Source organism: Gopherus evgoodei, chromosome 22, assembly GCF_007399415.2.
Source record: "Gopherus evgoodei ecotype Sinaloan lineage chromosome 22, rGopEvg1_v1.p, whole genome shotgun sequence".
NCBI lineage: Eukaryota > Metazoa > Chordata > Testudines > Testudinidae > Gopherus > Gopherus evgoodei.
Window position 1 is genome coordinate 3,605,487 of NC_044343.1, and position 67,556 is coordinate 3,673,042.

Below are 67,556 nucleotides of genomic sequence, written 5' to 3' on the forward strand. Positions count from 1 at the left end.
CGGCTCCATCACTCGGGACAGCACCTTCAGGTAACAGGCCTGGCAAAGCTTGGAGGTCTCTGCTGGAAAGGGAGGGGTCCCCTTGTCAGCCAAGCAGAGTTTGAGTGTCTCTCCTAGGAGAGAACCTCCCCTTCAAGGAGGACTAGGGGATGAGCACTGGCTCTTCATCAACCCACTGCTGAGCTCCCTGCCTGGATCACCTCCTGCTGGGGGAGGTCACCTGATCTCCCCCAGAATTAAAGGAATGGATGGGGGGAGGCACTAACCACTCGCTGACAAGGTCTCATCTCACCCTGTCATCTGAGCATGCTTTCTGGGAGTCCAGAGGTGACCAGCTGTCTGGCCTCTTTCCCCACCCAGGCTGACCATCCGCTGCAGCTACTCAGCTGAGGACTTCCTCCCTGTGAACATTGTGGTCTCCACCCTTCCTCCACCGCCACCCGCGGTCGGGCAGGGACCCCTAGCCTTGGAGATGAGGATTGCTACAGGTGACTGCACATAGGCCTGCGAAGCACTTGAGATGCTTCTGAAACATTTAAGTGTCTGGCCCACTTCCATGCCTGGCTTGCCCCAGAGGGGTGATATGAACCCTTGGGCTGCTGAGTGGATCATTGTTCCTTGGGGTGGGGGTGGGGCTCTGCTCCCACAGCAACTGTATCCACTGGGAGGGGAGGAAATCTAGCCAGGCTTGGCCATGACCTAGCCTGGATGGTCTCCTGGCACAGCTGTACTGGTCTCTGGCCCTTCAAGGTGATCACTATTTGAAATGACTTTCCTGGTCTGCCTCCCAGTGTCCCAGCTAGGCCAGGAAGGGGTGACTCTGCCCCAGCACTTGCCCTGCAAAGCCCCCTATGAAATCAGTGATCCTGCCAGGGTCAGTGCAGGACTTGGTCATCTCATTTGATTCTTGCTGCAGATGAGCATTACAGCACCTACTACACAGACCATGAGTACCCAGTGGTGAAGCTTCTCCGGAACCCTGTGCACATCGAGGTCCGCATCCTCCAGAGAACGGACCCGGGCCTGGTTCTGATCCTGCACCAGTGCTGGGCCACCCCAAGCACCAACCCCCTGCAGCAGCCAGAGTGGCCGATCCTTGTGGATGGGTGAGCGTGAGTGGGTGGGGATGGGAGGGGGGCAGTGACTGCCAGATAAGATGCCTCAACCCATCACTGCTTGTGACCTTTCAGATGCCCTTATGAAGGTGACAACTACCAGACCCAGCTGGCGCCTGTGGGTGAGGCCTCAGGGTTGCAGTTCCCATCTCACCATCAGCGCTTTATTGTCAGCACTTTCACCTTTGTGGCTGTCACCTCCCAGCGAGCGCTCTCAGGCCCGGTATGGCTCCACTCCCCAGAAGGGATTAGTCCTGGGACTTCCCCTAGCCAAGATGGTGGGTCAGGGATCCTCCCACAAATGAAGCAGAGACTGACCTGAAGCTGCTTTGCAACCTCCTAATGCAATTCCCACCCTCTTCTCATAGCTGGGTGGGGAGCACCTGAGTGGACAAAAGACCCTAATCTACCCTATGTAGCCTATTCTGATCACACTGGCTCACCTGGCCTGAAGCAGACCCCATCTAGTGTCTGGAGCCAATCATGACCCTGCAGGCCACTCTCATGGCCTTAGGCTGCAAAATTGCAAAGCTCCATGCTGGGTCATGCCTGTGCAGCTGCATGACAGACCAAGTTTCTGCCTCTGCAGAGCTGTTGAGAGCAAAGGATCCCACTGCTGTAGCTGGCTGGATGTCTGTGTGTCTCTCTCTTCCCTGTGGCTGTCAGGAGCTGGAAGCTCTTAGGGGGAGGGAGGCCAGTGACCCTCTGATGATCCCCTTAATCCATCCTCACCAAGCATGAATTCTCTCTGCTTCCAGGTTTATTTCCACTGCAGTGCCTCTGCCTGCCTGCCCTCTGGGCTGGAACGCTGTGTAGTCCAATGCCCCACAAACCTACAGGGGAGGAGTAAGTCTGTTCCTCCTTGGCATCTGTCTCTTGGCCCCCTCAGGCCTGTTGAGAGCAAGACCCTTGGGTCTTGCCCTTGGCAGACTGCCAACTCTAGAACCAGCCCTTCAGACCCCTGGATTTGGGGTGCTCAGTTAAGACAGGCCGTGGCAGGAAGGTCTCCACTCCACAAGGCATGAAGGCTTGGCTACGAGCTGTCATGGCTCTTGCTAGACTGAAGCTGTCTCATCAGGCCTCCTGCAAGCTACCCTTCAGGGGACCTCTGAGACCCCCCCCACCTGCACACACTTAGACTGGCCAGAGGCCTCTGGCAAGGTACCCAGGCACTAGCCATGGCTCTCCCCTTCCTGGGTGCACAGTGACAACTTTTGTGGCGCTTCTTCTGCCTCAGCTGTGACCCAAGCACCTCTGAGATGGTATCTCCACTCTCTCTCTCAACCTTCCCATGGGGGCTGGAACTGGGCTGCTTCTCCATGGGCCTTGTGCTGGAGACAGTCCCCAAAGCCCTAGCCTGGAGAGGGTGGGGTGTCAGTTTTTCAGGGACTAAGGAGAGTGGTGTCAAGACAGTTCTCTTCCCTTTCCAGCAAGAAGAGCCTCCCAGAGCCAAACATGGGGGAAGGAGCCCCTGAGCCTGGTGACAGCTGAGGGGCCTGTGGACTTCCGTGCTGGCCAGGAAGCAGAGGAAGACCTTGCCCAGGAAGGTAATGGAGCAGGCCTCAGGGGTACCTAGGGGTGAAATGGGACCATAGCACCCACCTGCCTCACAGGACAGGTATCGTGCTTTAAACTGCAGGGTTTGGGTACTCCAGGAATGGGGGCCAGCTCAGAACTTCTCAGGTCCCCTCTCCTGGAGGGTGGGGGGCAATGGACATAGTGGAGGGAGGGACAAGCCCCTCCTTTCAGTGGTGGCTGGGCTGCCGAGCCAGGGGAGGGAGGTACAGAACAGCCCCAGGCTGCTGGCACTATGAGGCAGTGCTTAAACCTGGCCAGAGATGTGAGGAGCCCCTCACTTCCCATCAGGGCCTAATGTAAAGCTGCTTAATGCTTCTCTCAGGGGGCAGCAGGGTGTATCAGTCTGAGGGAGCCCCTCAGACTCAAAGCCAGAGCACCTCCTTCAGAGGGGGGATGGCTGAGCTCTGCCAAGCCTTGGCAGGCCTAGTGTGGAACTGCAAGGGGGCAAAGCCCCCATGGGGCAGTGGGGAGGATTATGGCAAGATCTGGCAGTGATTTGAGGACTGGTGTCTGGCTGCTCTTGCTCCTAACCAGCCTCTCCCTCCCCAGGTTCCCATGGACTCAGGCCCCTGGTGGAGTGGGGAGAGGTGCTGGTGCCGCTGGCAGGGGCTGTTGCTGCTGTCGCAGTTGCTGTCATGGTGGCTCTGGGCCTGAGGAAGCACTGGGGCAGGCGAGGACGTGCCAATGGGACCACAAGTGCTTAAGGAATAAACAGATCAAGTGAATGATGCCTCCTGTCATTACTGGTGTGTAGGGGAGTCTGCTCTGCACTGTGGGTCTGCCATTGTGCACTAAGGAGGGAATCAAGGCACTGGGGCCCCATAGCACCAGGCAGGCCTGGCTCATTGCACCAAGAGGCAGCTCAAAGGTGCTGGCCTTCCTAACTAGGAATGGTGCAGAGGGGGGACCTGCAGGGCTGGTGACAGCTAGTGATTTAAGGGAAGCAAATGGCCTGCTCATAGAAGGCAGAGCAGGGTGAGTCTCATCAAGGTCTTGCCTTGCTAAAGCAGCTGGCTCCAGAGCTCTGCTGAATCCCCAGCTCCCTGGGCTCAGGCCCCTGTATGATTGGTGGGGGGAGTGGCACAGGGGGACAGCAGACTAGACCCAGATTCCTGCATGCTGGTGTCTGAAACTAGCTCTGCAGCCTAGCTCTGGTGCCCTCAGAACACACTAATCAGCTGCTGCAGGGGAAGGTTAATTGACAGGGCTCTGGTGGAAATTAAATCCTCCACCTCCAGAAAGGCAAACAGGGGCTTCTGCACTGGCTGAGTCAGGGGCCAACTCCAATCATCCAGCTCTTCCTGCTGGCAGGAAACAAGAGGGCTAAGGCACAGGGAGCCTGGCTCTGGCATGGGGTCTGGCTGCTCTGAGCCACATTCTGCTGTTGTGAGTTCCACTGTTGGAACATGCAGACTCTGCCCCCTCAGAGGGGAGGGGATGTGTGCTGGAGACTCTTGCCTAGGGGCCTATTCTGTACCCAGTCCAGGGGCTTGTACAAAAAGGTGGACTCTCCTGTAGAAAAGCTGTTTGTGGTATAAATGGCAGTGCACTGAACTCTAGTACCACTTACCTCTGAGCTCCTGGTGCCAGCTAGGCACTTCCCTGTCCCAGGAGAAGGGATTGAAACACTGACCCACTGTGGGAAGGAAAGTCGGTCACATTTTCAGCTCATTGACCTGCCTGTGAGTAGCTGCAGGGAAGGTGGAGAATCAGGCATGGGCTGCCCCAGCGGCAGTGGGTTCCCCCTCAAGCAGGGTGGTGTCTCTACTCACTGTGCCCACATCTAGCAGAATAACAGTAGCCAAGGCTCTAGCCGACCTTCTGCTGTAACCAATCATACAACATGGTGCCAATTAACTCCCCCAGCTCAGGCTTCAGCAGCAGTGTCTGGGGGCCCTGGCTGGGCACTGAGAGGAGGGGGACAGGTCCCTGAGAAGGAGTCTCTTTGGGCTGGCTCTAGGCCCCATCCTGCTCTCTAAATCAGGTTCAAGTGTCCCTTTTATCCTCCTTTCAAAGGGGGGAGCCATTCCCCTTAGTCACTCCAGGCCCAGGCTTGCTTGTCAGTCAGAGTAAAGCTGTTCAAATGACCTGGCCTAGGGTAAATATCCCACTTGGCCTGGAACCAACAGGTGGGGCAGGGCCAGATTGGCCTCTGCTGCCCCTCCCTGCAAGCTAAGGGGCAGGTAATTAGTGGCTTCTCTCCCACACCTGCTACATGGGAGCAGGTTCAGCTTTGAGGATGCTAATTAACATGGGTGAGGGTGCCAAAGGCTGCCTGGTTTCCCCCATTACCAAGAACTAGCTGGGCAGGGGTCTGTCCAGTCCATGGGCCACATGCTGGTGGGGAAAGGGCTCCGGCTCCTGTGCCTGGTAAGAATCTTAGGAGCAGGTTGACCTAGTCTCTCACCCCAGGCTGTGGGGTTTCCAGCAGGGCTGTGGTGGGACTCTGCCTCCTGGCCCAGCTCACACACCCAGCTGCTGTCTGTCATGTGACAGAATTGCAGCAACTGGCCTGCATGGCAAAACAGCAGGTCTCAGTTTCTTCCCCCTGGGTGCATTAGGTCAGCTGAGTCCTGGGGTGAGAAACAGTCACTGTGGGGTGTGCTGGGTCCTCTTGGGGTGTGACAGACAGCAGGGCGTGAGCTGAAGATGGAGGAGCATGTCCAGAAGTGGCTGCTCCCAGAGAGCACTGAAGGCTGGGGTGACACTGCTGCAGGAGGGTCTGACTGCCTTTTACTGCTGGTGGTGATTCTGAACCCCACCTGGGATCTTGGGTATGGAGCTCTGCCCCCGTGGCCGCGGGAGAAGGGAAGTTCTCTCTCCATCTCATATGCTAGAGTTGAGCAGTGTCCTGACCACATGCATCTGGTATTTGCAGGGTCTATTCCCTCCGTAACTGAATGGAGCTGGTGAGGGCAGGATATGCTGCCTTATAATGTGGCAGATCTCTAACGAGGTGCAGAGAGCCTGGGGCGAGAGAGGATCATTAGCATTTCCTGCTCAGGCCAGCTGGTGCCTAGCCCCTGAGCAGAGCAGGTCTGTGCTGGGGGGTGCTGCTCATACTGCTAGGGCCTACATTCAGCCAAAGCAGCTGGGCTGGCAGCAGCTCTGAGCTAGGGGCCACTAGCCCTGGCCAAGCAGGAAGCAGCCTCTCCACGCAGTGATTGCAGCAGGGACAGCTGGCTAGCACCCTTCCAGCTTCACAGGCCTGCTGAGCAGGTGGTTACTGGGCTGGAGCCCTGGGGCGTGTCTCAGCTGCTAATTGCCTGGTTGGGAGCATTCAATGGAAGAGGGTCGCTGGACAGGTTCTAGCCCAGGGCTAGGTGGTGTAGCAGGTCAGTGGCTGGCTCTGTGGAGGGAAGTGAGCCCTGCCGGAGGGGGAGAGCTGGGAGGGGCAGGTTGCACCTGCACCATTTGTTACCCACGCTCCCCTCGCAGGCAATGCTCTGATATGCTCCTTGTTTCTCGGCAGGTGGCCAGTCTGACTGGACACCCTACCATGCACAGATGGGGCTAGACCCTCCCCATCCTGCAGGGGTCAGTTGGAACCTCTCCACAGGTTGGGTTTGCCCTGTCCAACAAGACCCTGAGCCTGAGCTGTTCCTTTAGGTGCTGCTGCAAATACCAGCTGACCCAGGAAGAGCTAGACAGATGCTTTCAAGCGGCATTTAGGTACTGTTGGCCCACTGCAAATAATACCTCTGCCAAGCTCCTCATGGCCCTCTAGCGCTGATGCAGAGAGGCACCGCTGGGGCTGGTCTAAATACTGTCCTGCCTGGTAGCCACCAGTACAACCCCGCAGGGGGGAAGTGGGGCTGGGGCCTGTACAGGAACAAGCTCTGGGCTGTATGCTAGGTCGGCCCCACCTGGTCACTGCTAGAACTGATACCAGTTCACAGGGACAAACTCTGCGTAGAGCAGGCCTGGGAGTTCTGGGGAACCTTCAGAGCAGGAAGAGGGTCCCCGGCGATGTTGGCAGGCAGGAAAGTGGAAATGGCACATCACTGAAAAGAGAAGGCTAGAGGCACAGGGTTGAGTACAAATCATTTAATAGGAGCCTGGCATTAGCACCCTTCTCCATTACTGTTTGGGCTCACCACAGGCGCAATGTGCTCTGGAAAACAAATTGGGGGGGGGGTGGAATTTCAGGGCCCATGCAGCTTTTGAAAGAAACCGACCCCTTCGAGGGCCCATGTCACTATTTCTTTCCCATTTCCTTTACTGTCCCTTCCCGCTGGGGACTGCTCCTCCCTGGGCCTGCCCCTTGTTCAGCCCTTCACACAACTAGGCAAAGTGCACAGCAGCTGTTTTACCAGGCTGCTTCGGGAACGTTTCTCATACCCATCTGGCACTGGAGCTAACAAACACCTGGAGAATCAGGGCCTCTAGTGTGACCATTTTCCCGCTGCAGCAGCAGCTCAGCATGGGGAGCTCTGATGCTCATTGCAATGGGTGGTCTATGTGCACACTTCATACTGTGTCTCGGGGGGGGGAGGCAGATTTATTTGCTGCTGCTACAGGCTGAGAGCACAGACAGTGCAAACACCCCCTGTATCTCCACGGGCGCGTGCTGCTGCTGTGGCATGCCTTGGTCTCTGTTTATTTCCCAGTGCCAGCTTGAATTGCAGGGATGGGCTAAAGCAGATAAGATCCGGAAGCGAGAGAACCCCCCCCCCCCCGTGACTGCTGCCTTTGGGGAATGCTAGAAGATTATCTGGAGCCAAGTCTGATTCTCTATGCCTAGAGGTCCCAGCTGGGATGGGGCCCTGTTGTCCGGGTGCTTGCCAAGCCCAGAGTCAGAGATGGTCCCTCCCCTTGGGAGCTCACAGTCTAAACAGACACGATGGGCCAAGGACGCATTATTGTCCATGTTACCGGTAGCCCGTGAGGCTGAGTGATTTGCCCTGGTCACACCAGGAGTCAATAGCAGAACTGGTGCTTGAACCTGGATCCCAGCCCTGTGCCTTAACCCCCCAGGCCAGCCTTCCTCTCATTACCTATTGCCTCCAGTACCCCCCTCTTCCTCCTCCCCCCCATTTCCTGTCATTCTGCACAGCCTAGCTCTTTGCCCAGAGTCAGGGTGAGTAGGTTCAGAGCAGCAGCCAAGGAGGTGATGCTAGGGAGCAGGGACAATGATTGGCTGGGGGGGGATGTTCCTTGGGAGTCTGCTGATCTGCAGTGTTTGCATGTGGCATGGTTTGCTCAGATCCCCTCTTCCTGCTGCTCCTTCCTCCCCGGGAGAGAGAATCCAAAGCCACCCCTACTGACACTGCAGGGATGCCCCTGGTGCTCAGATAATGGAGAACTGAGACCAGGCCTCAGCAGCCAGCCCTTAGGAGCAAAGCTCCTCTGCCTGCTTCCCTTCCCCTGGCATGAGGGATTCCCAGAAGGCACTGAAGTCTTTGTGGCTGGCTCCTATACTAGTCTCCTCATGGCCTCTTGTGCAGGAGCCATGACAGAGTGAGATGGGGCCAGAGAGCAGCGTGCTGGCAGCTGGTACCTCAGGGGCATATTAGAGCCACCCCCGGGCTACTCTACTCACAGCCAGGGCCCAAGCAGAGACATGAGAGGCTGCAGCCAGCAGCCTCCTCCTCTGCACTGAGCAGAGAATCTTTGGTCCAAAGATCTCCAGGCAGGGAAAGCGGGAAGAAGGGACATGGGAAATGTAAGTGGGGCTGGGAGCTGATTCTCAGAGCTGCTGAGCCCCTGCTGCCCCACTGAGATCAGGGGTTTGGCACCTTGGAAAAGCAGGCCAGGCTGACTTCTCCTAGCCTCCCTCAGGGCAGCAAGGGATCAAAGCAATGACAAACTTTGCACAGAGAGCTCCTTCCATCGCAGGCGCTAGAATGGGGAGGGAGCCTTAAGGGCCGTGGGGGAAGTGCTGAGCTTATATTTCCTAGCACAGGAGAAAAACCAAACCCACTTTCTGACGGCTGCCGAAACAGGCCAGGTGGAGAGATTAGGACTAGAGGCTGCTCTGCAGGCCCCCCTCCCCCCGCCCCATCCTGGCCAAGCGTTCCTCCTACAAGCATTTGAGGATATAGAAGTTGCAGGCCGTCCCGCGGGGGCAGTTGCAGAGTCTCCCGATCCGGGCTCCTTTCCTCACGGCACACAGCTCTCCAGCATCGCACTAGGGGAGAGAAGGGCCACGCGGGTTGGACCAGCCGGTCGGACGCCCCTGGCTCAAAGCTGCCACCTGTCTGGCTGCCAGCTCGTTCCCAGGCACTGATCTGTTCTGTCAAGGCTGGTACAGAGCTGCAGATGTGCAGGGGCCACGGCCCCTGTCCCCGGGAGCTCACGATCAACTCCCAGTAACACTGCGGCTGCGCCTGTCAGGCAAGGACCTTGGAGTAAACAGAACTGTGAGACGAGAGGATCACAATGGACCCTGCTGGCCTGAGAAACTATAAAACATGGGGGCTGGTAGAGCCCCCATTGCTCATACTGGTGGGAGGGGACACAGGGCTGGGGGAGCCCCCATTGCTCATACTGGTGGGGGGGACAGGGCGGGGGGATCCCCCGTTGCTTATACTGGTGGGGAGGGACAGGGCTGGGAGAGCCCCTGTTGCTCATACTGGTGGGGGGGGGGACAGGGCTGGGGGAGCCCCCATTGCTCATACTGGTGCAGGGGACACAGGGCTGGGTGAGCCCCCGTTGCACATACCGGTGGGGGGGACTGGGCTGAGGGAGCCCCCATTGCTCATACTGGTGGGGGGGACTGGGCTGGGGGAGCCCCCATTGCTCATACTGGTGGGGGGGGACAGCTGGGGGAGCCCCCCCTCGCTCTCACTGGCGGGGGCACACGGGATGTCTCCATTGCTCCCCAGGGGAGCTGCCGGGGGCTGGGCCCTACAGAAGACTTGACATCTCCATTCAGGCTCCCGAGAGGGAGCTGGGTGCTGCAATCTGGCAGTGCCCGTGCTGAGGTGGCACTCGCCGTTGCAGGGAGATTTACTCACCAGCTCCCCAGGGCAAAGCACCTAGGACACGTTTACCTGCAGGGCTTTGTTACAGCCTCAGCCCTGAGCCAGACATGGGCAGAGTGAGCAGCGAGGGCCCGAAATAAAGGCTCCTTACCGAGGGCACCAAGCCCAGCTTCTTCTCCACGGAGGGCAGCCGCTCCGTCTTCAGCTTCTCCAGCATCTCCTGGAGAGCTTCAATCTGCGGGCAAGAGAGAGCACATGGGGCGGGCGCTCAGCAGGGCGCCTGGGTCCTCGTCTCCAGCCGGCTCCGCAGGCCCCACAGCGGGGACTGGGGATCGGTCGCCCCGGCTATTAGCATGACAAGGGGATCCGCTTGTCGCAAGCACCAGAGTCGAAGGCCACGACCATGCTATAGGTGACAGACACCCTAGTGTAGACATTTCCTGCTGCGGCCAAAGGGGTTTCCCTTCCACCTGCCCGAGCCGCAGTAGCCTGGTCGATGGACAAATTCGCCCATCCCCCTAGCAGTGTCGAGGTGGGGGGATGTCATCAACTCCATCCCTCAGGTGTGAATTTCTCACACCCTGAGCGAGGGAGGCAGGGTGCTCTGAATTGTCAGTGGAGCCTCAGTGAAGGTCGATGGGGCTTAGGAGCGTAAGTCACTGAGGTGGGCTGGAAAGCTTCCCCCCACCTAGGGCTGCACAGGCACAGGGGGATATCTGCACAGCTTGGCATAGCTGCACCAGCTTAACTCTAGCTCGTGCTGGTAACAAAGGTAGTGTGGCCATGGCGGCAGGGGCTGGCAACCAGAGTACAAGCTCACCAGGGCTGTAACCTACCTCCTCTTGTGACCCATGTCAGCTAGATCAAGGCTGTGCTGACCTGCGCGGTCACCACATTTTCCTGGCAGTGTGGCTGTACCCTGAGCGAGAGATGGGCCCTGATCCCTACAAACATACACCCTGCAAGGCAGAATTATTGCACTCAGAGAGAGTCAGTGACTCCCCCTAGGAGCTGACCCCAAAGTGCCAGCACTATGCCTAAGCCACAAGCCCAACCACTTTGCTTTCAGAGCCCCTGAATCAGTATCAGTCTGGGTGACTGGAGCAGCCAGTGGCACCAACAAACAGGACTGGTGCTTCCTGCTTTCTCTTGGTGTTTTAGCCTCAACCTCCCGTCCCAGCAGGGAGCATGTTTCTTCTGCCGGTGCACTGGCGTTTTCCTGGCGCTCAGGATTTCAGGTGTCACTCTGCGAAGGAGGACGCTGAAGGGCGTGGAATTGGAATGCGTTCTGGGATCGTTTATGGGGTGAGGGTGTTCGCTCGCTCAGTTCCATCTGCCACCCGCTGCTACCCCGTCACTTTAAACACCCGCTGGGCAGCTCATGTATCCGTGCAACCTTAGGCAAGTTGCATGGCAAGGCCCAGACACAGGCAGCTACGGGTGCAGTTATAGGTGATTTTGAAAATCCCACTAGTCACCTGTCTGCACCTTGCAAAGCTGGGCCTTACTCTGTAAAAGGGGGGGTGATGAATCTTTTCACCTCCCTGTTCTCTGCCTTGGCTGCTTAGACTGGGAGCGCTTTAAAGCAAGGACTGTTCTCGCTGCGCATCTGTGCAGCGCCTGGCACCATGGGGCCCCGGCCTTAGTTCAGGATTCTAGATGTTATGACGACACAGTAAATACTCTCCCTCTCGCTCCGTACTGATGGTCCCTATTACTGCAATATTTAAATGCCTCTTGAAGTAGTATTTCCCGTTCTATTTCCCAGGACAAGCAGGGATCTCTCTGTAGCTCCCTCAGGTAGAGAGAAAGTATCTTTGTATCTTTCTGGCCCTATCCACTCTTGTTACGTTAACTCCCTGAAGCTCCTCGGCCTGTTGCTATTGAGACCCTGGATAAAGGAGCGTTAGGTGCACATGCACTAGAACAGCCATTTTGCTGACAAACTTTAAAAACAGAGACCAGATAAACAGCAGGAAAGCTCAGAAATTCAGAGCCCTGGGCCATATTTCTTTTCCCAGTAGCCCATCTCGAGCACTGAACAGCTAGTTAAAAAGTTTAAAACATGAATGAAAAGACATGCTCCAGAAAAATCATCCACTTGAATACCTTTGCCTCCAGAGTCAAGAAATGAAAGTGACAATAAAGCAGTGGGGTCCATCCATTTTCTTTATGCAGCCCCGTGTCCAGAGAGGCTGTGTGTGTTTTAACCTAATTATAACGGCATATTTACTATTCGTTTCCTGTCGGTTTCAACCGAACAACAGCTATAAATCAGTGCAATAAAAACCAACCTGCTTTTTAAAGAAAGTGCCTGGTTTTCACTGGAAACCCCTTTAGCAAACCAACAGCAGGGACTGATTCATGGCTTGGAGAGAGAGGAGAGCAGAGTTGTCACTGTTACATAGCTAGACGTGCTTCCTAGACACTGCACAGCCTGTTTGTCCTGGCCGTAGGAAGCCCCTGTCTGTCTATGGGATCCCATTGCAGTAGCAGGCAAGCGCCTCCCAAACCAGTGAGTTTCTCCTTGCCGCGGCCAAGCATTACCCAGGTTCAGCAAAGACTTGAGCCCGTGCTATTGAACAGGGGCCTGAAAGACACCAGAGTCATCTACCCTTTGAGCTGGCGCTTCGGGAGACCAGACAGCAGGTGTGAAAAATCAGGACAGGGGGTGGGGAGTAATAGGAGCTTATATAAGAAAAAGACCCAAAAATCAGGACTGTCCCTATAAAATCGGGACATCTGGTCACCCTACTGGTGCTGCGGTTGCCAGCTGGGGGAGGGGTGTGCAGGCCAGCGCTGATGGCACCAGGCTGTGAGAACCAGCAGCGTTGCCCCAGCGGTCGCTACCTAGCATCCCAGGCAGAGTTAAGCTCAGGGCAGGTAGCCCCAGTGCTGGCCCGATCAGGGCTCGCTTGCCTCCGTCCGCGTGAGCTGGAAATCACCCCTCCAGGGGGGGCGGCGAAGGGACCCTCAGCCAGGGGTTGGGCAGGGCTGAAGGAAAAACCAATCTCAGCCTAATGGACTTGGCCAAGGTCACCCGGGGCCAGAGGCAGAGCCGGGACATGACCCAGGAGGCCCAGCTCAGAGCCTGAGCCACACGCCCATCCTCCCACCTGGCCCCCGAGGGGACGGGCCGCCCCCTGCACGCTGCCCCCTGCCCCTAGGCTCCTTCCCCCCTTACCAGGTCCTTTTCTTCCCGGCTTTGGCTGGCTGCAGCCCCGGGCCCCCGGGGCTCCTGGCCGGCGCCCAGCAGGAAGAGCAGCGAGCAGCCCAGGCAGAGGCGGCCGAGGCGGGAGCTCTCCATGGTGCTGAAGCTCCGGCGCGACCCCCTTGGCTCGCCCCGGGCTGCAGCTCGCTCGGCTTTATACCGCCTCTCGCCGGCACTTTGAATGCGGAGCGACACCCCCGCTGGCGCCGGATTGGTGGAAAGGGTTTCTCCGGGGGCGGCCCGGGGGGGCTGGCCGGGGAGCTGGGGCTGGCTGGTAGCACCAGGCCACCGGTGATGGATTTTAGCTTCCCAGCCCCAGGGCGCCCCCGCCCCAGCCAGCTCCCCGCGGTGACCATGAGTACGAGGAGCACCCTGCCACTGGGCGCCGGGCACGGCGCTGGGCAGAGGCCCTGCCCGCGGCTGGAGCCAGCCCTGGCAGCAGGGTGAATTGGCCTGGCTCAGGGGGTACAGCACAAGCCAAGGGGCTCGGGACCGGCTGGGTTCTAATCCCATTGCCGCCAGGTAACTCTGCCCGTCCCACCGTTCCTGCCTCACTTTCCCCAGGCTCCACAATAGTTACTGATGCTTGAGCTGCCTTTTCAAAGAGCCGGGGACCCCGACTGCTGGAGCCTGTTGAGGGGAGGCAACCCCCCTGTTTCATTTAGGCCCTAAGCTCTGCGAGGAACCAATGGGGCAAAGGCTGCTCGAGAGACAGGCCATAACTCAGGCTGCCTGGCTCAGAGAGTCTTAAGTAGGTGGAGACAAGGCCCAAATGCTGCGCTTAGCGGCTTAACTCCAAAGGGTGGAAAATCAATGGATGAAACAGGCCAGAGCTGGGCCCCCCAGAGCCTCATCACAAAGCAATTCCACCTTGTCAAGAAGCATCAGGGCTGATCCACCAGGATGTTGTGTCCCCACCAGTAAATCACCAGAACTATCTGGCCCCCATGCACTAATGGGCCTGCAGGGACCAGCAGCCCCTGGGCGGCCGTGCTGAGACTGGAGTGGGGGATTTCCTCGGCGTGTGGCGGGGGCTGGAAAGTGGCAGACAGGCCAGTGAAGGGATTTCTCTTTGAAGGCTCCATCCTGGCTCATCCCTCAGTGCAGAGTGATGGGGCTGGGGGCTGGCTGGGTGATGTCACCCTTCACAGGCTCCCAGACGTTATGGTCAGAAGGGACCATCGCGATTATCTGGTCTGACCTCCTGCACATTGCAGGCCACAGAATCTCATCCACCTGCTGCTGGAATAGACCCCTGACCTCCGGCAGAGTCACTGACCTCCTCAAATCATGGCTGAAAGACATCAAGTAGCAGAGAATCCACCATTTACACTGGTTTAAACCTGCAAGTGACCCCTGCCCCATGCTGCAGAGGAAGGCAAAAAACCTCGAGGGTCTCTGCCAATCTGACCCAGGGGAAGTTCCTTCCCAACCCCAAATAGGTGGATCAGTTAGGCCCTGAGCATGTGGGTCAAGACCCACCAGCCAGACACCTGGGAAAGAATTCTCTGTAGTAACAGAGCCCTCCCCAGCTAGTGTCCCATCACCGCCTCTTGGCGAGATTTGCGGCTGGCAGTCACTGATTGACTACACACCATTGTAGTCCCAGCAGCCCAGGATCTAGGGGAAAACTATGTGGGGGCTGGGGCAGCCTGGGCCCCAGGGGCTAGACATACCCCTGCTTGGACCACAATAAGTGCATCTTCACTAGAGGAAAAACGGGCTCGCAGGACTCACAAGGTAAAATTCTATGGCCGAGGAGAGAGATTGTAGTTTTCACGTGAATCAGTAGGTTGAAGTACAGACACTGGGGGAGTGCAGGGCCCCAGGGCAGGTCGTCAGCCCAGCCTGCCCCACCTCTGCTGGGCAGAGGCCTCAGGAGGAAGCCCAGTAGTACAGGCTGGCTGCAGAGGGGAGCTGTGGGGCTGGATTTGGCTGGAGAGCTGAGCTGCCAGAGAGGCACTAACCCCTAGGCAGACAGTCCATCCCTGCCGGGTACTCCAACGCGCCGTTTACACTACGAACGAGGGGGCGAGGCCCTGCCCGGGGGCACATGCGCTCGTAGTGTGAGTATAAATAGCTGCATCGCTGAGCACGCAGCTACCTGTGCCAGGCGGACTTGGCCCTGTCATGGGCTCAGCTGTGCCCCCAGGGCCGCTACCATGGCTTCATGGCTATTTACAGTCCTGCTCGCTCCCCTGCACCTGCACACCAGCAGGGGAATCATGCTGTAGTGTAGACAGAGCCTGAGCCACCTGAGACCAGGGAAGCCCCAAGCGGGTGCAGGCTGGGGAGTCAGTTCTGTGCACACGGGGCTTGTGCTGGGGCTGTCAGGGAGCTGAGGCCCCCCCCTCCCCAGAGCATCCTCCCAGGAGTGGGCAGCAAACAGTGACGCAGGCTTTCTGTGCAGCCAGCATCCACGGGAGCAGCAAGGTCTGTGCATGCCCCCTCAGCTGCCGTCACACTCCCAGGGCAGGGGCAGCCAATTCACTGAGCAAACATTACTTCCCCTACCCACCACCCTGCGACTTCTCAGCCTCCTGCCCCCTCCCCAAGCAGCCACAGAGCTGAGCCCAGCAGGTCCCTGCAAACAGCAGATGGCTACAAGCTGCAGCCAGGCAGACTGCGAGTGAGTAATTTTGCCAGATGCTGGCAGCACTGCCTCATCTCCCTGCCCCAGGGAGGCCTGTGCCGAGAGATGTGCCTGGCACTCTGCTCTGGCTGGGCAGATCAGCCCAATCTAGTGGCAGGGAGTTCCCCACACAAAGAGGGTTTCATCCGGGCCAGCGTTAGGGGAAGGCCGGCTGGAGAGCAAGGCAGCCGTTTGCATAGCTAGGACAGTTGCTTTGCGAGTGGGCCTGGGTGGGCATCTTCCAAGGCGGAGCTGGTGAGACCCAAGGAGCTGGAGGTTTCGGTTCCTTTGCAATAGATTTGATGATATTTTCACTCTCCAGGGGCAGGGGTGGGGCACTAGCGGCTGGAGTTACAAGGCCTGGGTGCGGAGCAGGCTCCTGCAGGGCAGGCCCCATGAGTTGTGGGCAGGTGTCTCCAGCCCCCCGGCTGGCTGAGATCAGCGCTGACTGTAAACATAATTTGTTTTGCTGAGTCCTTATTGGCACCTGCAGCCAGGCCCTGAGCCATAAATCCTGGCAGCAGGAACGGCAGCAGTTAGCCGCTGAGCCCTGGTAGAATCAACTGGCCGTTCCCGAGGGGGGCGGCTCTGTCAGCCTCTCACAGCTCCAGCCGTGTGCTGTGGCTGAACGATCCGGAGGGAGCAAGCAGGGCTGAGGGCAGATTCCCTGCTAGGCCCCCAAGCAAGAGCAGCACTGATGGGGAGCGACCCAAGGCTACTGCTTGCCGGTGAGGCTGCGGGCCTGGGAGTGGGGAGGAAGTTACCTGTCAGCTCTGTGTTCTTGGGGCACCAGGGCGCAGCATCCAGCCTATCTGCTCACAAAGGACACCACGCTCCCAGCCTCTGCTTGGACCAAAACCGCTCAGAAGAAAGACTTACAAAAAGCAAAGAAAAGGCCATGGGAGAGACACCTAGACCCCTCTGGACAAGGGTGATGGATTAAGGGAACTCCCCCAGCCTCAGAGAGGACAGGGAGGCATCCCCATTAGCGTACAGACTGGAGAACAGAGATTCCAAGGCAAGAACCGCGCAGAACTCTGGGACCAGAAAAGCAGGGAAGCACTGCAGGATGGGGGATCTCTGCTCCAGATGTCAATGAACCCGCCTGCACACACCCAGCTCAGCAGTTATCAGACCGATTCTAGTAATAAATCCATTATCGGGATCCAAACTGTACTGTGAGCTCCCTGGGCAGAACACAGCCCCCAGCCAGGAATGATCAGTTCCTGTTGTCTAGCCTGAATAAAGCAACTCTGATCTACTCCTCTGAGTCATCAGTGTACCCACAAAGAGATCCAGCGTCTCCCCTGAACCACTGTTCTTTAGCTTCAAAACCCCCGACCCACGCTCAGGTCAGTGCTCTGATGCCTGGATCCACAACCTGCATCAGTTCCATGGGGACTTCATCTTCTCCTGACTGACTGCACTGGGGGCTCTGTTTGTCTCCAGCACTCCAGCCCCCCAGCTACCACCACCACCTGGGACCCCTGCTCGAGTCAAGCTTCACAGTGCTTTGAGAACCCAACTGTCTCTCTCCCTCTCTTTTTTTCCCTACTCTAGGTAGTTTTCTAAACACGATTTTTGTAATCAATTTGAAGCTAGATTTACTATTGTAGCTGGTTTGGTTAGTTGGCTCTCCTGGTGTGGTTATTACCTGGCAATAAATCACTTTTCTGCTTACGCTGGTTGCTTCCCTCCCTCTCTCTCCCTTTTGTGTTTTTAGATTCCCCATTCGCTCTGCAGCGACGCTTTTCATACCTAAGCTAAATATCCCCGCAGGGCCAAAAAATCCTGTGAGGTTTGCTCATCACGTGGGTTCCTACCAGCATAACTGTCATGTGAAAGGGGATAGGGACATGCTGAACCTGTTGCATAGGAGGGTGACAGCTTGGGAGCGCTGCTCGACCCGGCCCGTCGAGTCCAGGGGCGCACAAGCAGCTAGCTTGGGAGCGCTGCTCGACCCGGCCCGTCGAGTCCAGGGGCGCACAAGCAGCTAGCTTGGGAGCGCTGCTCGACCCGGCCCGCCGAGTCCAGGGGCGCACAAGCAGCTAGCTTGGGAGCGCTGCTCGACCCGGCCCGCCGAGTCCAGGGGCGCACAAGTGGTCAGCTAGCTTGGGAGCGCTGCTCGACCCGGCCCGCCGAGTCCAGGGGCGCACAAGTGGTCAGCTTGGGAGCGCTGCTCGACCCAGCCCGCTCAGACACGCTCTGTTAACGTGTGTGAGAACCTAGGCCCTGCAGAAGAGCTCCACTGGGAGGGAACTTGCAGCAGGGAAAACACAAGTGACACAAGCAGAACATTGAGAGAATTACAGACCCTCCCACCCCAGAAGAGTGACGCAAATGAGCGTGCCCCAAAGTAACGGGAAAAGCTGGCACCAGGGCGATTTAAGGCACCAGGGCAAATCCTTGCATTTACTAAGAGCTCATGATTGTGCAGGCAGGACGGGGACTTTGGCTTCACCCTCAAGCCAGGCGCAGGGAGTGGGCAGCCCAGGCCTACGCTCACTGGCCCGGGCAGGGTGAGGGGCCCGGCTCTGACGCTGTGCCGATGCAGAGATACACCCTGGTAGCTCCTCGAGGCACCGCAGCGCTGGGGGCTGCCCAGACACAGGCCCCAGCCACAGGATGAGGGCAGGTGCATTCTGCCCATTTCACAGAGGCCCGGAGAGATGCAGCAACTTGATCAAGGCCACCCAGGGAGTTTGTGGCAGAGGCAGGACTCAAACCCAGGACACACAGGGACTGTCCAATCATCTAGCCTGTGTGTCACAGGCTCAAGAACTGCACCCAGTGACCCCCCCCCCCACCCTCCATGGCCGCTCCCTGAAAAGCCACCCAGCCTTGGAGGGGTGTGAACTCCTATGGGTGTAGGGCGCAGCCCAGCACCTTAGCCCATCTCGGTCCCAGTGAGCATGTTTCAAACACGGGAACCCACCGCCATCCCCCCATCCCACCAACGGGAAAACCCCTCCCCCTCCGCCCGTCCAGACCAACAACCTCCCTGGAGCACAGGGTCTGACAAACACCTTTTATTGGAAACTGCTGACAGGCCGCAGCCATCCCGTCTGCGCACGCCTGCCACTGGGGAGCGATGCCTCCACACCCTGGACTCCAGCCGGGCTCGGAGCCAGCACGGGACGAAGGCTGCTTCTGTCCTCTCCCTCCCTGGGGTGCATGGCCAGCTGGTATCCAGCACTGCAGAGTCCCAGTCCTCGAAGCACGAGCGCCGGTGCCAGCGCGGAGACCTCTGGCCGATGGGGCCACTGCCTCAAGCCTGCCGCGGGGGAGAGCAAGGAGCCAGACCCAGCTGCAAGGAGAAACGGGGGAGGGATGAAGGGGAGGAGATGAGGTGATGCTGCTGCCTCTTGCTAGGGGGGAGGGGTCTCCCAGAGCTTCCCCACTCAGACAGGAGGAGGCTGTGGAGGCAGCAGAGGGATTGATTGCCCTAGAGATCCCTGGAGTGTGTGGGGTGGGAGCACTCAGATGCTCCCAAGGGTCTCGGTGGAGGATTAGCCACATCACAACGCAGCTTGGCACAACTGGCCACGTCCGCAGGCACCCGGTGGAATAGCTTGGGGGGGGTGGGAATAAGGACTATGGGGCACTGGCGGATCTGGGGGCGAGGAAGAGCCCTGTGCCACACGGACCCGATCACTTCCTGCCCCACAGCCGGGAGCCAGCGCCTCATCTCCCTGCCCTCCCCCAGTCCAATATCCACACAGTGCAAACCCAACCTGCCCCTAAGTGCGCGGGGACGACTTCTTCCACCGTGGCCCCTGCTTTGGACGGGGGGTCGCCGCCTCCGCCCGGCCTTGTCTGAGTCCCTGCAAGGCACGAAAGGGTTAACGTGTAGCACCCAAAGGCTGCTAGTTCGAATCCAGGCCCAGTCATGTGCCAGCTCAGCGCCTGGATGCACCCCAGTTCCTCTGCCCCTAGCCCCTGCAGCCCCTTACAGTGAGGGGAGCCCCTCAGGACATCCAGCCCATGTCCCAGCGAGCCCCTCCCCCATTTAGCTCCATTTCACGCAGCTAAACTCAGGGCTGCAGGCAGCACGGCTCACGCCCAGCACCGTCAGCCACCCTCCACGGCGAGGGGGGGCGGTACCACCCGTGACCAATGCAGCCCCAGCCCCCACCCTGCAGCACTGGGGAGAGGGGCAAGACAGCCCAACCACCAAGGGGGGCAGATCCCCCTGCAGCCAGGCCTTACCATGTAGAAGCCAGTGTGGTACCCGCTCATGTACCAGGCCAGGAGCATGCAGGCCAGGGGCCCCCCCTCATCATCCTCTGAGCACAGTGAGTCCAGCAGCAGTGGCGGGGGGGGAGTGACGACCTGGAAAAGCAGCAGCAGAGATCCTGGTCAGGGACCTTCCCTAGCAATAAAGATGCTTGCAGAGATCCCCCTCCCCTGGGGGGTCGCTCACCCAGGATGCACAGGGACGTGGGAGCTTTACCTGATCCCTCCTGCCCGAGTGTGATGCTCAAATCAACAGCCCACTGGCTCCACCTAGTGGCTTCTTTGTGCTCCAGCCTGCGGGGGGGCTCGCCCCCCTCACCCCCCAGAGAGGGTAGTGACAGCCTGGGCAAAGCTGGGGGTGCAGCAGCGCTGGGCTCCCATGCCAAGCTCAGAGGGGTGGCCAACCCGGGGTCCGATGCTGCAGGATGGCAGCTGGCCCTGGAAGTCTGGCCAGAGCATGGACTACCAGAGATGGCAGTGGGCTACCAGTACTGCCGTTTAACAGCCCCCGGGCTTTGGGTTCAGCACTGGTTTGCCCCCTCCCCCAGCCCGGGAGATCAACAGCCAGGGCCCTTTCCCGCAGGGCAGGATTCGCGGTGGCTCTGGGTTTGCCGTAGAAATGGGTGCCCGAGGAGGAGCGGGTACACTCACCGGGGGGAAGGCGGATCTGCGGGGCGGGGGGCCAAAGGGCAGCAAGGGACCGGGCCACCAGGAGCCGCTCTGAAAGGGAGGCAGAGAGCAGGCGTGAGCCCAGAGAGAGGACCCCAGCAAGCCAGGGATGGAGTGGGTCCCACGGTGTGATGGCAGCATCTCCTGTCAGCTATTGCAAAACCCCGGTGGGGCACGGGTCACTAGCCCCCAGACCCTAATGGGATGCCCTCATCCTTCCCCTCCCCTCCCCCTGGGTCTGGGCTAAGTGGGGAGGGGGCCCTGGTACGGGGCCCAGACATTTAAAGGGGGTGGAATGTGGCCGGGGCAGGAGAAGGGGCTAATCCCACTAGCCCTTGCTCGAAGGGCCATGGGCCCAGGCCCTCCCATCGCACTGCTCCCGCGTGATGGCAACACTGACTCCCAGGAACAGGGAACCCCCTCCCCACAACCTACTCCCAGCAGCACAGCACCCCCCAGTTCCACCGTGGGGTACTGGGGCAGCACCGACCGCCAGGGGAGCGTGCCCCCTAGTGCCATGTTGCACACTGGAGTCAGCACCCACTCCAAAGGGACCGTGTCCCCTACTGGGTCCCTGGCCCTGCTTCCTGCAGCCCAGTGCCCCCTAGCACCACCCAGGAGTAGTGGGGTCAGCACTGATCCCCCTCTCCCGAGGGAGAGCTCCCCCCTCTGAGACACCTCGTTCCTATGCAGCAGCCAGGGCTTTCCCCCTAGATTCCCCAGGAGTCGCCCATTCGAGTCCTGAGCAGACCAAACCCTGCTTAGCTGCAGGGCTCTGAGGCTGCAGCTTGCGTTGGTCTCCTGGGAGGACAGGTGGGGAGGGGGCTGCGGTTTAAGCTCCCCCAGGTCACTGTCCCAGTGGGGCAATCCCAAGCACTCACCTTGGGCGGCGGGGGGAAGTAATGTGCCCACTCCCCTTTCGTGTTCTGCCTCTTCCAGCTGTGGGGCGGCTCCTGGGGGAAGCTGGGGCTGCGTCCCCTGGGCACTCGGGGGGGGACCACTTCAGCCTTGCCAAGGAGACACAGGGATCAGAGCAGAGCATGCCCCAGGATTGCCCTGTGCTGCCACCAGCACCCAGCAGAGACAGTGCCAGACCTGCGACCCCCCTCACCTGCCCCAGGGGACTCCACAGAGAAAGGGGGAGGCACAGAGCTGGCAGGGGATTGGATAAGGGAGAGAAGCGGGGACACTGACAGCAGGGGAGAGCGCTCCCTACTGAGCCCCCCAGCTTGCTGCAGCACAATGCCCCCAAGCACTGAGCTTTGGGGGCAATTGGGGGGGACAAAGGGAAGTGAAGAGAAAAACAGAGTGGGGGAGGGTGCATGAGTGGGCAGAGTTAAGGGGAAGGGAAGTTAATGGGGGACTCAGGGCTGCTGCAGTGATTACAGCTGAGATCTCCCCTTCCCCAAATCAGTCCCTCACTAACAGAGTCCCCTTCACACACACCCCAGCCGCTTCTTTAATGGCCCTCACTCCCCCTCCCATGGGGGGCCACTCACCCTCCAGCTGTCCAGGTCCCCATCCACGGCCCCGCACGGGGGCAGCAGCTCCTCCAGCGCCTGCTGTTCCTTGTTACCGTAGCCGACAAACTCCACCAGGCACGTCCCCGCCGCGGCGTCCACCGATTGCACCATGGCTGGGTAGAGCAGCCCGTCCTCCGACCAGATGGCGCTGCAGGCGTCGCCCGCCTTCCACTGGGAAGCAGCACCAACCGGGGCTTACTCGACAGCCTATCACACAGACAGCCTGGCTGCTAGGGACCCCTTGGGGCCCCAGAGTCTGCGTCTGCCTCAGGGTCCCGGCAAAACCCCAGCTCAGGACAGCACCTTTCACCTCCCCCTGCGGCGTCAGAGGGAGGCAGAGCTCTGCTGTGTGCTGGTAATTGGACCCAGGTGTCCTGAATCCCACACCCAGGCTCTGGTCACAAGGCCCCGTTCCTCTTCCTGCACTGGGAACAGAACCCAGGCATCCTGACACTCTCCCCTGCTCTAACCATTCAACCACACTCTCCCCACCTCCTGAGAACAGTCCTGGCTCCCAGCCCCATGCTCTAACCACCACACCAGACCACCTCCCATTGAGATGGGTGAATCTGTGAGCAGATAGTTCCCCCGCAGGGTGGGCGAAGTGCCCAGGTTAAGGGGGGCGAACCAGGCCCTCCTGGCTAACCCTGCCAGCGTCCCCACTATGCCAGGCGGCTCCGCGCAGCCCCACCCTGCAGCATCTCACCATTCTCCAGGGCTCCAGCAAGTCGTCTGGGCTCCTGTCAGGGGGGAACAGGTCCCGCAGCCTCTGTTCCTCCCGATTGCCGTAGCGTTCATACTCCACCACACAGACATCCCACTCCTCGCTCAGGGAGACGACGCGAGCCGGGTAGAGCAGCCCGTCTCCGGACCAGACAGCGCAGCAGGCGTCACCCACCTTCCACTGCGGGGAGAGACAGGGAGGGGCCTCAGGGCTATGGCGGGGACACACGTCAGCACGGGTAACAGAAGAGCCGTAGCCCACACTACTCAGCATGAACCATCATTGTGCAACGCACATGCTAGTGCAGCATTTGCACTATTCCACACTCTGCCCCAACCCCAACGCTGAATCCTGCAGCCTCCTGCAGAACCCCAGGGATGACTCCTTGCCCTCACCCCTCTCCAGATTCCCACAGGGCCCTCCCCTCTGGGTGTGCACATGAGCGCCCCACCCATCGTAGGGGTGGAGCCAAGAGGAGTCCCTCCCCTTAAAGAGACAGAAACCAGCACCCCCAGGACCCAGGCCTGAGTTTGCTATGTGATGTCAATGGCTTCTCCTGTCCTGTGGAGCCAACAGAAGTGGGATGGGCTTGTTCTACAGCAGGTAACAGATCGCTTCTTGTTCTGTACTCACCTGGGAGCCTTCCTCCTCTTTCTTCTCCTCCTCCTCCTCCACATCTCCCTCGCTCTCGGCCTCGCTGGAGGCTGAGGACTCAGAGCTTTTGGATGCCTGGTCCTTGTCACCAGCTCCCAGGGTGTCCTGCAATGTTCGAGATACTGTGGCAGCTGAGAGAAGGATGGGGATTTGGGAGGAGCAGCTGCTCTGTCTCCCCGTCCCTCCTGAGACAGGCTGGAAGGACCAACCTTTCCCCACAGGGATGGAGGAGCATCAGACATGGAGATGGAGGGGACATCCCAGGTCACTGCCCCACAGGGAGCACAGACTGCAGCCTCTGCCCGAATCCTACAGGGGCTAGGCTCAGCAAGACTTGGAGCAGGCAGCTTGGGGGGCACATCCAACAAGGAGGGACATGGGGGGAAGCATCCCCAGAAGTTCGGTTTGGAGACCCCAAGTGCCTCACCTTATAGGAGCGGACAGCTCGGTCGTAGGATAGGATCAGAGCGTGGTCGTCAGACGCGGCACAGTCTGCAATCTGCAAACAGCACACGCCCCATTACAGAGGATCGTCTATATACACAACATGGGGCTGCGTCCTTCAGCTGAGCCCAGCCACCAGAATCAGCTACCCAGAGAGAGCATGACATACGCTAGCAGGCAGAGAGGCAACCGCATGCCCCGGTCCTGTACCAGGACCTGGTAACGCCGACTCCTGCAGAATTGGGCCCTTAGCACTTGCAAGCAGGAACGTTCTCTTTATTCCCAGCCAACTCGCATGATCGGTGTGAAAGTTCCCAAGCTCTTGAGATCCAGAAATTATAAGAGAATCTCAGCTTCCATTTAAAAATCCAAACTGTTTCTAGCCCACCGAGCTGCAGAGCAAAGCTTGAAAGCATGAACCCAGAAATCTCATGAAAGTCAAACAAAAAAAAGGACCCCAAATCTTATTATTTTTAAGGCAATCTCATGTTTTCTGATTCATGATTGTGTATGCTGGGCTCTGGTGATGCTGAGATAAGAAAATAAAGGCATGCCAGTGGGAGTTCACCCAGAGCAGCTGGCACCTCCCCTGAGGCTTACCCAGAAAAGATATAGTCCTGATTAGCCTGGACACATTAAACCATTCCCCCCTCCCCCCCAAGAAACTCAATCTGCCAGATGTGGATTAATGACACCTCACACGTTGCCATGCGGTACAAGGCAGGTATACATGTTTCCTCTTTTACAGATGGGAGAAGTCCAATGTCGCACAGCGTGAAGCCGGCAGAGCTGGGAATAAAAACCCAGCCCACTGCTCTACCCACTAGGCCATGCTGTTTCCCGATCAAGGTAAATAGGAGTGCCGCCTGAACACAGCAGGGCTACTCACAGGCTTAACGTTAAGCACCTGCTTAGTTCTGGGCAGGATCAGGGCCCTTTGTAAACAAATCACAAAGCAAGCTAGGCAGCAGTCTTCCCCCCCCCCCCGCCCATAACATGGGGCAGGGGCTCATTCACTCTCCTAAAACCCCAGACAAGAAAACCTCCACAAGTAAGAAGGTTTGGCACTGCTGAAACCTTTGTAACAAACCAATTCGTGTCACTGCTGTAACATTCAAACCAAGACGTATACAGGCATTTCTCCATTACAGACAACCCCCAGGGTAGGAAATAAATACTCTAATGATGCTAATAATAACCACCAGGCTTCTGCATCCGCTGGTTTCCCACTTCTCCGGGGGGTGCAAGCACCCCCCAGCTAGGGTTGGATTCCAGGGTATTCTAACCAGCCCCCAGCAGCTGAATTCCCTTCTGGGGAGGGGGCAGACCCAGCTCTCTCGTTTCCCCCCTTTGAAGTTAGTGCAAAGCAGCAAAATAAATGACTCCAGCTTTTTCAGGTGCAGATTCTTCACCCTGTTTTGCAAGGGGGCGGGGGAGCCACACTGAGTCCTATCCCCCCCCCCCCGGATTTTAGAGGCCAAACTCTGGGGCCCTGAAGCCCAGTGGGGATCTCCAGCAGTTCCAGAGTCTGACGCATGTGGGTTGCAACCTGCCCCCCCCATCACTTACCTGCTGCCCCTCCTTCTGATACACTATCTCCCCCGCACACTCAGCCATTGCAATCGAAGCCTGCACCCCTAATGCACCATCTCAGGGCAGGAGCAGCCTGCCCCCAGCCCACAACTTCTTCCAAAGAGTCCATGCATGCATGCAGGGATTATCTCAAGGCATCCTGGGAAATGTAGTTTTCTTCACCCTCACTCCTAGCCGCGTTCTATAGGGCAGCAGCGGACGCTTGGACTACAACCCCCAGAGGGCATTGCTCTCCCGCCATAGAGTGGTTGCTGGCAGGCGGACCGCCGCCCTGTTCTGCACAGCGACCCCTGTACGTAGGAGGTACATGGCGCCGTCTAGGGACAGCAAAGATTCGCAGGCTGTGCTGGGTGAGGGAGGGAGAGGGTCCATCGGTGTAACAAGCTATGTCGGTGCTCAGCTCAGGCTGGGTTGTCAGGATTAGGACGTGATCTCAGGCTGGAGCCTAATAAAGAGAGGTTCCCCTGGAAGGAAGGCTTCCTTGTGGTTCAGAGACTAGATGGAACCCAAGAGACTGGGGCCCAGGTCTGTTGCAGATTTCCTGGGCGATGCTAGGCGAGTCACTGTATCTCTTTGTGCCTCAGTTTCCCATCTGTCAAGCCAGGATAATGATCCTGTCTTGGCTAGTTCGATAGCAAACTCTTTGGGGCAGAGAGACTCTCTCACTCTATGTCTGTGGGGCCCCGGCAGGCTCTCTAGACCCTCCTGGAAATGTAAATAAAAACACTAAACAAATCCTAGCTGCCATGAAACACGACGGCGATTTAATAACCTGCAGCTGTGACCACTGCAGCCCCTCTGCAAGGAGAAGAAAAAGCTCTGGCCCCAGTGAAGCAATGGTGAAAGCTGCCAAAACTCTGCAACACCCAAGACCATGTGGACAATTTCTCCGGGAAGCTAAGGCACCTCTGGGTGGCCTTCAGTCAACTGCTCCCTGCAAAGGTTTGTGCCGGAGAGGCGGGGGTGCGTCCCTGTCTCCTTGTCCGAGCAGCATTCGGCGGGCCATGGATGGGGCTCCCAGAGGGCTATACGTCTCGGTGGTCTATTCTGCTGAGCGATCGCTGAGCTCTGAATTCATCAGGAGTGAAAGGTCCACAGCCCTGATGAAAAGCAGGCCCCAGGTTCCAACATTTCGAGTGGCTAAAGCAGGATGCATTTAAAAAAAATAATCAATCAAGTAATTACATTCTGGGGAAGGCTTGGTACAGCGGCTGTTATAACAACATATTCAAAACAACAAAAGAAACTAGCCCGACAAATGTCTCTCTCTCTGTCTGTCTTCAGCCCTGACAAATTCTGAAATGACTGTCAGCCCCCAAATTTATTTAGTTACTGAATTTTACAGCCAGTTTTGGCTAGAACAAAAGTAAGCAAAACAGTAGCTTCCGTTCCTCTGCAGAGTGTTCCCGGCGGTTGGACAAACTGATCGATGTGGCAGGTTTTGCCTTTGTGCAGTTCAGGTGAAGGCTGCTGCTGCTGGCACTTCATGTGGGAAAAGATATTGGTTTGGCACAGAGTGTGCATTCCTCACCATCCACGCCTCTTCATACACAGGGATTTTTTCCCAGGTAACTTCTCATGTCAGTTATTATTTTCCGTCCAACGCTGAATAAAGCATGGCTGCGGGTTATCAAACAGGAATTTTACAAGTTCTGGAATCACAGAGAATCTTGTCTGGCCATTTATCAAGTCATTCACTGGAGATATTTTATGCCAAAATTCATCTGTTCTCATAGTGTATATTCCAGAAGTGCATCACAGATCTGAACATCCTAAATTCGGAAATTTGGCGCGCACTGATCACATCAGAAAATTGATCAGTTATCACCTCTATTTCGCAGAAAGATGCTGATAAACAACTGGCTGGACTCACACAAGCCAGGCTCTTAAATTCAGGATCTTCTAACAACACTGCCATCTTTGTCATGTAATCCAGTGCTTTGCAAAAAAAACTGCACAGCTTCAACCAAGAGTGTTTGCTGTGGGCTTGGATGGATCATATTTTCCTTTCTTGCCAAGTTATGTGTCCCAAAGCCCATATAACCACTTCAGATGCCAGCCACTGCCCCAAAGAGCCCTTGTCATGTAGTTCTAACATTTTCACGTGCAGCTATCCCAGAGGGTTGTACAAATATCTCTGTATAGCATCATCATTGCTGGGGCCAAAGGCAAATCTCTGGCACTTTGGTTTGGAGAAGTACAGTGAACCCGTTAATCATGGGCCACACTGCATGCAGAAACAACAAATACACCTGCATCAAAGGACCCTAGATGCTCACCAATGTTCCCGTGGTCCTGCAGCACCTCTTTGCTCTTCCTCACCCAAGGTACTGACAAAGGAGGAAAACAGCATATCCCAAGTAGCCAAGGTACATTCAAATCCCTCCAAAGCCCGCCAGGGCATTTTCACGTGCTTCACAAGTATCTTCAGGCTGGCACTGCAAAATGCTGTGCATTTATTCAGTGAGGGCAACATTCTGACATTTCCCTGTCAATGATCGAACCCTCAGCTTTCATCACCAATGATTTTCAATGCGTGCGCTGCCATTCAGTGTATGAGATGGCAGGGGCGTACGCTTCTTGGTTCATTGTTCGTTTAGTTCTCATTCGAGATAATACACTGTGGTGCTATCCAGACATGTCTGCAGCATTATCTGCCAAATACATAGAAGATTTATTTCAGGCAACGTTGTGTTTTGTTAGCACACAGTTGGTTCCATCTGAAAAATTCCTGAGATTTATTTGATGTGCAAAGTAACCATATCTACAAACTCCATAGCTGTGAGACTGTATTTCTGGGTGTTTGCATGCAACCAGGAATGAAAAATACTTCCTGACCTCGTCCGAACTAGCATCCAAAGCAAAATATCATTCAAAGCCTTCAATCACATGATGTTCATTTGCAAGGGTTTTAGGTGCGATTGTCCCTTGCATAACAGGGATCACTTTTGTGGAAGCACATGCATAGCTCTTGGCAATTTGGGAGTCTAGGAGCATTGTTTTAAATAAAGGACTAGCATGATCACTGCTAGCACGAGGGACATTATGCTCCGAAAGACATTCTGTAAATCAGATGTCAGCTATGGTTCTGCTATCACTCATTTTTGATCCAGCACATGGGAACAAGTTGCCCGTGATTTTGACTGTCACAGCCTTGGCACTGCTCACATGTTTCTCCATAGCGATATGTCTTGAAATATCTTCGTATTCGCCATGACTAGCAGAAAAATCAGCTCTGCAACGCTCATGAAAAGTGAACGTTCACCTTCCTCTTGATCTTTGTAAAAAATGGTGCTGGGCCTGCCAAGTCTCTTTAAACGGACAAAGACTTTCACTTTTGTCTCAGACCAACCCTTAGTGTCTTCATCAGCCATGGCTGTTGCTGAGTGTTTCAGGGAGCGGGGGTAATTTTATTTTTATTGATTTATTTGATAATCCTGAAATTTGTGGCCTATACTCAAGTTTCATTTTTAATCATGTGAGACTTTGCTACCGATACAATAACCCAATCCAGCCGTGACTCATTTTAATGCTCGCACGGTGCAGCCGGTTGCGGCTTTCTGAACGCCTTCTGGAATTACAACTCAGCTTCTCCTAGGTATGGCGTTCCACGTGGAAGTGCGGGGTTTAATGACACACAGAGGGTGAGAGTCATTAAAGAAACCCATGAGCATGACCACCTGTCACGGAATCACTGGGCGACGCTCTGGAACTACTCCATACGAAGCCAGTCAGGACTCTGGGGGGCCTCCTCTCTGTGAGCAGACTATCTCCCAGGGCAAGAAGCTCACGCAGCTTCGACCTTCCTGGGTCTGACCTCGGAGCATTCAGCCTCCCCTGCCCCTCCGTGCACTTCCCGCAGCAAGTCTGCACAGGCGTGGATCCTGGGGAACCAGTGGGCCTGCAACCCCAATTCCACAGTCAGACATGACTCTCAGCCAGCCAGTAAGATGGAAGGTTTATTAGATGACAGGAACACGGTCCAAAACAGAGCTTGTAAGTATAGACAACAGGACCCCTCAGTCAGGTCCATCTTGAGGCCATGGAGGCCAGAGCCCCGTCTGGCCCCCCCTCCATTTCCCCAGCCAGCTCCAAACTGAAACTCTCTAGCCCCTCCTCTGCCTTTGTCTCTTTCCCCGGGCCATGAGGTCACCTGACCTCTTTGTTCTCCAACCCCTTCAGTTGGCACCTTTGCAGGAGAGGGGCACAGGCCATCAGTTACCGGGAGACAGAGTGTCAGCAATTCTCTGTGCAGACAGCATCACACTAGCCCTCTAGGGCTCTGCAACAATCACACACCCTTATCCCACCACCTAGATACTTAAGAAACACATAGGGGAAACCGAGGCACCCACACAGTATTCAGAGAAAACATTAAGAACATTCCCACTTCATCACACCACCCCAGAGAAACACGTGGGGTTGTGACTTCGCACAAGTGAAATACCGCTTTGTGACTATGCTTTCACCCTCTGTTAGAATTGTATTTTCATTCACTCATAGTAACTGATTCTACTTTAATAACACAGCAAGCATAATGCGGGAAATGTTCCGCTTCAACCAGAAGAGAGGGTGGGCTGGGGGGGTCAAAATGGGACAATCCCTCCAAACTCAGAACTGTTGGGAGAAATGGCATCTCAGTTTGGCTCCCAGAAATCAGCAAACACTGGGGATGGCTGGCTAGATTGGGCCTCCTTCTCAATTTCCTTACACCTAGTGTAGTTACTTACATTCGTGCAAACTGGCTTACTGGCAGCGTGTCACCTCTGTTTTGCAATAGTGTAAATACTCGCCCACGGGGCAGGTCAGCGGAGAACAGGCCCAATAGCTCTGCTTTCTTTGGTCTCCTACCTCCACACAAGCCCATATTTTAGATGAGTTTTCCATACACGCGCAGAAACTGCACCATTTGAAATGACTGCTCTTCATTAAACTCCGCACCATGTGCTAATCTAAATACTAATCAACAACTAATTTCCTTTCACGAGCCAGGGACAGGTTTTTTACTCTTCCCTGCCAAAAAATAATAAGCCATAAATATTTATTTCAAGTGTAATTGATTGGAGTCATGATTTTATCCTTGCCTGCCAGGTTCTGAGCGATCAGAATAACTGTAGACACAGCCAGGAGACGGTTTGTGGAGCAGATGCCACTGTCCCAGTCTCTCACCCTGCAAAGAAAAAGACACAGGGACTGAAAAGTGGCGGTGGTGATATTTTTCAAATGAGGGAAGTTTCTAAGTCCATATTTGGGCACCTGAATAAGTGGCCGGATCTGCCGAGGTCCTTTAGAAGTGACCCCAGTGAAATCGTGGTGAGCAGCACCTTTTAAAATCAGCCTGCTTTGCTCAATCCCTAAATCTAGTCTGCAAGTTGCCTAAGGGAATTTGCTACTCAGCACCCAGGGGGATCTGGGCACCCAACTCCAGCCTTAAGCGCGTATTCATTTTAGGCACATTTTGGAGTGATCGTTTCTGAAATTCCAACCCATCAGCCGAGCTGCCCCCACCGCCTTTGCATGAGACACCTTGATTCCAGTCTCATCCCCCTCCTTGGAGTAAATCCAGAGTAACTTCCCTGAAGCCAACGCGGTCGCAAAGTCAGTGAGAAAAGAATCAGGCTCTGTCGTCTTTATCGTCATTGCTGCATCTAGCACCGAAAACCTGATCTTATATAGACCAATAAACCATCCCAGGAGACACCGTCTGTCCCTCCCTTTAAATTAGGGTTAAAAAAACAAGTGATCAGCAATACCTTGCTCGGTGCAGCTGGTTTTCAACTGACTGGCAGGAGTTGGATTGTCCCAATGACTTGCTGAAGTTCCTCGTGTGCTGCCCAAGGTCCTCAGTGTGATCCTCCTGAGGCAGCTGCAGGTTGTTCCCAGTGGTCTCACAGCTGGTTGTGCCCATCTGGTTTTGAAATGGAATCCACAGATGGCCATGCTGATTTACTCTCCTTCAGGCCAGAGGCTAATCTCAGTTAGGCTGGACTATAGAATAGCAGGGTTAGAGGGGACCTCAGGAGGTATCTAGTCCAACCCCCTACTCAAAGCAGGACCAAACCCAACTAAATCTCCAAATGGCCCCCTCAAGGATTGAACTCACAACCCTGGGTTTAGCAGGCCAATGCTCAAACCACTGAACTATCCCTCCCCCTGTGGATAGTCACAGTCAGCAAAGAGTTAAGACTGTGACCATCCATAAAGAGAAAGCGCCTCACAGAGAGAGGTATTTTGACAAGCAATAAGAACACATCAAGAACTCATAAAATTAGAGTGCCGGCAAACATGGAGCGTCCTGTAAGGTATATTTGAAAACCTGCCGACTATACCGTGCTGGATGATGTCGGCCATGGAGTACAGGTGAGGATCCATGTACATTTTGAAGACTTATTTGAACTGAATGCAGTGGGAATTTTAGTTGAGATTAAAATACTTAGAGCTTGGTGCTGCCATGAGGCGTTGATACAAACGTACCCAGGAGCAGCACAGGCACAAAGTGAGATTTTATGTTGAGCTCTTGAGCAATTTCTCCGTATAAACTGGTGACTGCCTGAAGTAACCACAGACCAGGAAACAATGGCTCATGATTCTGATAATGGCTATTTCATAACAATGCAACTGCACTAATGACTCCCTCCAGAGGGGTCCGGGGGGTGACTCCGGCTTCGCACCGGGGTAACTGAGATCAGCCTCCAGGCCTTTACCAAGCTGCCACGTGAGCCGGGAAGGATATTTTCAGTTCCTCTCTGAACAATGGTTGTTCGGCTCAGCAGGGTCTGGATAAGGTGTGGAACCAGCCCTTCTTTTCTGGAAGAAATGAGGACACTTTCGGGAACTAGAACCAGGCCAGCACCCTGCTGCAGGCAGATCGTTCTTGGTGCAAATATTAGCAAAGCTGAACTGAATCAAGAGAGGGCGGCTCTGGCTGTGGCTCCAGGCTGGGACCCAGGATAGCTGGGTTCCCTTCCTGGTTCTGCCCATGTGACTTTGGCCAAGTCTCTTTGTCTCAGCTTCCCTGCTTGGAACTGGGGATAGTAATCCATCCTTTCTTCCCACGCTTTGTCTGTCTTGGCTATTTAGATAGATCACAGACTCCTCAGGGCAGGAACTGTCTCTTACCATGGATCTGTGTAGGGCCGGGCACACCAGGACCCTGATCCCCATCGGGGCCTCTCCACCTAGCTTTAATACTGAAACTTTCACATGTGCTGAAAATGCCACCGGGGCACTGGCCCATTCCGCAATCGACAGCCAGAGGAGGGAGACGTCTGTTCTGCTGGACTTCCGACCCACTTAGGGTGAGACACTTGGATATGTGGGTCCCAATCAGCTCTCGCAAAACACAAGAGACCAGCTGCGGCTTTTAAAAATCCCGGGCAAGCTCCACAGTGGGAGGAATTCGCCAGCGCTCTGGGGGTGTCAACGTTGCAATGCTGGTGGTTTGCACTGATTGGTCCATTTCCCCAACTGCCTTGCAACCAGCTGGGAAATGATTTGTATCCACATCACAGAACAGAATCACAGACATGCAGGGCTGGAAGGGACCTCAAGACATTATCAAATCCAGCCACCTGCACTGAGGCAGGATCAAGGAAACCTAGACTGTCCCTGACGGGTGTTTGTCCAACCTGGGCTTAAAATCCTCCAATGAAGGTGATTCCACAACCTCCCTAAGGCTTAACTAGCCTTCTAGCTAGAAAGATTTTCCTAATATCTAACCTAAATCTCCCTTGCTGCAAAATAAACCAATTACTTCTTGTCCTGTTCTCGGTGGCCAGAGAGAACAATTGATCCCTGCCCTCACCACAATGGGGATGTCCTTTCCCGTTTGCATGGAACAAACTGTCAGTGGGACACTGTGATGGTTAAAGTATAACAGGGTTCAAACGAGCTCCACCGATGGCCACCAGCCAAGGGGGGTGACCCAAAACCTCTGACTGTCCGAAATCAGGAGGGGAACTCAGGGGGTGATCGCTCCAGAATTGCCCTATTCTGGGCATTCCCCAGGAAGCTCTGGTACCGGCCGCTCTAGGAAACAGGAGACTGGGCCAGATGGAGCACGGGTCTGACCCAGGACAGCAGCTCTTATGTGCTTATGAGTCAGAAATTCCCTTTCCCTCGGAAACCAAAGTCAAAATTGAAGCAAATAAGTCTGAGAACCTGGAAAACCCCTCAGCTCTGTTCTTTTTCAAAGTGCCAGTGTTTCTCCAGTCCATGACTTCTTCTGGGCCCAGCCGTGGGACAGCTTTACGAATGGCAGGGTGTAGCGTGCAGCATCCTGTGCGCTCGGAGACGGGGACATAGCGTGATGTGCTGTGAGAGCGGAGCAGAGAAGAGGATGTTACAAGAAGAGACGTTAAGGTGGAGCTGCAGTCAAAAAAGTGGCTCTAGAACGGGCCCTGTCTTAACCAGCAGGGACCTTTGTGACACGTAAATGAAATAAATATAACAGTCAAAACGATGTGCCTTCCTGCCACACACACCCCAGCCCCCCTTGCACACTCACGGTGTGCACCGTCCCCTGGCACGCCCCTTGCACACTCATGCTGTGCACCACACCACACATACTCATCCTGTGCAGCCTGGCCCAGCACAGACCCTTGCACACTCATGCTATGCACTATCACACAGCACACCCTCCTGACACACATCCACAGGCTGCAGAAACACAGCTACAATCCTCCCACCCTCAGTCCTCCCATTCTCGCACCTTCTCACATGCACGCTCCAAACCCTCACACGGCGCGCTCTTGCACACTCACAAGCCCCCTATCCCCCACTGCATGCTCTCCCCTTGCACACCACACACACACATACATGTAACCCGCACAAGAACCAGCCCTGCCGCCTCCCCCAGGCACCGATAAATACCCATGGCTCATAGCCTGTGCTTTGCCGGCAGGTGCTTCCCATGCAATGGAGCACGTCTGTGCCTCGTGTCCGTGCTGGGCGCACACACCCAGCCCGGAAGCCTTGTCGTTACAGCCCCCCCTTCCCTCCACTGCTCACACTCCCGCCACGCTGCTGGAAAGCGCTGAGGAGTGAGCAGCTGCCTGTAGCTGCCCGTGGAGCCCATGTGCTCATTTGTGCCTTCTGGCACATGGCAGCAAGCATGGCGGCCACGTGACCCCAGCGCCCCCTCCCTCCCCCAGGGTGGGAGACCTGGCTCAGAGCGAAGGGCTCAGGTGGATGGGGGGGGGGATGACGCTCTCTGTCTCCATAGCAAGAGGTAGCTGGTAGATGCAACTGCTGCCAATCCCCTCTCCAGCCAACCAGGCCCAGGAGCCCTCTGGCCTGGAATCCCATCTCCAAAGCTCTCCTCCCCATAATGCCCCTAATTCTGCAGCTCTATACACTGCTGGGCGGGGGGTGGTTCCTTCCTGAGTCCTGCCCGCCCCCATCTCACACCCTGATTGGTGAGCACCGAGAGCCCACAGCTGCAAACATCCTGGCCCCCCGCCCAGGGCCCCTCTTCTCCAGGGCTGTTTGCCTGGCTCAACCCCTGCTGCAGTGAGTTCCACAGGTGAAAGTGACAGCAAGGGGCTGAAAGTCACGATCCACCTGGGGTCAAGATGGGGGCAGCCTGTTGGAAGCAGCTTGTTTCTTTCCTGCGCTCCACTTGGCTGGGGTGCCGAGTGGCCAGTGGCCTTTCACTCCGGGTTGTGGGGTGGCAGACACAAGTTCCTTCCGGGGCTAGCATCTGCCAAACTCCTCTTCCTGTAACACCAGCTAAATGGGCCGGGCCTGATCTCCCAGCCCGAGGTTACTGTCCGCAAAGCTGAGCTGGTGCCCGTAGGGTCTGGCTGCTAGCAGCCCTGCTGAGCTGGTGACTAGGAATAGGATCCATGCGGGGTCTGGCTGGCCTGTGACTCCTCCTCGGCAGGATGGCCACTGCAGCTGCTCATTCTTTGTGCTCACCTCAGCACTGAGCTGGGCAGCCAGTGGGGAGCCAGGGTCAGACACCCAGGTGGAGAAATTCCCTGATGCCAGGATCTGCAGAGAGCTAACACGTGTCTATCCCGGAATGGATGGCCAGCTACATGCAAGAGCAGACACAACACACACAACTGCACCCTTAGCCACGAACAACACATACACTCATGCACACGCACAACACACACAGACAACACTCACGCCCACCTGAGCACACACACGCGTGAGGGCACGCAACACATACCCCTGCCTCCACCCGTGTGCACACCGCACTCAGCTGCCCACTCAACGCGTACACAGCCCTGAGTACATGTAACACACACGCGTGCCTACTCAGCAAGTGCCCACACCAACCATTCACAGAAGTGTGCACGCTCACCCACCCACCCACATGGATGCAAGTACACACTGCCTGCCCCCCACCTCCCTGACCATTCCCCAACTCAGCCCCTCAGTCCCGGGCCCTGGCAGCCCAGAGACACGTGTTTCCAGCAGGCACCTCAAATCCAGGGATTAAGAACAAGAATGAAGCAGCCACAGCACAGCCGGTTGCCTAGAAAATCTGGGCGGGGGTCAAGAGGAGGGCAGGGGAGAGGGGGGGCTTCCCGCACATGCCCCACACATCACCTGGCCCCGCACACACCACATGGCCGGCACAATGGGGTCACTCAGGGAGCACCAGCTGCCTCTCACCCAGACACACATGCTGCTAATCAGCCCCTGCAGCTGGACCAAAGCCAAGTGAATGGCCCAGGGGCTAGATCCACAGCCGGGGTCAGCCAGCCTCGCTCTGGTGCCCCAGATGTTCCCAGCTGCTGGCTCTGAAGTCTCCTCTGTTCATCTCCCGGGGCCACTGGCTCGAAGGTGTTTGCTGCTCTGGGCAAGCCAGGAAATAGCCGCACCTCCCGCACGGTGCATCCCGGCTGCCCACGCAGGGAAGCCACAGCTTCCAGGACTCCCCTTCCCTCGCAAAGCCCCACCTGCAGCAAAGCCCCACCTGCAGAGCCATCCCTGGGCTGCCCCCCTGGCTGAGCTGGGCAAGGGCTGCCCTGCGGTCCAGCCCACCTCACCTGCCAGCCAGGCACATTCCCGCCAGTTCTGCCTGCACCGTGGCTGGCAAACCTCAGGGGCGTTTGCATGCACGTATCTTCGAAGGCGAGGGCAAGGTTTCTGGGGGTCGCTAGTTTCAGGTACGGCAGCGATCAGAGATAGCGAGAAAGGTGGGGGCTGGAGAGAGGGTGGGGTGTATATGGAGAGGTAAATGAGGGGGCTGGATAGGGATAGAGGGAGGGGTGACGTGCCCTGGCCTCTGTCCTGACCTGGAGAGGATGTGGCTGGAGCAGGGGGCGTCTCTCAGTAATTACCCTCCTCCCCCAGCATTGCTGTAGCAGCGGCTGCCTCCAGCCCCATCTGGCTGCCCAGACCAAGCCCTGCAGCCTCCCACGGGGAAAGCAGGTGAATGGAAACTCTGTTGCCCTGGAAACCAGGTAGGAGCTCCAGATGTCACCTGAGCGCCGCTTCCAGGAAGAACCGGGGGCTCCGGCACCAGGGGAGCAGGCCCTGCAGAGTGGCCCCAGGCAGGGCTGGTGGGAGCCAGGCCAAGGCCTGGGAAGAGCTAAGGGTTTGGGGGATCAGAGTTTGTCGCAGCCCCCTCAAGCCTGTGGAAGCGGCTCCCTAGAGCTGCCTCCTCGTAGGAGCTGGGCTCTGGCTCCAGATGGCATCTCCCAGGGAGGACTGAGTGCCTCCTGCCGGCGCTGCAGCGGCCAAAGGCCCCTGCTCACGTGGTCCCCACCTGGCAGCTGCATGTGCTGACGTCCCAGTGTCCACGGACACAGCGGGCACAGTGCAGCATGTCTGCCCCACCACTACCCCACCCCCTGCCATCCCTCTGAACCCAGCGCTGGGTCCCAGCCCAAAGCCCTCGCCCCGGGGCCACGCTGCACCCCTGGCATCTTGGGGAACCTTTGACTGACATCAGATGCACACACTTCCTGCAGCCCCAGAAACATGCCAGCTGCAAACTGTGTCCCTAGCCCCGTCTTTGGGCTCAGGCTGCTGCCTCGCTGCAGCTCCCGGGCCGAGTTTGCTGCAGGATAAATCCGGGTCAGCTCCCAGAAAAACACTGTGCTGGCCAAGCCAGAGTGTGGCTGGCCTGTGGCAGTGAGCATGGAGCTGGCAGGCTGCCCTGCTCCTACCCTGGGCCGACACAGAACGTTCTCTGATTGCAGCCGGAGGGAACGGAGAACAACAGGATGGGGAGGCTGGGCCTTAAAAACAAGCCGAGCGGAGAGGGAAATCGGATCCGCCTGGGGCGTGCAAGTAGAGGCGGTTTCGGTGGGGCTCTGCCTGCCTGCAGCTCGTATTAACTAGATAATACAGACCTACGAACAAGGCTTGAGCCAAGCCCTTCACTTGTTCCACCAGGCACCTCTGAAAACCAGGCCCCTTTCAGACGTCTCACGTTCCACCCCCAAAATCAGCACCCACTTTCTGTCACCTTATCTTGCCGGGACAGTCTGTGAGCTGTCACAATGCTGGGTCGGCAGGTGGCAGCAACCAACCACAGTTCTATCCCGGTGACGTGCCCTAGCCAGGCACCCAGCCCCCCACTACAGAGGATGGCGCCGTTGGGGGAGTCAGGACCGACACGGGGAGCCGCGTGGCAAACTACCAATGCATGGAAACAACGGGAGGTTTTAACTGGAACACGGCCTGGAGTCTTCACCACTCAGAGATGCACAGTTCCCAGGGTTAGGACGGACCGGCATGATTGGCTAGTCTGACCTCCTGCACACCACAGGGCCAAGAACCTCACCTACCCACACCTGGAACCGCCCCCAAGTAATTCCCACTGGAACCAGAGCAGATCTGTTAGGAAAACAGCCAGTCTGGATTTTAAAGCGGCCAGCGATGGAGAACCCATCACGATGCTTCACGAATTGCTCTGATGGCTACGCTCCTGGTACAAGACGCACGTCTTACGTCCAGTCCGACTCTATCCGGCGTCACCTGACAGCCATGTGACCTTGCTACGCTATCGTCTGCTGGGGGAAAAGCCCATTAGCAAAGGTTTGTTCCCTGGATTGGTACTTGCAGACTGTGATCAAGTCACCCCTTAGCCACGCAGAGGAGGCTTGTCGTGCTCAGTGTGGGCGAAGCGTTTCGAAAGCTATCACCTGAGTCTCAGCTCGGACCTTTGCAGCCCACCCGGTGGCAGAGAAAAGCTCAAACACGTGGCCCCTGCAGGCTCCCAGCCCAGGAGCCAAACGAAAAGGATCTTGTGATTTTTTAAGTCAATCTCGTGATCTGGAGGCGGTGGGAGGCGACTCCAGATTTTGGGACGCTTGGAGACAGCAGTACTCTGTGTCTGTCCAGCGCCTAGCGCAACACGGCCTGGCTCAGGAAAGTCACTTCGAAGTGCCACGATCCTGCAAGGAAAGCAGAGGAAAAATGCTAACGGGAGCATGGCTCATCAGCAGGGGTAGCCACCCCCGAGCCAGGACTGAGGGTGACTCCCACTACAGCCTGGCCTACCAGCGGGGCTGTCTGCAGGGCTGGGGTTGGCCAGCGGGAGTCTCTCGGGACCTGCTGTTAGCTCCTATCTTTGCAACCTCCTTATTCACATGACCCAAATGCTACCAGCGAGGGGCACTCACCACCGCCCAGGATCTCACAGCCGTAGCTTCCCCAGGGGCAGCAGTAACTACCCCACCGGGGGAGGGGTTGCTTAGTCAATGTCTGTAAGGCACTTTCAGAATAAAAGCACCATGTAAGGGCTACTACATGGGATTAATTTATTGTTCTAATTGCTGCAATAGGGTTACTATGGAGTCTGGATCTATCACCGTGTTTAGCGACCTCATCTATCCATCTCCATACACTTCCCGCTGTCTATCCATTTATCCATAACCCCATATGCACCCCTCAATCTATCCCTATACACATCCCTCTATCCATCCATCTAGTCCCACATGCACCCCTCAATCTATCCCTATACACACCCTTCTATCTATCCATCCATCCAGTCCCATATGCCCCCCTCTATCTATCCCTATACACACCCCTCTATCTATCCATCACCCCATATGCACGCATCTAACCCCATATACACCCCTCTGTCTATGCATCCATCCATTGATCTCAATATACACCCACCTATGTATCTATCTCGTGCATACCCTTTGTCTACCCATCCATCCATTGATCTCCATACACATCCCTCTATCCATCCCTCCACACGCATCCCTCTACCCATCCATCCCTCTACACACCTTGCTATCCAGTCCTGTCATACCTCTAGAGTTCCCATCCCAGCTGTCTCTCAGACCCAGAGCCTCCTAGGGATTTAGATGCCTCCCCAGCCTGGAGGATCTGGGCCGATGCCCACGGAACTCCCGCTGAGATCAAGGGAGGGGGTTTGGGGGCGCAACCCCCCAGAACTGTTTGCACCACAGGTCACCAGCCCATCCGCCAGCCTGCTCTGCACGCCGCGCCCGCTAGGTGGCGGCCTTGCCCGCCTGGCTGGTTAGCTCAGCGCCCGGCAGCTACCGGCCGGGTTTGCAACGACTCCCAACCGCAGGGCGCCAAGCAGCCACCCACGAGCGCCCCAGGCAGGAAGGGTCAGAGGTGGGAGAAACTCGCCCCTCTGCAGCCTGGACCCCAGGGCCTCAGCACTTCCCTCCATCCTTGCAACCCCTGGGCGGTCCTCGGTCCCTTTGCCCTGTGCCTGCAACTCCAGAGAGACCAGCCGGGCAGCAAACTGCCTCTTGCACTTTCTGGGCTGTTTGTTTTTTTTGCAAATCCAGCTGGGGCTAATTCCCCCCCCCCCCCGCGCGCAACGTTAGCCTCGAGCCTATTGCAACACGCGCTGTTTTGCACCGGGGACCTTTCACCTCTGCAAAAGTTCAGGCTCCAGGCTTGCCCTCCCACCTGCTTTGCAGAGCGGAATGTTACGCGAACCTCGCAACCCCGAGCTCGCTTTGGGAAATGCATTCAGGCTGAAGGCCAGCAGCGTTCCCTGCTAGTTCCCTGGCAGCTCCGCTGCTCGGGAAAGTACATGGTGTCTTGTTTGAGTTCCCGGGTTTGAGAGGGATTTGAAGGTTGGTTCATTCTCTGCCTGAAATAAATCTTGCCACCCAAGCAGCGCCCGCGGTGAACGCGAGCCTGGAGCGAGCCTTGTCTGCAGCCAGCAGGCGTGTGCATCAGAAGCGGCGCTGATAAAGTTTGCACGGCCCCGCACCTGGGGTCTGAGCCGCCTTGCAGAAGAGGAAAACAGAGGACAACCTAGAAAGGTCCCAGCCAAGGAAACATGATGCACGCTGCAGGGGTTGTTGTGAAACGAGTCACAACGTTTTTGCAAGCTGCAGAAACCATGACTGGCTCGAAAACCTCATGATTAACTCATCCTTTCCCCTCTGCCGCCTACACAACACACAGCTGGGTGCTCTTCGTTTTCTGCCTACGAGGTGGAACGGGTATCGCCCTGCTCAAATGGGGGAGAGGGGAGGCAAAGTGCCCTTGCAGAGCAGGGCATTCACTAGACACGTTTGCTTTTTGCAGCTCCAGAGTTCAGTCCTAGGAATATAGACACCCCCCCCCCACTCCAGCATCTCGGAACTTGCTCCGGAGTGGAAAACAATAAGAATTCTCCTTTTGCATAACGTCCCTCCTTTTCCTTTGCAAAATGCATCCTCGCCTGGATGTGATTTTTGTCCCCGAACAGCTGCAGACCAAGCCCGGGGAAGGATGGCCGGGGGGTCCCTGGGAAAGCGGGGGTGGGGTGGGGATTTCCAGGGCATGCATTTTAATTCAAACCCTTGGGATACTTCTTTCCTCTAAAAATAGCCCCTCCGAATTCTCCAGCAAGGGATCTCGCCCAGGTTTGTTTTCCCCTGGACAAAGCAGCTTGCCAAGCTCAGCTGCACGCCCAGAGCTCTGTGGAAATCCCATGCCTCTGCCCAGCAGAGGAACAAAAACTGCTGGGAAATTTCAATCGAAACTCTCTCTCTCCTGCGTTTTTTTTTAAGCAAATCCACCCCTTGCAAAACTTCCCCCGCCCCACGTGGGGGCCACTTGCTATTTTCCCCAGAACCAGATCCAATCAGCTGGCACCGAGTTTTTTCCCTTTGTGGCCGAAGAACCAATAGGAAAGGCGGGGCCACGCCCCCTCCTGCAAGGCTATAAAAGGCGCCTTCAGTTGTCGCTGTCCCTGAGACTGTTTGGCGAAGCCGAGGAGTTTGATTCGGAGTGACACCGGATTGAGTCGCAGGTGGAGTTTCTGACATCGCGGAGCGATTGGCGCCGGCAGGAGCGATCCTGGTTTCTCCAGTGGATTATTGCACGGTTCCCGTCTGCCTTCTGGGTTGCTGCTGGTGGGCTACGCGGTGGGTGCTGCTCCCTCCCGACTTCAAGCCATTGTGGATTATAATTGCAACATGACCCTGGAAGAGCTGGTTGCTTGCGACAACACTGCCAAAAAGTAAGTGTCTCCCTCCTTTGCAAAGCCGCGGGTGCAGCAGCCTGGGCATGCAGATGCCCGAGCCCTTCGCTGTGTTTCTCCGCCCGCAGGGCTTTCCAAAGCCGCCCCGCATTAATGCGGTTCCCCCCCTTGTGCTCTCTCCCCAAGGATGCAGACGGTGAGCGAAGCGGTGGAGCAGCTGCTGGTGGCTGCTCAGCGGCAGGACTGCCTGACAGTCGGCGTCTATGAGTCGGCCAAGCTCATGAATGTGTAAGTATCTGGCCCTGACGTGTGCCGGGGCTGATCAGCTGACGTGGCTGGTGGAAAGCGGGGGGTGAGCTCAGCTCACTTGGATCTGCTGGAGCTGGGGCTGTGGGAGGGATCCTGTGTGTGACAGATGCAAGCGACCAAGCTCTGGCATTGAGCAGGAGCAGCTGGGGGGGTGTATGAGACTCATTTCCTTAGATGGACAGTCAGTTTGCGGGGGCCTGCCTGTCTCCCCCTGATCCTGACCCGCCTGCTTCCTCCCCGTGCCCTGCAGGGATCCAGACAGCGTGGTCCTTTGCCTCCTCGCCATTGACGAAGAAGATGAAGGCGACATCGCCTTGCAAATCCACTTCACCCTCATCCAGGCTTTCTGCTGCGACAATGACATCAACATCCTGCGGGTGTCCGGCATGCAGCGGCTGGCCAAGATCCTGGGGGAGAGCTCGGAGGACAACAGCGAACCCCGGGACCTGCATTGCATCTTAGTGACGGTGAGTCCCTTGTGCTGCTGGGTGCAGGGGTTGCCTGCAGGGGAGCAGGGAGGGTGCCCATCACCTGGGAGTCAGTCCCATGGCCTGTATGGGGGAGTTGGATTGTGCAGTGGTGCTGATGCAGGGCTAAAATTGGCAGCCCCGTGACCTGGGGCTGAGCCAAGCTGCTTCAGTGATGTGTGTATTACCGAACAGCCAGTGGCGTGGGTCACTGCTCAAGTATGTCTCGTGACTGGGCTGGGGTGACGTCCAGGAGGTTTGTGCTGGTTGCTAATGGCCGGATCTGTGTGTTCTCTCCCTCCAGAATCCCCACACTGATTCCTGGAAGAGCCAAGGCTTGGCGGAAGTGGCCAGTTACTGTGAAGAAAGCCGTTGCAATAACCAGTGGGTCCCCTACGTTCCGCTGCTGGAGCGTTGAGCTGGGCACCGTCTTCTCGTCTTGTGCTGAATTCCTGTTTTTTAACCAAAAAACCAACATTTTAAAAAATAAAAAACCACCCCATCAAAATCAAAGCTAAGGAGTAACGGAGAGGAGAACGCCTGGGCCGGCGGTGAAGGTGTGCGTGGAAAGGGAGGTGTGCCAGGGCACTGGCGATCGAGCCAAGGGGCTGTGACTGCATGGAGACCGTTATAGGAGCAGCTCGCTGGAGCAGGCTGGCAGGAGACACGCTTGGGGGAATGACTGAAGCAAGGCAACTGACTCCTCGGATGTGAGGGGCGCTCGAATCCTGTACGCAAGGCACGAGGTGTTTCTCTGACTGCGTGGGGTGTGGATGCCACTGATCCATGACAAGGGACTGGATTTCCCTCTGCTTCCTTTCTCTGCAGCCAGAGGGGACATGGCCACATTTAGCCAAGGACTTACTGTGGCAGGGTAGGGAAGAGACTGGATTTTTATTTGTTTTGCATCTGCTTTGTGTTGTGGATGGAAGGTGTGAGAACTGAAAAGGACAGTTGCAAATGAACTTTTATTTTTCAATGGACCGAATGTCTTATATTTATAAACTCAAGATTGCAATCTTTTTCTTTGCACTCAAGCCACTAAAAGAGTCTGATTCTATATATTCTTGTACAATGAACTTGCAATAAATTTCTGAAATGTAAATATCACTTCCTCTTGCATTTTTCTCCCCCCCTTTCCAGCTGTGACACTTCCCGGTCCCTGCATGTTGCATCAGAGCAACATGTCCTGTACTCTGTGATCAGATCAGGATGTAGCTGTGTTCTTAAAGCAGCTTCCAGGAGCCAGCCCTGTTCTCTTTGAAAAGCACTGCAGCTTTCTGGCTGAGGCGCCACCACTTCTGTAAATTGACAAAGAGGCTTAAACAAGCAGCAATTAAGGGCTGGCCTGTTGCAAAATGCCATGTGAGCTCCTGGCTGGTGCAGCCTCCTGCCTAGTCTGCAGCAAAACAGGATTTTGTCTGGTTTCAGGGTGTGGAGGAAGGAGCACGGGCCAAGTTTGGAAAGTCAGGGCTAACAAGAAGTGCTCATTAGGTCCTTAAATTGAAACTCTCTCAGCCTCCTTTTCTCACCCCCACCTCCCCCAAAAAGAAGATTTGGGATCCGAGATCATCCACTTTTAGGTTTGACTAGACTTACGGAGGGTCACAGAGTTTTTCTTCCAGCCCCTCCCTGTCCATGATCGTGCACCCACAGCACAAGACTGAGCTGAACACCCCTTGCTGGGTGTGGTTTCTGGGCCAAGCTGCCCCTGGGCAGGGTTTGCCCCCATAGCTGCTGCTGCAGACCCAACTTCTGCCTACACTTATTTCTACAGGAGCCTGGTTCCACAGAGGCTGCCACTGACTCCTGGCAGCTTGGGAACCAGGGAGCAGCTGCAGAACAAGCTCCTAACTCATGCTCACCCCTTCCTGTGCAGTAGAAAGGGAGCCCGTCAGGGTGGCTTACCCTGCAGGTAGCACTGCTGGGGGTGAGGGACTCTCCCTGCGCTGGCAAAGCGGGTGGGCACATGCAGCCTGGTGTCACCAGCCCTTGGCTTAGCACAGGCCGTGGCAGCGGGTCCAGACCCTGCTCTAGGTCCTCATGGAGCAGGGTTTGATGTGGCCCCAAGTGTTGGGGGGGGGGCAGGGTTGGTTCTACAGCAGGACCATTCCCCTGTATCCCCCCCCCCCCCCAATTCAGGCAGGGTCCTTACGCCTGAGGCTTGCCTGTGTTGGGTGGGGCATTGCCAGCCCAGTGGTGCCTGCAGATTGGGAGGGGAAAATTACACTTCTCCTCCCCCTTGGAACTTTGTGGGCAGAACCCCCCCCCCATGGCTCTGCTGCAGGGTGGGGGCACCAGGTGTCCTCTGCTAAACCAGTCCCTGCAAGTGCAGCATAAATGGAACTAGACACAGGGGTTTTAGATGCCAGGTATTTAAAAGGGCACCACTGCCTGGCTAGCAAAAGTAGCCTCTAATTCAAACAAGCCATGCCTAAGATCTTGCTGGGGGCGGCTGTCCTACTCATTCACGATCACACACTACTGCTTTAAATCTATTCCTCTGCTGGTGTCTCCATTTCAGGAAGGAAACTGAGGCACAGAGAGGGGAAAGGGGCTTGCTCAAGGTCACGCAACAAGACTGGCAAGTGGAGCCTGAGCCTCATGCTGGCTCCTCCTGACTGGCTGAGGTAATGGTCAGGAGGAAATACAGGAGTGACCTGCCTCATGGTTTGGCCCAGAGGTTAGTGGGGTGAAGGGGATGCCAGGGTTGGCTGCCCGGCAGCATCTGCCTTTCTCCACTGCTGCAGCTAGTCCTCTTGGCTACCAGTCTGGGATGGTGACACTTGCAAGCATGCTGGGGGCTGCAGAGGAGACACACACAAGTACAGGTAGGTGGGCCTGAGTCTTTCCAGGGGTGTAGGGAGCCTGTGTGCTAGGCCCATGCCCTGGACACTCAGCACAGAGAAGGTGCAATGCGCCCCGCCCCCCTTGCTGAGAGCTACCTTCAATTCTTGTGTCCCATTTCGTGCTGCGGTGAAGCCCACCCTCGGTACAGCTATCGCTTTACGTTCTGGAGTGTGAGCTGCCCGGAGAAAGCGAAATCAAGGCTAAACAGCTGCTTTCCTGTGGTCAGGGTTCCCCGTGACACCCCTGGGGCAGGGAGTCAGGCTTGAGGGGAAATCCTGCTGCTTCTAAGGGAACAAAGTGTTTGTTATGAGCTGAGACAAGAGGAGGGTTTCTAGGAAGCTGATGTGAGAGAATCTAATGGAGTCAGGGTTCTTCTGCACAAATAATACTCCCCCCACCCCAAACCTGCAAGATTTGCAGCCCCCCTCCATCCCCAGTCCTTGCAGCTTTGTGCCAGAGCTTGAAAATCGGGAAATGCAACTGAGTGGGACCTGCAAGAAACAAACATGAAACTGACGAATCTCCCCAAACTGGAAGAACCTAAATAAATAATATGGAAGAAAGTGGGGGGGGGGGGGCTGTTGAGAAAAAAGGGTAAATGTATAAAATGCACGTGCAGTTGCACAGGTAGATAGCTGGGGGGGGTCATTGTGCACACGCGCACACACACGTTTGCACATGCAACAGAGACGAGCACATGATGCACCTGTTTGCAGCCTGAGGATGAGCCCAGCCCGTGCGTGTGCAGCTCCGGGTGTGCTAGCCCATGCATGTTCCCATGGGCATTTGTGCGCATGGGTGTCCATGGGTGTGTGCTCGTCTTGTGTGTATTTGGCCTGCAGTCTCCGCTGCCCCTGCACTCCTGTTATTAAGGCCCCAGTATGTACTCCCAGCTCCACCCCCTCCCCGGCGGCTGGGAGGGTTGGGAATGGGCATTGGATCTTTGCTCGCCCCTTAGCCTGCTGGGTAGAATCCAGCCAGGGGACCCCAAGGGGTGACCTCCCAAGCTGTCATCAACACCCTCCCAACCCCAGGGAGCTGCCCGTGTCCCTGGCTGGGCAGCTCCTGGCCCGTGGGCGTGGGGACCGAGGGGGTGGCATGGTGGGCGCTGCTGGGGATTTCGCTGCCATGCAGGAAGCTGCCCTTTGAGCACAACTCCCCCAGGCTGTGTGGGCAGGGGCTGGGGCTAAGCCCTGCCAGGAGCAGGCTGCCTCACCCTCCCTGGGCCAGGGAACCCCCCCCAGCTCCTGGCAGACCTGCGGGCTGCTCAGCACCCACATGCCCACCCCCTCCGCGCCCACGCTCTGTGCAGGGGGGGCTTCTCACAGCCACATGGGCTCAGCAGAAATCCCCTGCGCCGCCTCCAGCCGGAGGGACTGGAGCCCAGTGGCTCTGTGATGAAGTCACCAAAGCCGCGAACCACAGGAGGCAGCTGAGCAGTGCAAGATGCTCACAACCCGGAGGGAGGGAGAAGAGAGGGAGGCTGACACCATCTGAGCCCCAGGGGCCAAATGAGGGCGGGATGGAGGAGAGGGGGATTCAACACCCCCCCCCCATTACAAAAGACACGTCCCCGCAGCGTTATGCCCTCCCTGGGGACCTCACCCCAAACCCACGGCAGCCAACAGGAATCTTTCCACCCTGGATCAGGCCCCCCCCAAGGGAAGCAGCCACTCAGGAGCTGCGCCCACCGCTTCCTGCCCTGCCCTGAGGCTTGTTAGGAACAGGGCGGCGAAGTGTGTGCTCGCTCAGAGGCCGAGGGGGGGCCAGGTAGCACAGAGGAATGGGTGTATTGGGCATGGCTTTGCCCTTCTGTGTTGCGGGGTGAGGAGCTGAGCCCTGGAGACAGAGTGCCCCTCCTGGGCCTAGGGCAGGCGGGTGGCTGCCATGCAGGGCTGAAATCCACCGGCCTAGAACAGGCTATGAGGGACATCAGCCTGTGCTGCACCCATTCAGGGCCTAAAGAGAGGGTTTACGGGGAGGGAAGAGCATTGTCTAGTGGTCAGAGCAGGGGCCTGGGAGTCAGGACTCCTGGGTGCCAGTCTCAGCTCTGCCACAGACTCACTGCATAACCTTGGGGACGTTCCCAGCCCTGTGCTGTGCCTCAGTTTCCCCATCACTGAAATGGGCTCAATAATCCTATCTTCCCCACGCACCCTCTCTTCTTTCTGGGGAAGAAGCAAAGGCTACACGGTGCTCTGAGAGCCTCAGCTGCAAGACGCTGGTGGCCCGTGCAGAGTACCGATTTAATGACTCAGGCACCAGGGCTGCCGGTTTCCCCAGAACAAACGCCATGGCCAAGGCTGGAAGCATTCAGGAAGGGGGGGGAGAGCTGGGGATTCCCCTGGGAGAAGCCATAGGGAGAGGATGACACGCAAGGCTGTGAAGCATTCGGCGCCTGACCTGGCAGCAACTGCCAAACAGGTGGCAAGGGCTATGCAAACAGCGCCAGGTGGCCAAACAAGCCTATAAGGAAGTGCTGCAACTGAGTCTGGCTTAGCGCTCCGGGAGGCCCTTCTGTGGTCCAGCCCCACTCTGTCTGGTCAGCCCCCGAAGCCTCACTCACACCTGTAACTCGGCTTGGTGGGGCTCAGCCTAGCCCCTCTGGCTGACACATGGCAACAGCATGACCTCATTAGCCAACTCCCCCTGGGACTATCCTGGGAGTGGGGCAGGGCTGTGGGTCAGGAGTGAGGTGCAGCAGGGAGCCCCGCACTGGACAAGCCCAGGGTGCGTGGGTCAGGAGTGAGGGGCAGCGGGAAGCCCAGGGTGGGGCCTGGGATAGCAGCTCAGAAGCTGGGTCTCTGGGGAGGCTCAGAGGCCACACAGGCAGCACTTCTGATAGTGCTGCTCACTCATGCTCCTAGCCCTGCTAAAGGGGTATCCTTGTCCCAGGGCCCCCCCTCCTTTGGAGCAGGGCACAGGGCGGCCGGCTTGTCACATACCACCTCAGAGAGCCCTGATGGACTGAGATGGGCTGGTGAGAGCAGGCCCTAGTGTGCATAGGCACGAGCCTAGGTGTGCACACTTTTTCACGTGCACCTCCACCTGCAGTCTCCCTTTGCACAAGTACAGAACATGCACCTGCGTCCCCAGCGTGTGCACAAGCATCGGGGGGCCGGAAACACCTGAGCGGGTTGCATGCATGAGTGTGTGTGTGTGTGTGTGGGCTTCTGCCCCTGCCCCTGGGGCAGTCCCCTCCTGCAGGAGGCGGCAGTGAATCAATGCCGTGGCCATTCCCAGGGGCGGAGGGATTGGCAGCTTGGATGCCATGAGTTTGGTTGGGTCTCAGCCCAAGTCCTAGCAGCCACGTCATCGACCCTTGTCACCACATTGGCAGCCTTGGGACTGACTGGGCCACGGGGGCTGAAGTCCCCTGTCACCTCTAGTCCTTCCAGGGCAGAGCTGAGGTGCACTGAAGGGGACCCTTTCCCTGCTGATGCCCATACGTACTGGGATTGCAGGTTACTGGCTGCCCATTGCTGGGGCACCGATCCAGCCCCTGCAGGAAGGGATGAGTTAAATAACCCAACAAACCTTGAAACGTGTCCCCTTAATTCACAGGAACAGCAGCAAGCAAAGCTTTGAAGTAGTCAGTGGAGTGACACCGATTTCACCCTCTGGTGAGCTGGTCCATTGATGCCGGTGGAGCTGGGCCAATTTACACCATCTGCGGCTCTGGCCCCAAGGTTGGTTTCCAGGGGTTTTCCAAACACCAGTCCCTGCTGTCCCTGCCTTAGGGAGCAGTTGTGCACTTAATGGAATGTTCCCATTTGCAGAGCTGGTAACACTTTGCACAAGCAACACTACTTTGCATGTTTGTGCCATTGCTCTCAAAGCAACTGACAAAGGTGCCATTAGCCTTAACTTCCAAATGGGGAAACCGAGGCACGGGGGTAGGATTTGTCCAACATCACGCAGAGAATCAGTAGGATGGCCAGCAAGAGAACCCACCCTGCTCCAACCTCTTGGCAACATCATCCTCCCAGTCCCAGCATCCAGGGGCGAACCCAGGAGTCCTGGCTTCCCATCCCCTGCTCTACGTCTGAGAGCCAGGAAAAGCATCTGGGAATCGTGAATTCTAGTCCCCCTGCTTTAACTATTCACCTTCATTCTTCTACCAGAACCCAGGCGTCCTGAAGCCCCCCCCTCCCCCTGCGCTAGTTATTAGACTAGGTGTCTGCACTATAATGGCCCGTTGCCACTTGTCCACCTGCAGGAAACACGCAGCTTAAAAACCCTGCCCAGCTCCAACTCTGAGCTGGCTCTAACGTGTAGCACGCGAGAGCAGCACTTCCTCCTCCTTGGTTTCACTCCTGCATGCGCAGCTTTCCTCCTATCACACCCCCCCGCGCGCGCGCGCACGCACACACACACACACAGATATATACACACACCTCACACTTACACCTATCCATCCTCGCTCGGAGGTGGGTGTTACGCTGCCTTTCCAACATCAGTGCTTCTGATGACAATAACCCTCATCAGCAAACAGCGTGAAACAGTTTGGTGTGGGAGGAGGGAGAGTGGGGTCCGACAGGCGCTGATGAGGCATATTTGTAACGACACCCTCTCCCACCCCTAGCACCTTCCAGCTGAGGATCTCCAAGCTCTTCCCCAATATTAACACATGCAGCCTCCTAGCACCACTCAAGAAGTTTTACACCCTTTTTTTTACAGATGGGGAAACTGAGGTACAGAGCAGTGAAGTGACTTGCGCAAGGCCACACAGAGAAGCAGAGCTGGGCGTAGAACCCAGGAGTTCTGACTCCCAGTCTCCCCCTCCAACCGCCCCAGAAGTGGCTGCATTTCAGTGCTGTGGGGTGCATTTATTTTGCAAAACACTCTGGGCTCCTCACCCCAGGTGCCCAGCTCCTTGATGATGCAGGATTTCACTGAACGCCCTGAAACAGAGCCAGCTTTCTGCATCCCTCCACTGTGCCCCATGTCCCCCAGCCGGCCTGCTCTCTGCCGCACACCGCTTCTCGCCTCCACCACACCCGCTGTCTCTGTCACCGCCACACCAACCTCTGATGACCCGGGGCCCTTGGGATGGAAGAACATTGTGTTCCAAAGGCTGCACCGCGGCAGCTTCCAAAGGCACAGGCTGGGGCGCTGATAAGGACTCACACCCTGCAAGCTGCTGCAATCAGCTTTCCCCAGACAGGAGGGACTCATCTAGCAGCTTGCAAAGAGCTCTGCTGGTTGGGTCTCCAGGAGCGGAGTGGAACCATGTGACGAACTGGGAATATTCTTAATGTTTTCTCTGAATACTGTGTTGGTGCCTCAGTGTCCCATGGCAGTTCTTAAGTATCTAGGTGGTGGGATCAGGGTGTGTGATTGCTGCAGAGCAAAGGGCCAGTGCACCTAAATCCCTGGCACTCTGTCTCCTAGCAACTGATGGCCTGGGCCCCTCCCCTGCAAAGGTGCCAGCTGAAGGTGTTGGAGACAAAGGGATCAGGTGACCTCCTGGCCCGGGAAAGGGGCTGAGGAGAGAGGAGGGGCTGGAGGGGTTTTCAGTCTGGAGCTGGTGGGGTCGAGGAGTGAAGTGCAGATGTGAGGGGTCTGGTTCACTCACCCCCAGAATGGACCCGGCTGAGGGGTCCGGTTCTCTGTACCTACAAGCTCTGTTTTAGACCCTGTTCCTGTCATCGAATAAACCTCTGTGTTACTGGCTGGCTGAGAGTCACGTCTGACTGCAAAGTGGGGTGCAGGACCCTGCAGCTTCCCCAGGACCCCGCTGGGGTGGGCTCGCTGTGGGAAGCGCACGGAGGGGCAGAGGATGCTGAATGCTCCAAGGAGAGACCCAGGAGATGAAGACATGTGAGCTTCTTTCCCTTGGAGCAGACTGTCTCCAGGGCGAGGAAGCTCCCCAAAGTCCTGACTGGCTTGGTGGGGAGCAGTTCCAGAGCATCACCTGGGGACTCCGTGACAAACCAGCTCTGCCTTCCCCCAGGACCTTGTTTCTGGGCTGGGGGGTGAAGTTGGTGCTGCTAGGATAGGTTATGCGGTGCAGGTCCATTTCACCCAGGGGCAGGCGGATAGTCCCAGCTGATCAGTGAGCACCAGCTGGTAACTCTGTTTTGGAGACTGAAGTGATGCAGCAGCTCCTGGGGTCACTTCACCTCCACAGGCACACGACACCCTGCAGCGGGCGCTCGCTGTTCACGAAGCTCCCTGTCTCGCTGCCGTTTGGCTAGTATTCACTCTTCCTTACACACCAGGAAGGTGTTGGTCCTGCTTCTTAGTTCGCTGTTCAGCACCAAAGCTGCCTCTGCCAGGTTCGAGCCAGCTGGGAGGCATCCTGGTGGCGGGAGACTGGCACAACCTGGGGCTAGGATGCAAGTGGTCGTGGCAGGCCATGACCTGCCAAAAGAAAAGGAATAATTCATCTCCAGAGCCCCCGCCAGGTGGGACCCAGAATTTCTGGCCCGGCCCGTGACCTTAGCAAGCAGGTTGCTGGAGATGAGAGCACGATCCTGCCTCCCAGCACAGGGCAGAGCGGGCAGCAGCTGTTTACATGGCATTCCTGGCTGCCTGGGCACAGAGCTGAGCAGCCCCATCCCCAGAACAATAGAGACCCCCCCACAGCAGAGAACAATGGAGAATTCCCGCCCCACCCCCCGTCTCCATAAAGAACAGGGGGAGCCAGCAGGGTGCTGAGCACCTTGGGAATCTGTTGTGCGGGTGGGGGCTCCAGGGTTGTGCTGGGCTCTGGGTGTGTCTGTGCGTGCACAGGTCTGCGTGTGTGTGTGTGCACGGGGGTTGCACATCTTGGCTAGCTCAATCCCTGAGCCTCCATTGCTCCTCACTAGCTCAGCTCCCCGTTCAAGCAGCAGAGACAGAGACGCTGTTTGTGCCCTGACCCGATTTAACCCGCTGGTCTGTCCCAGCTTCACCCCAGGGCTGGGCGGGGAGCAGAGGCGGCTTTGCACACACACTTGCTCACAGGCCCACGGCACCTCTCTGCACCAGCCCCACCCGGCCACCTGCACAATACAGCCCCTCAGTGGGGGGAGGAACTGGTCTGCGGTCGCGTCAGTGGGGCCGGCCTGAGGAAAGCGCCTTCCTGGCCCATGGGTTCAGCTCCAAGCTGCCTGAAAACAGAGGGCTGCATGCTCAGCTTGTCTTTCAGTCTGAGCAGGCAGCTTGGCTTGGGCCCATCCCCTGCAGACACAAGCCCATTCCACCCTACGCTACCTGCGCCTGCCTGAATGCTGCTGGCTCCTGGTCCCGCTCAAACCCTGGCCCACCGCAGGAGCCTAGACGCTGCGTGTGTGCAGCTAGCATTGCCCAGCCTGGGTGCTGCCCAGACCCGGCTACGGCACACCTGGGCTCTGACATACCTGCAGCGGCTGCAGCGCTGCTAACCCACAGCTCAGGCTGCTGCATGCTGCCTGGACTGTGACACCCCATGGGGCTTGCCCCGCTCTGTGTCTCTCAGGCCCCACCGCACTTTTTGTTCCCCTGAGTCCCACGGCTCAGGCCTGTGCCCACCATTCAGCGGCAGGCGCTCCGTGGCCAGAGAGGCCAACCCATTGGGGTCCCCTCCCCGTGCCTCGGCTCCAGCAGACGGATGCAACCCTGAGCGCCTTGTTGTGGCTCCTGCTTTTCCTGGGCCAGTTTCTCTCCCGTACAAGGGGAGGAGGCTGGGTCTGAGATAGATACATAGATAGTGGCCGGGTGATCCATCTGGAACAGGGCGCAGCATGTCAGCTCTGCCAAGCCTGAGGCAATGGTCTGGGGGCTGGCCTGGATGTCCCAAGTTGCCATGGGAGGTGGAGGAATCCCGAGGAGGTCACAGAGCCCGAGGGATGCTGCCTTGGCTCTCACCCTGCCTAGAGCCAGCTGAGGAGACAGGGCTTTGGGAGAAGGAGGGGCCAGTCGGCAGGACCTGGATCAGAATTTGTCTCCCAGTCCCTCCTGCTCTAACCCCTAGACCCTACTGTCCTCCCAGAGATTAGAACCCAGGAGGCCTGACTCCTAGCCCCTCGCTGAGTTTAGGGCTCTCGCATGACCCCATTGTTACAGGCATCCTGGGAGACCCTTGGGCTCAGTAGAATTGCCCCCCGTCCCCCCACCTCGTCAGCCCTGGCTCTTGGCGTAAGCCTGTTCGGGTTCAGGCCCCGAGCAGGGTCCCACATGGTTCCATATCTTGTATCTAGCCCAGTTTGCATCCGTTTCAGGCGGCTGCAAACTCTCCATCCTCCCCATGCCAGGCGCAGTGGGTTGGAACCATCCCCGGCCAGTTGCCAAGTTAAACCCAGCTGTGATTTCTTCTTTGTCTCAGAGGCCGGGGGCTGGCGTCCTTGTGAGACGAGCTCCGCAAACACCCCAGCGAGAACACAAACGCTGAGCACGCGCTCACCAAACACCAGCGGGAGAACAGCGGCCAGGTGCACGTAGCCCGGGGTTGTGTAGGGTGAAGGGGAGCGGCTGCATGCGCTGGGCTGGGACAGGTGCCCCAGGGAAAGTGGGGGCCATGCAGATGAAAACGCAGCGTCCTGTCTGCCAGTAAACAATGCTGCACGTATGCACACACGCTAGTGATACCTGGATCCCCCCCTTCCCGCACATCCCCTGCAGCCGTGCCCCCAGCGTCCCACACCTGGCCCTCCACACCCCTGCCTGGCATGCCCGCCCCCAGCCCTGGGCCTGTCAGGTTGGCGCTCCCTTGTAATTAGGCTGCATCGTGCCAAGCTCTGCTTGGCAGGTGGGGCACCACGCTGGCTCAGCCCTCACTCAGCCCCACTTGGCTCCTGACCAAGCAGACACCTCACATCCCAGCACAGAGAGAGACGGGCTTCGTGGGCCGCAGGCACTTCCGGCTGCCCCGCCCTGGCCTCGGTGATGGGGAGATGAAGTAGGGCTCGGGGGCTCATGCCCTGGCTGATTGCTGGGGAGGCTCTGGACCATGGAGTCAGAGGGCAGAGGGGCATGGGAGGGGCCGCTCATGACCGGCTGCCTCAGTTACCCCAGAAGCAGTGACCCAGGAGCCAGCCGGGGGAGTCGAGCGGGGCTGGGGAGCGAGGGCTTGATTCTGCTCCCGCTTACAATAGGAAGTTTGAGTCACTATATCCCCCCCACACACACACTAGTCACACATTCTTCGCTGAGGTGGAAACAGAACCCAGGAGTCCTGACTCCCAGGCCCCTGCTCCAACCACTAGACTCCATTCCCTGCCCAGAGACAGGAGCATAACCCAGGCAGAAAGCGGCTCTGACTCTGCACAGGAGTGGTCGGGGGGTGCCAGCTGTAGGGCAGTGGGAAACCAAGCCTGTGCTGGCTCAGCTCGGGGGATTTTCCCCAGTCCAAAGCAGGGCTCAATGCCCCCGCTCTGATCTGCCGGGGCAGGCGAGGGAGGCCAGGCCCCCAGCGCCTGCAGGGAACCACTCCTGACTCACACCATGGGGCGCACGAGAGGAGAGCCAGAAAACCAGAGGGCGTGTGCACGCCCATGTTGGCTGTTTCATGCGGCAGGACAAGCGAGTCAGCACGGGAGGGTCAGCCCAGCCTGGGCGGCGGGCTCTTGCAGAAGGCAGCTCAGAGGTAGCGTGGACTGGTGGGTAAAGCGCCAGACCAGGACTCAGGACATCTGGGCTCTTGCCCCACTGTGCCTCAGTTTCACCTCCTGCCCTGTGTCTGTTTAGACTGGCAGCTCTTTGGGGCAGGGCCCGGCTCTGACTGTGTCTGTGCAGCGCCCAGCACAATGGGATCCTGGCTTTGTCTGGAGCCTCTTGGTGCTCCCAGAATAACAGGGGTCCAGGAGGGGTTCTATGTGCCCAGCCACCAAGAGCCGGAAAGGGGCCCTGGCCACTCGCGTTCTAGCCAATGACAAACCAGCCAGCAGCTGGAATTCCAGCCCCTTCCCCCCTTCTGGGGCTGAACATTCTCATTTGTTTAAAAAATGAGGAACCCCCCCCCCCGTCCCCCGCTGGATCCACTCAAAGGGCAGGGGAGCCTGGGCCGCGTGAGGTGGGGGAGGGGAGCAGTAAGGTGGGCTTCGGATAAACCGAAAAAGGGCAGGAATGCTGGGCCGGATCTGCCTCTTCCTGTCCCTGACACTGTCTCCGGCCTTATCGGCCTTATCGCAGCCTCTCAGGAGCGAGGGGGCTGCAGCTGGAGTGGGCTTGGGGCAGCAACTCTGAGCTGTTTCAAAAGCATGGGGCGCTGAGCTGAGGGGCGCACCCAGGGAGGAATCCCCTTCAGCCTGCTCCTTGCTGACCCACTGACCCTAGTGCACATTGACCATTTTGCACTAGTGCAACCGACTGCACTTGGTGCAGGGCCCTGCAGCCACACCCCGCAGCTCTGGGGCAGGCGGCCCTGGATTTGCTGGGCCTGACGCTGGCGTGCATGGAAACACTCCTGATTTGTGCTGCCACAGTCAGGCCCATGACTCCATCCAGCCTCTGGGCCTGAGTCTCCGGTGCCCTGCACCTCCTGCCGTTGCACCAGTGCACAGTGAGACCGGGGTGGGAGCGGCAATATCTCCCAAGGGGCAAGGTGTGGGAGTGTCGGGTCCTTCTTGCCAATGGGCTGACCCAGGTCAGAGGGCCTGAATTTCCACCGCCCGGCCTCGTATAGTTGTGCACGTTTGTGCAAAATGAGTATGAAACACTCCCTGTTGGTGCAAAGCACACTTCTCACTGGACAGCCTTCACAGCCTCCATGTACGTTGCTTTAATGACTGGCCTGGTGATGCCCCCCCGCCTGGCAGGAGAGTGAGCTCATTCCCTGCTCCATACAGCCAGGCGGGTGAGGAGCGGGCTGGGCTGTGAAGACCCCACCCGGCTGCTGCTCTTGGGATGCCATTCCCCGTGGACGCTCTGCTAAGCTCGTCCCTGGCACAAGGCGTACCGCTGACCCTACAGGCAGCAGCCATCATTTATGTGGGGCCTTACAAAGGTGGGAAACTGAGGCAGAGAAGGGCTGCGACATGCCCAAGGTCACCCAGTGAACTACGAGCAGAGGCTAAAATCCAGTTGCACCCGCTCTAACCACTAGCCCCCAATCCCCTCCCAGAGCTGGGGATAGACGCCAGAGTCCTGACTCCCAGCCCTATTGGCTCCAACGTGTTCTTAAATCCCTGGGGCTGGAATACATCACTTGGGTGCTGACTCACGTACCACGTAACTGCGAACAAAATCTCCCCCACCCCACCGCAGCCCTTGGTACCAGTAGGTCGCCACCCACGGTTTGTCGGGCGTTGCTGAAAGATGGGGCTCAGCAGTGAAGGAGTGAAAAGGGGCCAGGGGCCATGGCGAAAGGGGGAGCAGAGCCCACGTCCGAGCCAGGGGCCACGTGATGCTTGGCTGGGGAGCTCACAGCCACACATCCTGGCAGACAGGTTCTGGGGCCTTGTGCCTTTGAAGTGGCACCTCCCAGGGGTGGGGAGGCCAATTAGCTGGAGGACGCCGGGGGCCACGGCGGGCTGCCGGATTTCCGGCTGCACTGGGAACGTGCAGAGGAATCCGGGCCGATCCCGGCAGCAGTGGGCAGCGCCAGGCCAGACAATGCTGGAGCATGGGGGATGTTTGTTATTCTCTGCAGCGCTACTCCTGGTTTCCTCAGCCCGGCTCTGAGCAGCTGCCGGGCACAACGGAACCAGCTGGGGCAGCAGCTCAGAACCCCCCGGCGTGTCCGTGGCCTGTCAGCGGCTGCAGCACATGGGCACCTGTTGGCAGCCCGGAGCGCTGGGGCTGCTCGGTTGTTTACCTGCGCCTGGCCAAGAGCGTGAGGCATGTTCTGGCCTGATTCGCTACTCACTTCAATCAGGAGTGTTGCCACTGAAGTCAATGGGCCAGATCCTCTGCTCTGCTGATTTGCCCCAGCCGAGGATCAGGCCCAGCAGAGTTGCACGGGGGAAAGGGGGGGGTGTGAATGGTCCCCAGAGAAGAGCGCACCCCACATGGTTCCAGGTGGCTTGGTTCCCCCTCCCCAACCTTAAAGCTCCCTCCCTATTGGAATCGGCAGCTTTTTGGGGAATTGGCAGCCATGGTGTGGGATGATGCATCCCCTGAATAAGGGGGTGACTCAGAGAGTTTATCTCCCCCTCCTGAACCCCCTTTTCCTCCCTCCTGAACCCCCAGGCTGGGCCCTTGCCCCCAAGCCCTTGGATCTTAGGCTGTGAGTAAAGTGTGGCAGAGGGGTGCCAGGGGCAGGGACGGGAGCTGGGAGCCGGGCATGAGCTCAGACTCTGGTGGGGCTGCGGCAGAGGGGTTCTCCACTGGAATTGGTGGAGGGGGGCTGGATGCTTGGGTGATGGGGATCAGGAGGTGCCATCTTTGCTGGAGTGGATTGGGTGAGGTCTGTGCAATGAGGTGGGATGAGAGAGAGGGACAGACGGGTGGGGAGGCGGGAGAGAGAGAGAAAAGGAGTCAGGCCCCTGCCCCTTACCAACACACTCTGGGTTTCCCCTCCAGCTCAGCTGGGTTCTGCTCCTGACTCTGGAAGGGGAGTGGGGTCTAGTGGTTGGAGCAGGGGGCTGGGAGTCAGGACTCCTGGGTTCTGTTTCCAGCTCAGCGAGGAGAGTGTGGCTAGTGGTTGGGGGTGGGGTTGGGGGGAGGGTGGGATGTAGTGAGTCAGGCCTCCTGGCTTCTAAGCAGTGTTGTAGCACTGACTCAGTGTGTGTGCCCTTTTGCTGCCGAGTGCCTCAGTTTTCCCACCTGTAAAATGGGGATAAATGCTTCCTGGCCTCCAATGATTGTTCTGAGGCAACTGCCCATAAAGCCCTTTGAGGTCCCAAGACAAAAGGTGCTAACGAAGCCTAAGTGAGGAATTCGAGCTGCTGTCCAGCACACAAGGGGCTGGTTAAACAGACTTGGAGGCTCGGCCTGGGGCAGGAGGGGTAATGACACTGCTTGTGGAGAAGGGCATGAAGACACTCAGATGGGTGGAGGTGGCAGCGGGACTGAGCTGTGTATAAAGAGAAAGGGAATAATTACTGTGTGGGGAAGGCAGAAGAGACTCTGAAATGAGTCGCTTGATTTTTCACAAGAGCTCAGCATCTTGCACTTTTGCTTCCCCCCACCCCCACGAATTCAAAAGTCACAAATACAGCCCACAAAAATCACGAGATTGGCTTAAAAGTCATAAGATCTTAACAAGAGTCACACATTTGGGTTTCATGTTCTTTGCCTTCCGGTTCCTGCCCCTTTAGGAGCTGCATTTCTCCATGCCTAGGAGGCCTAGAAACTTTTTTTTTGGTGCTCAGTGGAAACTGGGATTCTTGGGTCATCCCAGAACTCCAGGAGCTGGGGATTTAAGAGAAAACACCCAAGCCTTCCAAGACTCTCAGTAAAGTTACTAGAGCTGTGTTACTACTGATGCTGTGTGCCGAGTGCTTGGGAAACCTCTGGCCCTGAGCGGGCGCTCGCCTTGAAAATCTGCCTTTTCAGTTATTCCCATTCCTCCGCATCCCATTTGCACATGTGTGTGACTTCACACACACACAACTCAGCCCATAAAGCTACCCTGTGCTATGTGTTCGCAGGCTGGGGCAGGGAGCAGCGGGGGGTCCTTACGATACCAGTGGGAGCTAACTAGCCTGACAGTGGTGCAAACCCTACTGCAGATTGGTAATTTAGCCCTGAATGAGTTGCAGAATCCAGCACTCTGGGGCCAGCCAAGGGGCTTATGCAAACAACCCGCACCCTTTGCTAAGACCCTGGTTATTGCTCAGCGATGCCACAGTAGGAAGGCTTTCCCAAAACAGAATTATGTCCCCGGGGACACAGTATTGTCTAGTGGCTAGAGCGCCACGTGGGGACTCACAAGACCTGAGTTCTAATCCCAGCTCTGCTGGCTGACTGAGGGCAAATTGTTTCCTCAGGCCGTGCCTCAGTTTCCCCTCCCTGGAGTTTGTCAGAGCGAGGTCTGGCTCTCACCACGTGTCTGTGCAGCACCTGACACAATGGAGGGGGAGTTGCTAGATGCTACTGTAATAAGAGGAACTATGTGAAACGGAGGCGCAGGGAGCCGGGAGAATTACCTCCTTCCTGAGGATGAAATTCTAGTGGGGGTCCGAGCTGGTGTGAAGCTGGGGGGCCAAGGGGTGGCAGCTTCCCCAGATTTCAGATGGGCCCTGAGCAGTGAGTTCTTTGCCACCAGGAGGCAAATGACGAACTATTGCTTATTCTGCCTGAGCAGCACTCTGCCCGAGTAGGGTTTTCTTGATGCTGTTTAATCTAAACTCCCCATTTCTGCAGTGTTCCCAGCCGCAGAAGCCAAACACAAGCCCTCCGCTGCCCTTCTAGGAAAGGCATTGGAAAGGTTCTGTCCACGAGGCCTGGAGAGCCAGGCCGCAGTCTCGCGGGGTCATGGCCGCCCCCATCCTAAATGGAAAAGGCAAGAGCTCAGAAGTTACCAAAACCTGACCAGACTCCACTGGGACGGGCGCCCATCACCAGAGGCACTAAGTAGCCCCACCTGGCAACCTCAGCAGAGAAGCTGAGGTCTGAACAGGCCATGAGGACTGAGAGTCCCTCTCCACTCCCTGGGCGAGTTCCCTACCTTAACTAGGCAAGGAGGCAGTGTGGCCTAGGGGGTAGAGCTGGATTCAGGACACCTGGCTTCTATCTGCATCTGGGCCACTTGCACTGCTGGGGAACTCTGGGCAAGTCACTGCCCTGCCCTCGGCCTCCGCTTCCCCATCTGAGGCTGACTTTAAAGCCATGGCATCCCAGCTTTTGACGGTAACAATAAACCTGTCTTGACCTCGGCTTTTCCCAGCCTCCAGCTCCAGTCATCCCGCACGGATCATGTGTTTTCTCAGTTCAGTCCTTCTGTGTAAACATGAAACCGTCAGCTGATTCCTGGTAAGTTACGAGGCAACCCAAGAGCCATCTGGCAACCAGCACCCAGCTGGGGACGTCGGTTGCCTCCCTGTGGCGTCACGGCCGCCCTCCCCTCTGTCAGAGAACAGGCTGGAGGTCAGAGCCCTGCAGCCGGACCAATGGGGAGCAGAGCGAGGCTTTCTTGGCATGGCCTTGTCAACTGCACGGGACTGGTGTCCGTGCACTGGGAACACAGCGAGTTCCTTCCCACGGAGGGAGCAACTGCGGGTCCCCCCATGGGCTGCTGGGAACCTGCATCCAGGCCTGGCCTGCTCCGGATTCTGGTGCACACCCCTCTGCAGCATTCCCAGTGCTCTGCCAGTGACCTTGGGAAGGGCCCTCGCCTGCTTCCTTGGTGCACTGTGGGAAATTGGCTGGCTCCACCTGCATGACGAGGCTGCCTGGCCAGGTGTCTCCATGGGGAGAGGCACCCCGGGCTGCTGAGGACCCTGCAAACTCTGGGGGTCTCCAGCTCACCCCTCGCTCGGGGCCCCCAGCTTGCCCCTCACTTGGGGCCCCCAGCTCCCATCTCTGGTGCGGCTCCCCCTGCTCTACGTAGCACCCCATCCCTGGTGCAGACCCCCCCTTTCTGCCATTCAGCCCCCCACATCCTACTCAGCTTTCTCCCGTCCCCCACCCAGCACAGGAGCTAGACACTTTCTGTTTTGCTTTTTAAAAAAAAAATCGGCTGGGAAAAAAAAAAGTTTAACGTCATCTGGAGCCACTCCTCCAAAATACAAACAGAAAGAGAGAGATCTTCCCCTGCCCCACAGCCAGCTGCCAGGCCATGCGAAAAAAGAAAAATAGAAAGAAAGAAAAGAAAAGATGCAAAGAATGGTGCAATTTCCTTGCATTTCATTTTGGTTAAGAGTTGGATATTCCTTTGCGGAGTAAAGAGAGCCAGAGGGAGAGACCACTTGGAACTAGATAGATAGATAAAGGGGAATGGATGGAGATTGATTCAGATCCCACATTCCTCTTGCAGAATGTCTGTTGGGGGCCGTTGCTGGGTCTGTGGCTCTGGTTTGGGGCTACACCTGGTCTGACAATGTTGGGGCTCTGTTGTGATCCGTGCTCCATGCCCTCGCTGGGTGCAGATGGCCTGTGGTGCTAGCGCCCTGCAGGATCAGGCCCAAAGGCCAAGACCGCCGCCATTGGTCTCCCCTGCCTGTGCAGTGCAGCCAGAATGGGCCTGGCAGAATCCCAAGCCGAGCCCCGGTTCCCCCAGCCCTGCCAGACACGACAGCGGTGCCCAGGCTGCCCAGCTCGTGCCATGGAGCCACTGTGGTGCCTCCCACTTTGCCCTGGTGTGCGGTTCCATGGTGCTTCTCCCTGCTCCCACCAGCGTCCCGGTGAGGTCCTGCATCCGCTCCCTGCTGGTCTCCTCTGCCCCGGATCCCCCCCAGGACACAAGGCTGGTGCTCTCCAGAGCTCTCCCTGCCCACAGCCTCGGCGCGCTGCCAGGATGGGCCCCGGAGCTAAGGAGGCACAGGGGTGATCCCTGGAGCTCAGCTGGCTCCTGGAATATTGGGAAGTGCCTGCGAGGAGATGCAGAGACTCATGAGCCCCCAGGCTGCCCTAGCATAACCTCCCTGCCACCCTCTCCTGCCGTACTATCAGCCAGCGCCTCCCCTCCCCGCCCCACGCCATGTTCTGCACAGATAGTCGCCTCTCTCGCTCTGTGGGCTGCAGGATCCCAAACCCGTCAGATGGGTCCGTCCTAGCCAGTTGCCAGGCAGGGAAGACGGCTAGTTGGAGACATGTGGCAGCATTGTTATTTACATTACAACAACTCTTACAGATCCCAGTTGAGATCAGGGCCCCATTGTGCCAGGCACTGCCCACACAACCTTTGCTCCAAAGAGCTCTCAGCCTACATAGACAAAGACTGGGAGAAACAGATGGGGAAACCGAGGCAGAGGGCAATTAAGTGACTTGACCAAGGTCACATGGGTATTCTGTAGCAGAGCCAGGAACTGAACCCTGACTTGAGATCCAGCTCCCTGCCCTAGCCTGAAGGCCAATTCAAATTGCTCTGCACTAAGCAGGATCAGACTTCTGGGATTCTGGGATCCCCGGTGCCCTGGCTGGTTCTTTCCTACCCCCAATGTCCCATAACACTGGCTACAGGGACCCAGTCTAACGGCTTCTCTTACTGCAGAGGTAACTTGTGTTATAACTCTGGTGCTGGCCTGAACTCGAGTTCTGTCCACACACGACCCCTTCACTCGAACATGAAGTGCCGTTTCACCGTGTGGCTGGTCTCACTCGAGTGACCCCTGCAGGGCGACGCCACCTATAGGAACAGAGTGGCCACTCTCATGGCTTCGCTAACCCCGCTGCCCTCCAGTCCTCTGGATCTGCCCCCAACACTACAGCCCAGGGCGAGCTGCGTCACTGCGACGTTGCTTTAACCCAGTTTCATAAGAGCAAGCAGAGAAGGAAGGGTGAGAACGTCGCTCTGTGGAAAGAAGGAAAAAAATAAGACACCTGCTGCTAGCAGGGGATAATTTATTCCCCTCTCCGGAGAGCTGTGATCTCCCCAGGACATTGCCTTAAATCAGCCGTTCTCATTATCACGGGAATCTGTCTGGCCCGGAGCCAAGCTAGTCTCTGAACCCGGATGCAGGTCACACATAGGCCTCACAGAGAACAGCTGCAAAGGACTGACAGGGGTGTGGGGGTCTCAAAGCTCCTTGGTGCAAACTGCTGCAGGGAGGATCCGGGTCACCAGGGCAGGGACTTGGCGGGGCGGATTCTCCAGTGCGCTGCCGTCATTGACACCGGTGCTACTTGATGTGAATCGTCACTGCTGGCTGGGTGGCGCTTCACCCCCCTTTTGCCCTGGCGAGGGGCCCAGACGCTTAACCCCGAAAGGGCCCAGTCTGACCTGCTGCAGAACACAGGTCATGGACAGTCACCCAGCGCTTCCTGTGTTGAGCCCAATGGGGCCAGGCGGGGAAGGAGACTGCGGGAGGGAAGGGTTAACAGAACCGCCGCTGAATTCACACGCCCTCACTCAGCAGCCCCCCGTTGCCCCATGCCCCTGGCATGAGGAGATGCCGGCACAGTGGGCTGAGAACACCCAGCTCGCTTCACTTGTGATCTGGTGCAGCCGCTCAGCCATTCCTGCCAGCAGCATCATGCCCCGAGGTGGCGAGAACATTCTGTGCTCGCGCTGAGCTGCGGATGGATGCAACAGCTGGAAAATTCACCTGTGTGATGAGCTCGTCAGGCATGAGTGACTCATTGCTGTGGCCAGCTCGGAACTCCTGGTTCCCAAGCTGTCAGGGCGTTATATAAATAACAACAACCCAGAGCCAGGTCTGCTGGACGAAGTTGCCTCTTATTTACAGCACTTCAAAAGTCTAGAAAAGTTGGGTTACTCTGTGTCAGGGCTAGAACTGGCCAGGCACAGCAAGGTGCATCGGCAGCCCCAACTGACCCCAGGAAATGGCAGCACAGTTGGGGGTGAAGGGGAGGTTGTGGAATTAAACAACAACAAACTGGACAGTTATTAATTAGCATGATCACTATTTATTATTTGTAGCAGCCGGAAGCCCTAAGAATTGTGCTGCAGAAACACAGAACAAAGAGCCAGTCCCTGCCCCAGAGCACTTCCAACTTAACTACAGAAGGAGCCAATCAGACAGGGGAGTAAAGGAAACAATGAGATCCTATTGGTCAGCATCAGAGGCAGGTCTCAGCCAAATGCTGGTTCCAAATTTTGCCTGAAAATTCTCGTCTGTTTCCCTTTCGGGCCTTTTCTCAATGCAGAATTTTTTGCGGCACTGGCCCCAAAACAGCCCCTTGTCTTGCAGAAACCTGCGGCTTTCCAAAGCCCGTCAGCGCGCACAGGATCCTCGGCCCCAAAGAGATGATTCTTCAAAATGTCCTGACAAAGTAGCGCTGCTCGTGAGGGGGAATCAAACAGAGTTTCACTCCAGACCTGGCTGGCGTCTTTCCCCCACACACTAAACTGGACCTTTTTTGAAAAGAAAAAACCCATCCCAAGCCAGGGAGGATTTTGAAGCTTTTCAGTCTTGGATTTTATATTTTTTGCCCCAGTAATAAGCAGCTTCGTGGGCCACTGGATCTCAAAGGGGCTTTGCGAGCATCACCCAGCCAGTCTGATCACAGCCCAAGACCCAGCAAGGGGAGGTGGCGGTCGGTGGCAAAGCCAGCAGGAGAACCCAGGAGCCCTAGTGCCCCATCGCATGCTTTGCCACTAGAGCTGGGCCATTCAAAGGATCTGAATGCGATCAGATGCCTACATTTCAGTGGGGTTCAAATTCCAGCCTCTGTCATGCTCTCTCATCCCCCGCCCTTCTTAAATTCCTCAGCTGACTTTGATCCAGCTCATCCTTGAAATAGCCTGGGGGGAGGGGTGGAAAATTCTGACTGGTGCAAAGGAATCTACATAGAAAGCAGAGTTGCATAAGGTTGCATCATGGCTGGTGAGATCCTGGTGAGTCCAGGGTTATTACAGACTAGTCCAGGGCCCGGCAGGGAGCCCTGGAACCAGGTGGGCTGCAGAAGGGGCCAGACCCAGGCTGGCGTCTGAGCTCAGGCCCCGGTCCTGCCAAGCCCCGTTCACCACCTCACCCTACGAAGCCTGAGGGCACTAACGGGGCTGAGTCAGTGTTAGCAGGATCGGGCCCTCCGTGCCTCCCAAGCCTTGCACCTGCTCCCTCCCGCACCCCATCAATGTGTCCTCTAGGGTGACCAGATGTCCTGATTTCATAGGGACAGTCCTGATATTTGGGGCTTTTACTTATATAGACTCCTAGTACCCATCCCCCCCACCCCACATCCCCTGTCCAGTTTTTTCACACTTGCTATCTGGTTACCCGAGTGTCCTCCCAACCCCAACCCCCCTCCCTTCCCCACCCCAACTCTGAGTGCCCCCATCCTTTCCCCCACCAAATCTGAGTGCCCCCTTCCTCTCCCCCACCGCATCTCTGAGTGCCCCTCCCTCTTTGCAACCTCACACCCTCTCTCTTCCCCATGCAGCCCCTCCCTCCCCTGCCCCCCCTGAGCAGTGCCCCCAGCTGGCAAAGCAGCCCCTTGCCAAAGGCGTTATCAGTGGCCATTGTGCAGGGAGCCGCGAGGCTCCTGGGAAAGCTCAACGGAGGCTGCTGAGCATTGAAATCCAGACACAATGAGGAAGGCCCCGGCCCTGCCAAGGCCAAGCCTGGCCCAAGGAGGAAAGGAGCAGGCGGCGAAGGGGCTGGGGGCATGGAGGATCCCACCACAGACGCTGTGCTGGGAAGGGCTCTGGATTTCCTGTCCTGCTATCCTCCCATGCAGGAAGAGCACCGGGGTTTGTTCTCAGCCCCTGCCCCAGCTAGGCTGGCCCGTCGGGATCTGGCTTGATGGCACCCACGGCTAAGAGGGCAACATGGAGCCTGTAGGGCTGGGGGCAAAGGATAAGCTGCTCCTGTGAGAGAGCAGGGGGCTGGAAGCCAGGACTCCTGGGTTTTACTCCTGGCCCTGGGAGGGGAGGGGAATAGCATCTGGTAGTTTAGAGAAGGGGGGGGGGGAGGCAGGACTCTTGGGTTCTAGTTGTCTATTCCCTCCTTTGGGTGGTGGGCTGGACTCCTGGGGTCTATACTCGGCTCTGTTACTGACTTGCCATGTGACTGGGTAAGATTCTGCCTTGCCACGTGCCTCATTTTCTCCCCTCTATGGAACAGGGATGATGATAATGACCCACCTTCCCCACACACAGGAATTAAACAGGTGGGGACCCCAGCTGCATCTCTGGGCCCATGTCAGAGCACCCCTCCCCACTGGCCCCCAGCCCCCCTCAGCTCCCCTTCCCCTGAGGGGGCACAAGAGGGGAGTCCGTCACTGAAATCCCTCTGAATAGCAGCACCAAGGCCCCAACTGCAGCAGCCTGGTGCTCAGTGGCAGGAGGGTACCGAGGCTACACATGGGCATCTCGGATGCTGCCAGGAGCAGCACTCAGGCTGGTGGGCATGTGCTGAGCAGCAGCACCAGCTGCACACACCCAGGCAGACTGTGCATGTGGAGTTACCATGGTCCCCATCCAGTAACGCACGCAGGGAAATTCTCACCATCGCTGAAACACGGGCAGCCCCTGAATAGAAACCCAGCTAGGTACAGGGCATTGCAAACACCCTCGCCCACTAATTACAGAGAGGGCACAACGATCTACATGGGCTTGTGCACGCACACTCACAACCCAGACAAGCACAACGGTACACATGGCATTACACACACACACACACACACACACATCCCTGTGCAATTATACAGTGCACGCAACCATAAAGACATGCACAAAATCCTAGCCTATTGCACACAGTCATCTACACAACCACGCACAGAATGTCACACGCACAGAATGTCACAGACCCACACCGTTATAACACAGACACACAAGCCTAATTATAGACATGACCATGTTAACGTATCTACAGGCACATACGCAATCATCATCATCACACACACACACACATACAGCCACAATCATGATTTTCACTCACACATAAAAATCAATTTCAGTTCTCCAACCTCCTCTACACCCCCCACAGGCCCATGCATTGTTCATTTCTCTCTCTCTCTCTCTCTCTCTCTCTCTCTCTCTCACACACACACACACACACACACACACACACACACACACACACACACTTTCCCAGGGTCTGCAGAGCTGCTCTGTGATCCCGTCTCCCTCCTCTTAGGGTTGGTAACCACCATCCTTTGTTCTTTTTTTAATTGTTCATTGTTCCTCCCCCCCACCCATCCCCCAGGAACCAGGCCAAAAATAACCTTCTCCCTAAGCCTTCCCTCCCCACACCGGCGCACACCCTTTGGATTTTGAACTCCAGGGGCTGCAGCCAGCCAGCCTCACTGGTTGCCCTGGATGGTAGAGGAGTGGGGGGAAGTTGGGAAGTCCCAGCAGTTCCTGTGGGGTCTGATCCTCCAATCGCTCCCTTTGGAGTAAATCAGGAGCAGCAGCCTAAGGCACCTGAGTTACTCCACCCGGAGGAAGAGGGGATCCGGACCCTAAGTCATCCTTGAGGAGGGGGTGGGAGGGGGAAGGAGGGTTGGTTCATTAGGGCCTTGTCTAGACTAGGACAAAAGGTGGTTTCCGAACACTTTGGCCAGCATCACTTGCAGCCCAAGTGTATTTTAACATGGGCTGGGGGAGCTCGGCTCCCAGGGAGAGCTTGGCAGGTGTGTCTGGGGAGAGACAGATCGATAAAATACTTGGCATTTATCCCGTACTTTTTAGCTCTAGATCAGCTGAAACAGGCAGCCAGTAATGGCTGCATCCCCCGGTCCTGACCCAGTGCCCATTCCCAGCCCTGCCCGGGAAGCAGATCAGCCTCTCTGATCCCACGGCCATGGCAGCCTGCCCTGAGCCAGCCGGGTGAGCAGACAGA

General features: G+C 57.1%; 5 protein-coding genes across 7 annotated transcripts in view; 2 read left to right on the forward strand and 3 right to left on the reverse strand.

Moving 5' to 3' along the window:
• The window catches only part of LOC115638796 (zona pellucida sperm-binding protein 4-like), a 7,024-nt gene extending 3,627 nt beyond the window's left edge, over positions 1–3,397 (forward strand). The window contains exons 6-12 of the mRNA XM_030540789.1: positions 1–30; positions 361–488; positions 917–1,106; positions 1,191–1,338; positions 1,874–1,961; positions 2,546–2,662; positions 3,243–3,397. The exon at positions 1–30 is cut by the window's left edge and continues 68 nt beyond it. Coding sequence (XP_030396649.1) covers positions 1–30; positions 361–488; positions 917–1,106; positions 1,191–1,338; positions 1,874–1,961; positions 2,546–2,662; positions 3,243–3,397 — 856 coding nt within the window. The remainder of the gene's footprint in view (positions 31–360; positions 489–916; positions 1,107–1,190; positions 1,339–1,873; positions 1,962–2,545; positions 2,663–3,242) is intronic.
• A 5,318-nt stretch (positions 3,398–8,715) lies between these two features.
• LOC115638631 (cocaine- and amphetamine-regulated transcript protein-like) lies at positions 8,716–12,926 on the reverse strand. The gene is made up of 3 exons (XM_030540473.1): positions 12,804–12,926; positions 9,771–9,854; positions 8,716–8,823 (listed from the first exon to the last, which is right to left on the reverse strand). The coding sequence occupies exons 1-3, from the start codon at positions 12,924–12,926 to the stop codon at positions 8,716–8,718; spliced, it is 315 nt and encodes a 104-aa protein (XP_030396333.1).
• Positions 12,927–18,476: 5,550 nt separating this feature from the next.
• LOC115638711 (survival motor neuron protein-like) lies at positions 18,477–25,447 on the reverse strand. 3 transcript variants are annotated; one of them, XM_030540629.1, is made up of 10 exons: positions 25,282–25,446; positions 23,696–23,767; positions 23,248–23,373; positions 22,597–22,794; positions 21,867–22,061; positions 21,249–21,374; positions 20,350–20,418; positions 19,672–19,794; positions 19,201–19,286; positions 18,477–18,769 (listed from the first exon to the last, which is right to left on the reverse strand). In XM_030540629.1, exons 1-9 carry the CDS (start codon positions 25,327–25,329, stop codon positions 19,203–19,205), a joined length of 1,041 nt encoding a protein of 346 aa, XP_030396489.1. In that variant the 5' UTR covers positions 25,330–25,446; the 3' UTR covers positions 18,477–18,769; positions 19,201–19,202. The 3 variants fall into 3 exon arrangements, with proteins under 3 accessions (XP_030396489.1, XP_030396488.1, XP_030396490.1); XM_030540628.1 differs by having other exon boundaries at positions 19,197–19,286; XM_030540630.1 differs by lacking the exon at positions 23,696–23,767 and having other exon boundaries at positions 19,197–19,286; positions 25,282–25,447.
• A 4,200-nt stretch (positions 25,448–29,647) lies between these two features.
• LOC115638797 lies at positions 29,648–40,896 on the reverse strand. Its single transcript, XM_030540790.1, has 7 exons — positions 40,840–40,896; positions 40,131–40,255; positions 38,415–38,666; positions 33,466–33,618; positions 32,010–32,112; positions 31,059–31,213; positions 29,648–30,475 (listed from the first exon to the last, which is right to left on the reverse strand). The coding sequence occupies exons 1-7, from the start codon at positions 40,894–40,896 to the stop codon at positions 30,352–30,354; spliced, it is 969 nt and encodes a 322-aa protein (XP_030396650.1). The 3' UTR covers positions 29,648–30,351.
• Positions 40,897–41,428: 532 nt separating this feature from the next.
• GADD45B (growth arrest and DNA damage inducible beta) lies at positions 41,429–43,562 on the forward strand. Its single transcript, XM_030540487.1, has 4 exons — positions 41,429–41,716; positions 41,864–41,965; positions 42,237–42,453; positions 42,758–43,562. The coding sequence occupies exons 1-4, from the start codon at positions 41,673–41,675 to the stop codon at positions 42,869–42,871; spliced, it is 477 nt and encodes a 158-aa protein (XP_030396347.1). The 5' UTR covers positions 41,429–41,672; the 3' UTR covers positions 42,872–43,562.
• Positions 43,563–67,556: the final 23,994 nt, after the last annotated feature.

Excerpts from the sequence above, each read along its gene's own strand:
- LOC115638631 (XM_030540473.1), bottom strand. The coding sequence starts at position 12,926 with ATGGAGAGCTCCCGCCTCGGCCGCCTCTGCCTGGGCTGCTCGCTGCTC. Across the intron at positions 9,855-12,803 it reads GCCGGGAAGAAAAGGACCTG|ATTGAAGCTCTCCAGGAGAT; the intron begins GTAAGGGGGGAA and ends TCTTGCCCGCAG. Across the intron at positions 8,824-9,770 it reads AGCTGGGCTTGGTGCCCTCG|TGCGATGCTGGAGAGCTGTG; the intron begins GTAAGGAGCCTT and ends TCTCTCCCCTAG.
- LOC115638711 (XM_030540629.1), bottom strand. The coding sequence starts at position 25,329 with ATGGCTGAGTGTGCGGGGGAGATAGTGTATCAGAAGGAGGGGCAGCAG. Across the intron at positions 23,374-23,695 it reads GAGCTGTCCGCTCCTATAAG|GACACCCTGGGAGCTGGTGA; the intron begins GTGAGGCACTTG and ends CGAACATTGCAG. Across the intron at positions 21,375-21,866 it reads GGGACCTGGACAGCTGGAGG|GCTGAAGTGGTCCCCCCCCG; the intron begins GTGAGTGGCCCC and ends CTCCTTGGCAAG.
- LOC115638797 (XM_030540790.1), bottom strand. The coding sequence starts at position 40,896 with ATGCAAAAGGAGAATTCTTATTGTTTTCCACTCCGGAGCAAGTTCCGA. Across the intron at positions 38,667-40,130 it reads GAGCCTGAACTTTTGCAGAG|GATCGTGGCACTTCGAAGTG; the intron begins GTGAAAGGTCCC and ends CTTTCCTTGCAG. Across the intron at positions 33,619-38,414 it reads AGGTCCGAGCTGAGACTCAG|CACATCACGCTATGTCCCCG; the intron begins GTGATAGCTTTC and ends CCGCTCTCACAG.
- GADD45B (XM_030540487.1), top strand. The coding sequence starts at position 41,673 with ATGACCCTGGAAGAGCTGGTTGCTTGCGACAACACTGCCAAAAA. Across the intron at positions 41,717-41,863 it reads TGCGACAACACTGCCAAAAA|GATGCAGACGGTGAGCGAAG; the intron begins GTAAGTGTCTCC and ends TCTCTCCCCAAG. Across the intron at positions 42,454-42,757 it reads TGCATTGCATCTTAGTGACG|AATCCCCACACTGATTCCTG; the intron begins GTGAGTCCCTTG and ends CTCTCCCTCCAG.